The following is a 72,089-nucleotide window of genomic DNA, read 5'->3' on the forward strand; positions in this document are numbered from 1 at the left end:
CTCGTCATGCTGATTCAGAATATATATACTTTATGGGGCGGAGACGCTTCCTTCTGCATGTTACATGTTTTGTGGAGAGTACAGGCTATTTTACTTACGACTGTAGCGTTCTCTCTTGTTTTTTTTTAACATTCTTCATTATATTTAATCTCCGCTTATTTTCTTGAATGCTGGGGTCCAGCAAGGATCCTGCCTATCCCTAATCTGCCTGCATCTGTCTTTGCGGATGACACCGCCATCCTCTGTTCAGGCAACTTTAAAGCAGATAACACTGACCCACTCCAAGAAGCATTCGACACCCACGTTTCCTAATTGGCTAAATAGAAAATTCTTGTCAATCCGGACACAACGCAAGAAATCTTCTTTACAAGAAAACGGAAGAACACTTTGTATGTATGCATCTAATATATTTAATTTACAAGTAATTAATATATTATTATTTTTTTTAATTTTGCTTTTTTGTGGAGAGTACAGGCTATTTTACTTACGACTGTAGCGTTCTCTCTTGTTTTTTATACCCTGTACCCAAAGGGTACAAGGGTATATTAGTTTTGTGCGAGTGCACATGGAACACACAGAAGGAGGCTTGGTAGACCCCACAAAGTATATATATTCTTGATCAGCATGACAAGCCGAGTCGATATAGCCATGTCCGTCTGTCCGTCTGTCTGTCTGTCTGTATGAACGCAAGGATCTCCGAAAGTATAAGAGCTAGAATAACCAAACTTGGTATACAGATTCTCCTGAGCCCGAGAAAGGACGAGTTTGTTCATTTTTTCTGATCCACCCCCCCACTCCCCCCCTATTAACGGTTTTCTATAACTCCCGTAATTTTGAATAATAATAATAATTTTGAACTAAAATTTGGTAGTCGCATTAGGTTAGTGATTATATATCCGTATACCAAGTTTCATTATGATAGCATGATCGGAAAGAAAGTTATAGCCATAAAACCAGGCCCAATGCACACATACATACATATGTACAAGTACACAAACACGCATAAGGCACGATTCTGATGTAAATGTATGTATGCATGCATGGAATATTTTATATTTAATTAGTTAATATTTAGTTAATTAATTAAATTAATTTAGTTAATTAATTTAATTAAATTAATTAATTTAGTTAATTAATTTAATTAAATTAATTAATTAATTTAATTACGTTTTTGTGGGGTGGTACAGGGTCGTTTTGCTGCAGCCGACTTTGGCTGCAAACTCAGATTTAAGTTCTTGCAAGAGGATTTGGATGTGAAGCAAGTCTTTATTGATGTTTTGCTTATTGTTCTCCAATTTCTTCTATTACGAGTTTAATGTGCAAGTCTCCACCAAAGGAGGGCAGCTTTGTTTGCTTAGAGTAAACGTAATTTGCTTGCATTTTTGTTCGGTAACTTGTATGCGCTAGTTGCTTAGTAGCCTTTGCTGGGCATCTAGAGTGACTAAGGTGACGCGGTGTCATCAGCAAACGTTGAGGTTATTAAGTGGTAGTCTGTAGGGATGTTCGCCGTATATGTACAAGACGTAGAGTATTGGTCCCAGAACGCTGCGTTGGGGGACTCCAGCTTCGATTATATGATCATGTGAGAAGCTTCTGTTACATCTCACAGCGAAGACCCTTTTGAAGTGAAACTTCTTACTTCACGGTTATGTCTGCTGGATCGGCAACCTTTTCTGTAAAAAAAACTGACGCCAGCCAGATGCACAAGCAAAAGACCGATTCCGAGCGAACTTACAAAAACAAAATACATGTAGTTGACGACAGCGAGACGCACAAGCAGATTGTTGCAAGAACAAAATACACGTAGTGCGTGTGTCGTTGCTCGATTTTCAGTAGAGTTTACTCATAACTCTACCGGTGATTTACTTCGTCGATGTTGTTGTTGTGCTCCCGTTAAAAAATAAATAAGCAATCGTCAGCAGTTCTGCTTATTTATTTTGAAGAGTCGCGATTTGTCGTAGTTTTCGGTGATTTTTGATGCCAAATTGAACTACGTTTTTCAAGTACACTAATAGCACGGTAACAGGCGCACATAAACGCACAGCAAGTAGACCATCTGGCGAAATTGAAATTATAAATGTAAACATAAATCAGCTGTGGTATGAAGATGCGTGAACATATGAATGCATGAACATAACAGTATAATCTGAAATGTAAACAAACTTGGTGTTCTCCTTTTGGTCATATTTCACAACCATGACTGCACGATTCTAATCGTAGAATATTACTGTAAAGGAGAAGCGAAATAGGAGAAATTTGCACGAAAGTGATAAAAGTGCAGGCGAACGAACACGAAGATGAAACGCCAGCTGTTAGCTTTAAGCGTTTTGCTACTTTTTGTGTTCTTTTCATTCATTTTGTCTGAGAAAATTTATTCGTATGCGCCCTAGCGCTGCAAAATAATCGATGTTGACTGATCCTGTCCGATTTTTTTGTTGCGATTTTTCCAAAAATAAAATCGATTAATCGTAAAGCTGAACAAAATTAATTTTTATTGTCGTTTTCGAGGAGATCAGACAATTTCAGTGACATTTTAAATAAATAATGTGCTAATTCAGGTATGCATTTGACTTTATACGATCAATCGACTCCCCAAAAACAAATCAATGTTTAACAAAAATTTCTCCGATGTGATGTCATTCACCTGTTTGATAATCCCATATTGTCCTCGAAAACCAAACTGATGTGATGGTATTCCAAAATACACATTTTCTGCGTATTTACATAAGGCATCTTGGACTAAAATTTGGTGTCCCTAGGTCTTATAGTCTCCGAGATATACGTGATATACGAATGGAAAATCGGGAAAAGTGGGGGAAAATCAAAAAAATAAAACAAACTGCACAGTGTACACACATAAGCCATCTTTGTGCTCTTATAGTCTCTGAGATCTAGATGTTCATACGGACAGACGAACCGACAGACAGACAGGGCTAGATCGACTCGTCTGTCATGCTGATCCTTCTGCCTGTTACATTTTTCAGCTCGCGCAAACCAAATATACTCTTGTACATTTTATGTACAGAGTATAAAAACAAATAGTTAAGGAAGATAGAACACGACCATACTAACAACAACAGACAAGATAATTCATAAAAGTAATATAAACTGCATAGACGACGAACTGGCAAGAGAAGGTACCACCGTTCCCCTCCTCCCAGACAAGGAGAGCATCGGTATATCGATGGCCAGCTGTAAACTGTCCATTCGGAACCACTTCGATTTTATTTATTTATTTATTTATAACCCTTATCCTAGCGTTACACGTATTGGATTACTTTTAAATTATTATGCTAGTCATTACAAATTTAATTATATTGAGTTTATTATTATTAGGTTATTTTCTTATTATTAGTTTTATTTTTAACATTCAAAATTTTTATTAATCTTTATAATTATTATATATATTTTTAGGTTTATATTACCAGTTATTTACTTCATCTATTTTGCCTACTAAACTAAGTGTGTTGTTAGAATTAAGTTTAAGGTAACGTTTATTTAGGTAATGTTTTCTAAGTGTGCTTGAATCTTAACCCTAAAGTGCGTTTCGCTGCTAATTGTTTTTAGTTGATGCGGTAACTCATTCCACAGACGAACAGCGAAAATAAAGAAATGCTTTTCTGAACTTGCAAATTTGAATCTTGTGCAAACTATGTTTTTGGTTCTTCTTGATGTCGTGAAAGTAATTTTTTCGTGCAAAAAAAACTTGGTTCCTTACTTGTAATAATTTTATGCAAGAAGATTAGGGTTCTTAGTTTAATCCAGGAATCAAGGGTCAGATTGTATATTTTATTGGCATACGTCGTTATGGAATCTCTTCTTTTAATATTGAAAATATACCGTGCTATACTATTAAATGCTACTTTTATCTTGTTTTGACTTACTGAATCACAGTTTCCGAAGATTTCTATTCCATAAAATAGAACGGGTACCAGGCACGTCTTGGCAATAAGGAGCTTTAGTTTCAATGGAAGAAAATTCTGGGTCAAATACAGTCGCCTTAGTGCACTATAGAGCTTTCCAACTGCCTTATTGACATGATCGCACCAAGATAACGTTTGATTTATAGTTATGCCTAGGTTTATTGCCTGCTCTACATACTCAACGGGCTCGTTGTTAAGGCGCACTTGCTCCAGATTGAGTGTGTTTAATTTTTTTTTGTATATTACCAGGCATTTTGATTTTTTAGGGTTAACCTCCAATCCATTAATACTAGCCCATTTACTGATTTTGTAGAGATCATCATTGCAGACACGAATACATTCATCTATTCTACATAACGGACGACTAACATACATCTGAACGTCATCGGCATACATGTGTAGCTCGGAATTAGACACACAACATGGAAGATCATTGACATATATTGAGAACAATAGTGGCCCGAAGACAGACCCCTGAGGGACTCCACGCTTTATTAATAAAAGAGACGAAATATTATGCGATGTGACAACTGCTTGGTGACGACAGGACAGATATGACTGGACAAGATTAACAGCTGAGTCAGAGAAATTATAAAGTCTTTTCAATTTCGTACAAAGAATGGTATGGTTTACGGAGTCAAAAGCTTTTGAATAGTCAAGGAGCGTTAAGAAAGTTACCATACTGTTGTCCATTTATTTTCGAATATCGTCAGTGATTTTAATTAATGATGTAACACAACTTCTCTTATTTCTAAAGCCCGATTGTTTGTCGCTCAAGAGTGAATTTTCTAACATGTAATTACTAATTTGTTTCGACATCAGGTGTTCAAGTGCTTTTGAAAGAAATGGTAGAATTGATATTGGCCTAAAGTCATTGCTTCCTTTCGGAATAGGAATAATTTTTCCTGATTTCCACTTGTACGGGAAGCACGAAGTTGTAAGCACTGAATTGAAAATGTGAGTAATATATTTTAGGACTTTAGGGAGCAGTAATTTTAAGAATTTGGGATGAATCTCATCTAGGCCAATGGCGTTGGACTTTACTTTGAGGACTGAATCTAAGACATCACATTGACGTACACACATAAAACTAAACCTAGTATCACAGTTTAATAACGATGTTGAGTTCAGGTACTCATTTACATGGACTTCAGGTACTCCTAGTTGTACAAATGTATTGTTTAGTTCGTTAACATCTACGTCAAGATTTAAAGGAGGTATGCTTTTCCCAATCCCTAACTTTTTAACTTCGGCCCAAACTTGTCTAGATGAAGTGACTGAAGTGAATTTCGAGGAGAAGTGGGCACGCTTCGCATTCATAATTTTCAGCCCCACTACTTCTATGCGCCTCAGTTTTTTATATTGCAACAAGTGAGCCGTCGTCTTGTACCGTTTCCATTTTTTATATGCGTCGTCCCTGCTTTTTATTGCACACCCGATATCTCTATTGAACCATTCATGATTTATAGGCCTGATACCTTTGTGTCGCAACGGCACAAACGTATTGAACAGTTGCTGAACGTTGTCATTGAACAGTTGGAGCTGCTCGTCTACGGTGGGTTTTGTGTAAATATCGTCGAAGTTCATGTTATCGCAAAAATCAAACAGTAGTCTATGGTCAATGTTCCTAAAGTCCCTATAACTATACGACAGGTCAGTATGATCCAAGAATATATCGTAAGTTATGAAAATCAAGTCATTTTTTGAAAAAGATAGATAGAAACTGATAGCTGGTCGAATAAAAGAATTTTTTTTGGTGTGATTTACAAAAAATACGTCAAGAAGGGTATCAGAGGTGTTAGAGAAATGTGTAGGTACTTTAGAGTTCACTAGCTTCATGTGAAGAGACACCATATCGTCCTTTAAATGTCGATTAATTAGCATATTACTATTAAAATCTCCAGCCAGGACAATATTATTGTGTTTCAGGGACACCGAGGAGAAAATGCTCAAAAAATCAGTGTAGTCAGTGTATTTGTTAGGTCGATAAACACATTCAACTAGTAGGTTTTCCATAGTTGTTCTAGTCGATAATTGTATAAACAGATACTCAATATTGCTGTCTACTGGTTGTTTGGAAATCACATTAGCTTTCAAACTATTTTTGACATATATGGCTACACCGCCCGCATGCCCCTCACGGTCTGAACGATAAACTCTATACCCATCACAACATACATTATTATCATTAAGACAAGACACAAACCATGTTTCAGACACACAAACTACATCTACATTAGAATTAACAAATAAATATCTAAACTCATCAATTTTTTTAACTAAACTTATTTTGCTTGGTTAGAACCTTTAACATAGTTTGGCTGTTCACTGTGGAGTCAGAATTTATGTTATTTAGCATTGAATCTAAAAACAATTATTTGCATACGCACTTTGCTAAGAACAGACGCACTGCACACTTTACATTCATTATCACTTAAACTTAGATTAGTAGAGCAATTTATCCTATACTTAAACCTAATACTGATAAGCTTAGCGCAAACTAGCAATGAGTTGCAGAGCAGAGTTACTGTTACTCGAAGAGGATGGCGAGAGAAACCCATGCTCTTTAACATGCGCGAGCTTCAAAAGCTCGTCTCTGCTTTGAATCGACTGTGCGCTCTCATTCTTCGTACGCCTTATCGCCTCTTTAAAGATGAAAAAGTTCTCCCTTGTTAACTGTTCATTAATATAGATGGGAGCCGGAGTGTCAAACCCAAGCATTTGCAAGCTTAGTGGTTTTTTTTCCTCCCGACGGTAAGCTGCATCTCAGCTGCAACTCAGCAACGTGCTTTTCTCGTGAATGTTTTCAAATTTAATTATTATGTCGGGATCTACCTGGGAAACCTGAGATTTTCGTGCCCGGAAAATTTCCCGTATTCTCGGCGGTGGTGTTGCGTGGGTGACGAAACACAAAGCATTGTAGTGAGAACGTACGTTTCCCCCTCAACATGAGGGACACCGTGCACTCTCACATCGCACGCCACATTTGCGTTCAGCTGAAGAGCGAGTTTCTCCTCCAGCCCACCAACCCGCTCCCTCAACGAACTGAGCTCGCCAACCTCATGCTCCAAGTTCTTGACCCTACTGTGAAGCGAATCCACAGTGTCATGCAGCTTTTTCATAGCCCCAGCCATACGATCTAGCCGCTCCAGCAGCGAGTTGAGAATGCGCTGCTCAGCGTCTTCCATATTGGAAGTGATGAGGTTAGCCTGCTCCTCGAAGCGCAGATTGATCGTAGCCATGATCTTAGCTGAGAGAGCATCGGATTGACGGCCCTCCTTAAGCTCTGTGCTTGTGTTTTCGCGTGCGCGTTTCATTGCAAATCAAATGTGGACCAATGACACAAACAACTACTAAATCTCACGTCAAACATGGATTTCGCATGAGTTCGTGCATTGTGGTTTGCATAAAGGTCATAAAGTCCTTCATGATTTCTTTTAGCGAGAGCATAATTGCTTCAATGCTATTGTTGCTTATGTTGATTGTTGTTGCTTGTGTTGGTGTATACTTGGCACAGCAGGAAGCGAAATTTTTTCCTTTTGAGCTGGACTTTCCATTCCAAAGGATATGCCAGGAGTTATACTTGTGGGAACTAATGATTGTAGAGTTGGAGGTTTCGGTTGTGGGGGAGCATAGAAATTCGAAGTGATATGTGGTCGGGTTTGGACAACTCGTTTGTTTAGGCGGCTTTTTAGTTCTTGTAGACCTTGCCAGTTGGCAGTGTGCTTTTCGCCACAGTTGCTGCACCTTTTGACTGACATGTCTTCGTTGTTTTTGGGCACTTCGCGGTGTCGTGCTTTTCGCTAAAAATGACGCAGACAGACCTTACAGGGCAGTAGGTTTTGGTGTGACCGTGTTGCAATGCAATTGGTGCACTGCACTGGATTTTTACGCTTGTGGGGCTCTCCTACGGTGATCCTCCTGTGCAACAGAAATTGCAGGGAGGGCTTCATTTCTTTTTAAAATTTTTCCATCTGGTTCGAGCTCAACTCTAAAGAGTAGTTGCGGTTGTTTTTGTTTAGAATATTTGTGACCGTCTTTGCGTGGAAATTTTTGTCCTCCAATGCCGTAATTATTTCAGCGGGTGTCACAGTAAGTTTGATACCCATTAGGGCTACTTGTATTCCTGTGCAACTTTTAAGCTTATATGTATAGTAGTTTTTGCTAGCTTCTTCTAAATATTTGGTTGCAATTCGATGGTCTACCTCTGTTTGGATCTGAACTTTTTTTTCCTGTGTAACAACTAAACTTTTTTCCAGCAAACGGCAGCACTCCATGGAGGTGGCCAAGGATCGTAAAATCATCGGCATCATCAACAGAAAAAATGAAGAAGGCAGGATCCTGACGCCAAAGCTATTCCCTCTCATCTTAGAGCGCGGGTGTGAGTTCCGGAGAAACCGCGGAGCCATCGAAAATCAGGGGGTATTTCAAAATGTCAACCTAAATGTGCACAATAGCGTCCACCAAGAAAACGACCATGCAAGTGGTCCTCCTCCTTAATAATGCCTGTCTGGAACAGCTAGCCAGGGCGCATTAAGTACGGCTTTGATAAAGTCAAACTGAACGTGTACAAGCAGATACCGAAGCTATGTGCAACCCAACCACAAACGGCGATAACATCGAGCCTTAGCCATTAGCTTCTAGACGTCACTGACGATGAGGCCGATGCGACCCTAACGGAGGAGGGAGTGAAGAGTACAGACGATGCAGATCCTCCAAATTAATCTGCACCACAGCAAGGCAGCGAAAGCTGCCCTCAGTCTTCGCCTGGCGACAGGCGAAGCAGTTCTGATTTAGGAACCCTGGGTCAATAACAATATGATCCGGGGCCTTGGCTTGAAAAGGTACACGAATAATTATTCTACACATATGTACAGAGTATTTCAAAGGCGGGACACCCGACTTTAGCTTCTCCACTTATATTTCAATGCCTTACAATATCGGCAAACTGAGTTCATAGGTCCAATAGCAACACAGTTGTAGGCACTTTTATCAATTGACATATCGTAACAGAAAGCAGCTCGATTCAAACTTGCACCAGTATTAGTCGAATGTCTCACTTTACGGGTCTGTCTTTACCGAATTCTTTCACGTTCATTGCGATCTTCATGTTCCTGGGCAGTAAGACTAGATTGATAATTAATTTGATTCGTTGCATTTCGGGTTCTTCTGCCCAAATTTGTCCGCCGCCTTATAGGACGCATATTAAATAAGTCACAAACACACAACACTTTTTTAAGTTTATACACATTTTTATACATACTGTAAAAACGTCTTGTTTCAATTTAGTTTTTATTCCTTTTTATTGCTTTATCTCAAAACTCAAACTTAAACTGAATTCTTACATTTTGACTTAAAGTAAACTTAGCTAAGGCCTCGTAGCTGCGCTGCCAGAAACGCCGGCAGCGGAGCGACCGCATTATATATTAGCTTATATACTCAGCGCTGTTAGCAGCGAGAGCGCGAGAGTGTATGTTATGTGCACTTGAGGTGGCTGACACTAGTTTCACTGACGCTGCACTTATGTCGCCCAATGCATGCGCGATCATATTACATCGCGTCCGAATTATGCTTGGCTTTTTGAATTTATTTATTCACTGCAATAAAGTGTTACAAGAGTGCACTGCGTACAGTGTGTACTCCTTATCTGTGAAACACTACATCTCCCTAATTTTGAAAAATAACGTAATATTATGAAGTTATTTTCTAAATTATTTATATATTAATTTCATGTATGTATATCTAGTTATGAAATATGTTTATATGTTTATGATTCGTTTCCTATTAATCTATTTTTTTTTGTTTGTTCTAAAAATGTTTTCAAAGAGAAAATTGATATATGCATGTATATACTTATTTGTATTTATAAATTTTTATTTTTATTTTATTGATTTATTTTTTTTGCTGCCCTACTACAAATTACGAATTAAAAATCTTTAACCTATCCTTATGTAGTGTTTGTTTTTTGCTTTTATTATTTGATATTACTATGTTATTGTTTTCTTCTACGTTTTCTACCTTATATGGTCCTGTATATTTAAAGTCTAGCTTATGCCCTGTTTCATTTTTCAATAAAATCTGGTCTCCTATTTTGTTAAATTGCAGATTAAAGTTACTGCGTATTCATTTCCCTGTTCTGACTTAGGCAGTGGACCGATCGTATCCACAATTACCTTATCAAAAGCCTTTATTGGTGTTTCTGTTATTATTAGTGGGGCCTTGGTATGTTTAGTCGTTTTCGACTTTTGGCATTTTGGACAGTTTTGTATACAATTTGTAATGTCTCGTGTCATATTTTTGCCATTGTTCTGGCTATACCTGTATGACCTCCTTGCACTGGATCGTCATGGAACGTATTGCTTCTTTTTCTTTATTTAATTGGGTCACCGGCTTGAGTAGCGCTACTCTTAATGATTTCAGTATTTTATGGCCCATTTCTTTAAAAGATTCTATTGAGGTTGTTTCAAAGATCTTTTCGCTCGGTGCCACTTTGAGTTGGCTGATATTAAGCACACCGGCTTGCCTTTCAAGCCTTTGGAAGAACTGACCTAAGTCGAGAATTCCATTGGAGTACATATCGCTAACATCAAATCTTGCCATGACTTTTCTTCCGTGTTTTAATAAACATTTCGAATCTGTCATTCGCAAGGTTACTACTTTTCGTACCTCGTCATTTGCAATGACTTCGTATACGTTGGGCTGAGAAGCTTTATTTCGAATTTGCCTAGGCAAATCTACTTTTTCTTTTCCTGCGCAGAAATTTTTCTGTTTACTTTGATTTCTTGTAGTGACTTTTAATATTTTGTTATTTATCTGAATATTTTTTAAATCAGTTATCGTTATTCTTGACAACGCATCAGCTATATGGTTGTCTTATCCCTTAAGATATTCTACAGTGAACTCATATTCCTCCAAGTCAAGTCTCATACGCGTCAATTTTCAGCTCGGGTTCGTCATAGAAAACAAGTAAGTTAAGGGCCTGTGATCGGTTTTGATTGTGAAGTGCCTGCCATAAATATATGGTCGAAAATGATTTATTGCCCAATGGATGGCTGCCAGTTCCTGTTCCGGTGTATTTTTGTTACTTTCCCCTTTTGTGAACGACCTCGATGCATATGCTACTGGTAGCTGTGTCCCATTATGATTTTGAGTCAGTACAGCTCCAAAAGCAATGTACAAGAGTATATTAGGTTTGCGGGAGCTGAAAATGTAACAGGCAGAAGGAGGCGTGGCAGACCCCACAAAGTATATATATTCTTGATCAGCATGAAAAAACGAGTCGTCTGTCCGTATGAACACCTGGATCTCAGAGACTATAAGAGGTAGAGACACCAAACTTTGCACAAAGATGCGTTATATGTGTACGCTGTGCAAAATCCCCCCTCTGGGGATTTTCCCGATTTTCCATTCGTATAAACGCCTATATCTCGGAGACTATAAGACCTAGGGACACCAAATTTTAGTCCAAGATGTCTAATATGAATACGCAGAAAATGTGTGTTTTGGAATTTCCCTCCCTCCCCCCTCTCACCCACAAATCGTAACTCCCATAATTCTTGGAATTTCTAACTTAAATTTTGCAAGTACCCCCAGTTAGTGATTATGTGTCTGTATGCCAAGTTTCACTATGATAGACCGATTTAACAAGAAGTTATAGCCATAAATATATTTGTGCCCAAGCGCTGCCCGCAGCTGTTGTTGATGCTAGTGCTTTGGTTTACTGCAAACATGTTCACACAGGCACGAATAGACGCGCATAGATATTCATACACTCACATAGACGCAATTGCTATGTACATGTGCAATTATACACCCTTTACATGAGTTCCAATACCGAGAGAGGTAAAATCGATCAAAAATATTTTTTTTAATTCTCTTAATTTTTCTAATTTCTATAGTTATTCGAAACATATGTACAGAGTATTTCAAAGTCGGGACACCCGACATTAGCTTTTCTACTTGTTTCATTTAAGATTTAGTAATATTATAGATTCACATGTAAGAGACGTTAACATATCAAGTGGCATTTTACCACAGACAATTTAATTTTTACCATAGACAATTTTTATACTCTGTACATGAAAGGTAAGTATGTACCATGCAGAAGGAAGCGTCTCCGACCCCATAAAGTATATATATTCTGAATCAGCATGACGAGAGAAATCGATCTAGACATGTCCGTCTTTCTGGATGAACGCAAGGATCTCAGAAACTATAAAAGCTAGAATAACCAAAGTTGGTATACAGATTCTCCTAGGTCCGAGAAAGGACGAGTTTATTTTATTTTTTTTTAAGCTTTCCTGGGTACAGGGTATTTCACTGTCGGGCTTGCTCGACTGTAGCGTTCTCTCTTGTTATACTCTGTACATGGAATGTACAGAAGTATATTAGGTTTGCGCGAGCTGAAAAATGTAACAGGCAGAAGGAGGCGTGGCAGACCCCACAAAGTATATATATTCTTGATCAGCATGACGAGACGAGTCGATATAGCCCTGTCTGTCTGTCCGTCCGTCCGTCCGTATGATCACCTAGATCTCAGAGACTATAAGAGCTAGAGACACCAAATTTTGCACAAAGATGCCTTATGTGTGTACGCTATACGAGTTTGTTTTATTTTTTTAATTTTTCCCCCCACTTCCCCCCTATGGGGATTTTCCTGATTTTCCATTCGTATAATCGCCTATATCTCGGAGACTATAAGACCTAGGAACACCAAATTAGTCCAAGATGCCTTGTGTGAATACGCAGAAAATGTATATTTTGGAATTTCCCTCCCTCCCCCCCCCCTCCCCCCCACAAATCGCAACTCCCGTAATTCTTGGTTATTATGTGTCCGTATGCCAAGTTTCACTATGATAGACCGATTTAACAAGAAGTTATAGCCGTAAATATATTTGCTGCTCAAGCGCTGCCCGCGGCTGTTGTTGATGCTGGTGCTTTGGTTGACTGCACATATGTTTACACAGACACGAATAGATGCGCATAGGCATACATACACTCACACAGACGCAATTGCTATGTAAATGTGCAATTATACACCCTTTACGTGAGTTCGAATACCAAAAGAGGTAAAATATATCAAATTTTTTTTTTATTTTCCTAATTTTTTTTTTATTTTCTATAATTATTGTAAACATATGTACAGAGTATTTCAAAGTCGGGACACCGACTTTAGCTTTTTTACTTTTTTTTTTATTTTTTATACGTTACTAATTGTTTTGCCTTCCTGGAACCCCTCCATTATCACGTAAACTTTATGGTAGTAAGTATTATTACGAATCTTTTGTATGGGAATATAGAAGTGTTGTTTTTAGACTTTTCAATTCAGGAGCTCTCGACATTTGCGCTTAGTAACACATTCAGTGATTCATTTTTATATTATAAATAGATTTCATTTGTCGATTTTATCGTATTGCTAATGGGTGTTCAATATATATATTTTTTCAGTTTGGTGTGTAAATATATACATTTTTGGGTGTTCCAAATCGAAGGCAATCAACGTGCATTTTTTAAATTTAATCCAATTCTGTGGTGAATTAGGCCTTGCACTTTGAATGTTCGAATGTAGCCGGCGTCCGTCATTATGACAGTGGCTCCGAATAATGTAATTTGATATACCGTGGGATTCATTAGCACACTTCAGAACGCGACAATGCAACCAAACTTGGGTTATTGCGCTGACGACGTCTTCGTGATTTCAGTAGTCAATATACTTATTGTATTGGCATGCCGCCAATTTTAAGTCGGTTCTCTCCCATGATATAGCCGCTCGCTAGCATTAAGTGGGTCAGTATGTTGGTGCGATGTCCCTGCTACTCTCGATTTAGATGCCTTGTTCGCATGTCATGAAGTCGCGACTCGCGTTCTTGTTTCGTTTTTATTTCCATGGCTCTAGATGTGCATGCCTTTTCGCACATTTGCCGAAGCCGCGCCTCCCGTTCTTGTTCCATTTTTCTCGGCTCTAGATGTGGAAAATCTGCAAACCTGATTCGCGTTCATCGGCATTTTCATCTGCACTTTTTTTTTCAAATGCCACGGTTTTGTCTGCTGGATCGGCAATCTTTTCTGTAACGAAATTTACTCATAACTCTATCGATGATTTTTGCGGTAGATATTGTTGTTGTGCTACCGATCAAAAATTTCGTCCCACAGCTGCATTAAAAAAAACGCGCAATCGTCAGCAATTAAGTTGCCTTCTGCTTTTTTATGCCTATCTGGTAGGCTATGATTTTTAAGAGTCGCCGTTTCTTGTAGTTTGTTGGTTTTTGTTTTTTAATGCCAAATAGAACTACGTTTTAAGTTTTACACAGAAATCAAACTGTGGTATGAAGATGTGTGCATGAACCTAACGGTACAATCTGAAATGTAAACAAATTTGGTGTTCTCCTATTGGTCATATTTCACAACAGACAGCTGCACGATCACAACTGTTTAATGTACTAGAAACACACAGGAGGCGAGACAGACCCCACAAAGTACATATATTATTGATCAGGATGACAAGACAAGTCGATATAGCTATGTCCGTCCGTCCATCTGTCTGTATGAGCGCAACGATCTCAGCAAGTACAATAGCTAGGATAACCAAACTTGGCATTCAGGTTCCCCTAAGCCTTAGGCAGATCGAGTTTGTGTTTTTTTCCTGATACACCCGCCCACTCCCCCGCAATTCGTGTTTTTCCTAACTCCGGTAGTTCTTGGAATTATGAACTCAAATTTGCCACATACATCCAGTTCGTTATTTGTCCGTATTCCAAGTGTCATCATGATAGGTCAATTATGAAGAAAGTTATAGCCATAAATAAAATCGCTGCCCATGCTCTGCTTGCAGCGATGCCCGCAGCTGTTGTTGTTGGTGCTGCTTTGGTTCAACTTTGTGCTGCATACATACACGCATATAAACACGCATAGGCACGTCATGGAAATGTATGCTGTTAAAACTGAACATAAACATGTCTTATAATTTTATTTAATTAATTAATTAATTTTTTTTTAATCATTTAATTTTTTTATATATATATTTTTTTTAAATTTTCCTTTTTACTGTCGGGCTTGCTCGACTGTAGCGTTCTCTCTTGTTATCTATAAGAATGTAATAATAAATTTACGTTTATTTAGGACCTCGATAGGATTGAACACTATCTCTTATAGTCTCTGAGATCCAGGTGCTTATACGGACGGACAGACAGACAAAGGTCGACTCGTTTTGTCATGCTGATCAAGAATATACAACGTGCTTTCCAAAGTAAACAGGACTTTTTGAATCTAGCGCCCCCTGGTGGCGCTATCTATATGTCCTGGTGCGTTAGAATCTGCTATCTTTATCGATTGTCTAGTGAGAATTTCATGACATTTCATCTATTGGAAGTGAAGTTATTGCGTTTTAAGTGTCAGTATGTTTGTGTTATCGGTGCGAAAATTAGTTTCGAACAAAGAGCCAACATTAAATTTTGTTTTAAAATTGGTAAAACTTTTACCGAAACGTTTCAATTGATGGAACAAGTTTATGGCGATGATTGCCTATCCCGTAGCAGAGTGCACGAGTGGTTTCAACGTTTTCAAAGTGGTCGTGAGAACATAAATGACGATCAACATGTGGGCCAATCAAAATTCGTGATCACCGAAAATTTCATCGAAACTGTGCGTGAATTCATCAAAAATCAGCTGAAATCATCATTGAAATTGATGAAATGGAATTGAACATCTTCAAAACATCGATTGATCGCATTTTGACCGAACATTTGTGACCAAAAATTGTTCTCATCGATCGACGCTTGTGACCGATTATTCACCTGATATGGCACCGTGCGACTTCTACCTTTTCGGAAAAATGCATTTGCCCATGAAAGGAAAGCGTTATGCAGACGTAGAGGCCATTCAAAAGGCTTGCACCGGCATACCGGCGACCATACCGGCCAACGAGCTAAAACACTGGGTTCGACATGCTTTTGGATCGTGCAAAAAGTTGTATTGAAGCAGAAGGAGACTATTTTGAATAAAATAAATTGATTTTGCCGAAAATCATATGTTGTTTTTTTTTTTTTTTAAAGTCCTGTTTACTTTGGGACACACCTTGTATATACTTTGTGGGGTCAGCCACGTCTCCTTTTGTCTGTTACATACATTCGCACAAAACTAGTATAGTATATATTCAAAATAGTCCCGTGGGCAAACTTGTGAAGTTTCGTGGCTCATTTTAATATGTTTGACAGATTGATTCGTAAATAAAACAAGAGAGAACGCTACAGTCGAGCAAGCCCGACAGTGTAATACCCTGTACCCAGGTAAACTTCCGTCACTGAGTTATATGCGCCCATAGCAGCAGCAAAAAGAGGAAGAAGAAGAGCGAACTTGCTGCTGCAGTTTGGGGGGGTTGTACTGGCGAGGATTTGTTTTGCTAATAACTTTTCTTAGAACTGACCGAATTGAATAAAATTTTATACAACAGTAGACAATTATATATAAATTATGTGTGCAAAGTTTGGTTTAGGTAGCATTTGAAATGTGGACGCTATTGACGAAATTCTGTAGCGGGGGAAGGGGGGGAAAATTAAAAAAAAAAACATAAACTCGTCCTTACTCGGACCTAGGAGAATCTGGATGCCAACTTTGGTTATTCTAGCTTTTATAGTTTCTGAGATCCTCGCGTTCATCCAGACGGACGGACAGACGGACAGACGGACGGACAGACGGACGGACATGTCTAGATCGATTTCTCTCGTCATGCTGATTCAGAATATATATACTTTATGGGGTCGGAGATGCTTCCTTCTATATGTTACATACTTTGCACAAACCTAATATACCCTTTTTACCCTACGGGTACAGGGTATAAAAAAATTTAAAATCGAATTCAGAAAAATGTAGCTTAAAATTCCAATGAACGTAATTAAGGTTTGCAAGATCTTTGCGAAAGGGCATCTACGTCTAGAGCCATAGAAACGGAAAAAGAATGGGAGTTGCGGCTTTGGAAAATGCGCGAAAGGGCATCCACATCTAGAGCCATCAAAACGAAACAAGAACGAAAGTCGAAGATTCGGCAAATGCGCGAAAGGGCATCCACATTTGATCCAAGAAACACCAACAGGGCGTAATAGATAAAAAGATTTGACGTCGGAAAGATTAAAAAGCACTACAATTCAGTGGCGCAGCAACGCAAGCCGAAAGCGTTAGTACTAGATAAAACTAAGGAAAAGAAAACCCTCTAGAAATAACAAAAATACGGCCAACTACGGCCAGATTCACAGCAGAGAGTAGTCAGAGAAGTTATTAAGCCTAACAAAATGAAAAAGAGAAGAAAAAATAGCATTAAAAGATAAAAAAGTATGATTAAATTAAAATTGAAATAATAAAATATAATTAAAAATTTATTAGACAGCCCGGCAAGCTATGCCCCTAATCACAGCTGTGGCGATCAGTGATTCTGCCGGAGGTAGCTGAAATTAGAAAATTTTAGGGAGGTGAGAGAGAACTCTCATAAGATTAAAAAGTAAAAAGTATTATTATTAGGTCATAATACTCGAAAAGGAGAACAAGAATGGAATTCTAGAGTAGATTGGGCTCAACTCCTAAATACCACTACCAAAAAGGCAAAAAATTATATTCAAATAATTAAATAAAATTAACGCCACGCATGTGAGTTACATACTTTCTTACAAAATTTAATTAAATAAATAAATACTCCTATCCGAAGGGTATGTAACAATCAGAACGACACATAATTACCCCACAATATTTATGTTGAAAACAGCTCTTTCAGAAATATAATAACACGCCCAACATAAAAAAATTTGAAGTCTTTAAATGAAAATTAGGCAGATTTTATTTCTTTTAAATATGAGAACGTAAATATTGTAAATATACATGTATAAGTAAATAGCAATATTAGTTTGCGAAAAATTTCGTCCATGTAATGTAGTTTTATTTCGAACAATTACATAAATACCCTGATAATTAGTTATATTACTATAATTACTAATGTAAATATTACTAAAGTATAGCTTCGAAAAATCAATGCTAACCTAAAGATAATACCTATGCTTGCCGATACTTTTTTCTTACTTATAAATTAAATTTGCCGAGTATAATATATTAATTTGTAGCTTCGCACATATCAATCCAGTCATTATAAACATCAATAGGTTCTGAAAGAAAATTGATTCCCGTTTGAAAATCTTCCAAGCAAACACGGCATGTAATTTTGGCAGTATTTCGTCCCTTGTCCCTGTAACATGACATAAAAAGATTTCAAATATAAAATCGTATATGTATATTTATACACAAGTAAAATTAAAAAACAAGTGGAGAAGCTAAAGTCGGGTGTGCCGACTTTGAAATACTCTGTACATAAGTATAGAATAATTATGCGTGACTCTGTGTCTATGTATGTCTCATGTGCCTGTGCAAAGCAGCGACGACAACAACAGCTGCGGGCAATGCTTGGCCTGAGATTATATATATGGCTATAACTTCCTGACAAAAAAATAAAACAAACTTGTATAGTGTACACACCAGAGAACTGCATGAGTGCCTATTTTTGTGACTCTAAGTATATAAGCGGTTGCGGTGTGATCTAGCCCTGTCTGTTTGTCCGTATGAACACCTGGATCTCAAAGATGCGTTATGTGTGTCCGCTGTGCAAGTGTGTTTTATTTTTTTTATTTCACCCCCTATGGGGATTTTCCCGATTTTCCATTTGTATAATCGCCTATACCTCGGAGACTATGAGACCTAGGGACACCAAATTTTAGACCAAGATGCCTAATATGAATACTCAGAAAATGTGTATTTTGGAATTTCTCTCCCTCCCCCTCTCTCCCCCACAAATCGCAACTCCCGTAATTCTTGGAATTTCGAACTTAAATTTTGCAAATACCTCCAGTTAGTGACTATGTGTCGGTATGCCAAGTTTCACTATGATAGACCGATTTAACAAGAAATTATAGCCATAAATATATTTGCTGCCCAAGCGCTGCCGGCAGCTGTTGTTGATGCTGGTGCTTTGGTTGACTGTAAACATGTTTACACAGACACAAATAGACGCGCATAAACATACATATACTCACATAGACGCAATTGCTATGTAAATGTGCAATTATACACCCTTTACCAAGAGAGGTAAAATCGATCAAAACATTTTTTGTATCCCCTTTTCCTTTTTTAATCTCTATAAAAAAATTGAATTTATTATTTAAATTAATAAAGGAAATTTTTTTAATACATACATAGAAGACATGTTTATGTACAGTTTTAACAGCACCCATTTACATAGTCGTGTCTATGCGTGTATGTATGCGGCACAAAGTTGAACCAAAACAGCAACAATAACTACAGCTGCGGGCAGAGCCGCAGGCAGCGCATGGGCAGCATTTTTATTTATGGCTATAACTTTCTCAGAATTGACCTATCATGATGAAACTAAGCACACGGACACATAAGCACTAACTGGATGTAACTACCAACATTGATTTCAAAATTCCAAGAATTACGGAAGTTATATAAAAAACACGAATTGCGAGGGAGTGGGTGTATCAGAATAAAAAAAAAAACAAACTTGACCTGCCTAGGGCTCAGGGGAACCTGGATACCGAGTTTGGTTATTCTAGCTCTTGTACCTTCTGAGATCCTTGCGCTCATACAGATGGACGGACGAACATGGCTATATCGACTCGGCTTGTCACCCTGATCAAGAATATATATACTTTTGTTTGTTTTAAATTATGCAATATGTTGTTAAAATACTTTTGCCAAATATGATTTTGATGCTCGTGCGCTTTATTCGTTCCTCAAGAAACTCAAAGAAATACTAAGCAGATCTCGTTACTATTTCCGCTGTGCAAATTACACCAACAAATATTAAGGAAGTGTTGCAGATTTTTTATTTACTCATCTATTGTTTTGCGTTTATGCGGCCTTCGATTGCTTTGACTTTTGGGACGACGTGTGTTTTTAAAATATTGCAAGAAATAAAAAGGTAAGAATAAACATTTACATATATACATCAATTATATAAAATGAAATAATTTGACAATTTTATAAATGCTTTTAAATTAGATTTTGTCATTATAGATTATACTGTGACTGGAAGACTGGCTAGCACATTCTTTGGTACAAGGTATGGGAGACGGTGACAATTGACTCGTCTGTATAACATCGTGTATAAAAAGTTAATAGAGCAGAGCATGAAGCTAGAACTAGTGGAGGTGCAAATTATCACTAAACAGAACTAGTAGTGACGTACTGACTGGGTATTTACATAAATAAAAAACAATTAGAGAGAAGCTAAAGTCGGGTGTTCCGACTTTGAAATACTCTGTACATATGTGTAGAATAATTATGCGTTTATGTGTGTGTATGTCTGGTGTGCATGTGCAAAGCAGTAACAACACTGCGGGAACTATAATTAGTGCAAAACCGCCACACTATTACTATATGCCTATAAGTGATGTTTACAAGTCTCAATAATTTAGAATGGCGTTACTTGGTACATTAACATCCCGACAAACAGCCGGTGCCTGCGATTATGACAAAGCACAAAACACGGTCAATTTAATTGTATCATTACAACATACAAGCCGGCGCACAAGCATAACATACAAATGTATGTATGTACATATGTATGTATGTAACATCATGTAAGATAGTGCACCATTTAACATTAAAATATTGCAGATAGCTGCAATCCAGTTTAAATATAAACTGTTAACTACATATTTACATACATACATATGTATGTACATATGTCTAATTCAACCAAAGTGAATTGGCTTTATATAATGTACATATGAATGAACACAAATGTGCCAAATTACTCACATTTTTACTTCACAGGACTTTTCATGATTACAAAACGGGCAATTAAACTGTTGGTCAAGAGGCTCGATGTTCTTTCTTTTCGGTGGGGGTTTCCGCTTCGACTTTCTCCGTCCCATAATCTTCTACGACGTACTTCACCAGGTAGAAACAAAGAACAAATTACTTGATAGTTTGTTTTAGATTTATTTCGGCAGGGTTGTAAAAAGAAACATCGATTTTTTTGTCATCTTCAATGTTTTGATAATGAGTACTCCATTATATCGATTTTTTCAAATCAGAAGTAAATTGACTCGTGTTGCCTAAGGACTAGAAGTGTCTATATACGAAGTTTCCGAAATCCAGGTATTCATCCAGACGGATGGATGTATGCTCATTTAAATGTTGTGCAGTCGCATAAGTTGACCAAATAAGTTTGCCGAATTGTAGAACTTTTAATTAGAAATTACTTGCCTTGATTTATCCCTATCATACTATATACATAAACATACATATGTATGTATGCACATATAACCATACATAGTATTTATTGTACTTTATGTATCGAATATCTCGAATCGTACCAAAGTAATTTGCTATTTGGGAAATGAACTCTTTAGAGAGTGTCGGGAGTAGAGTTGGGCACGGGCCGTGTTTTCGGTCGTGGCACTTTGTGCCACGTGTGGGCCCGCGTGTTCGTGTTGCAAATTCCGATTTCGTGCGTGGCCGTGCGTGTTCGTGTTGAGATAAAAAGGCACGACAAAACACGTACGAGCAAACACGAATACAACACGAAAAAAATTAACAACTAAAGTAATAAAAACAAGTAAAAAAGGGGTCCCGACTTTGAAATACTCTGTACATATGTTTACAATAATTATAGAAAATAAAAAAAATTAAGAAAATTAAAAAAAAAAAATGGATCGATTTTACCTTTCTCGGTATTCGAACTCACGTAAAGGGTGTATAATTGCACATTTACATAGCAATTGCGTCTGTGTGAGTGTATGTATGCCTATGCGCATCTATTCGTGTCTGTGTAAACATATGTGCAGTCAACCAAAGCACCAGCATCAACAACAGCCGCGGACAGCGCTTGAGCAGCGCTGCAGCAGCAAATATATTTATGGCTATAACTTCTTGTTAAATCGGTCTATCATAGTGAAGCTTGGCATACGGACACATAATAACTAACTGGGGGTATTTGCAAAAAAAATTCGAAATTCTAAGAATTACGGGAGTTAGAGAAAATCGCATTTGTGGGGTAGAGGGGGGAGGGAGGGAAATTCCAAAATATACATTTTCTGCGTATTCACATAAGGCATCCTAGGTCTTATAGTCTCCGAGATATAGGCGATTATACGAATGGAATATCGGGAAAACCCCCATATGGGGGGGAAGTGGGGGGGGGGGGGTCAAAAAAATAAAACAAACTCGTATAGAATACACACATAAGGCATCTTTGTGCAAAATTTGGTGTCTCTATCTCTTATAGTCTCTGAGATCCAGACGTTCATACAGACGGACAGACAGACAGACAGGGCTAGATCGACTCGTCTCGTCATGCTGATCAAGAATATATATACTTTGTGGGGTCTGCCACGCCTCCTTCTGCCTGTTACATTTTTCAGCTCCCGCAAACCTAATATACTTCTATACATTTCATGTACAGAGTATAAAAATAGTCAACACGACTTTTGTTAATTATTGGACACTAATAATGCAAAAAAAAATTTTTCAGTGTGGGTCAAAAATAGATTTTGAAATATATTACTACTGTACTGCTGTTTATCCAGGAATTTGTGTGTTCAAGAACTGGAAAAAAGGTAAAAAAAATTTGAAATTGCTAAGGCAAATATCAAGACATATGTATACATTGTCAATATCTCTGACTGCTTTTCAAACAAGTGAGGGAGTTTTTTTCGCTTTTAGAGACATTTTAAATAAGCGACGAGCTCGGCTTCTTAGCTCAAATATAGATAAGTACATATTCTGTAATACAAATTTAAAGTGCTTAATATGGATATATTTTTCGTTTTTACATTTAATGATATTTTCGTCTTGGGCCGTGTTTAGAAATATTTTCGTCGTGCGTGCGCGTGCGTGTTTCCAAAGGTTCATTTCGTGGCCGTGTCGTGTCGGGCCGAACACGAACTTGGCACAAATTGAGTGTTGCTGAGTGAGCACGTCCGTTGTTACAAATGGTGTGCATATCAGGGCTGTCATGTGAATTGCATAGCTTAATGGAAAATGACTTTTAATATATAATGATGTTTTTTATGAGTTCAGCGCGTGGCGTTTTATTATTTAAGGCAATCGTTAATAATATTTTAAGTTATGTAGCTAATTTACTAAAATTCGAACAAGAAAATTAAAATAAATATAAAAACAAAAATTTTAACAAAAATGTTGTGTGTGAGTGCTGGTGTTTTAAGTATGCATTTAGTGATTTGCTAATTTAATAGGATATGCAAAATATTGTTGATGCAGATTATTCAGAAAAACTATAAGGCTTATATATGGGCATTTCCAATTTGACGTGATGTGACACTCGTACGAAAAAATATTAAATAAATAAATGAAAAAATAAAACTTTTTTTATAGCTGAGTAGTAGTTTAATAGTTTAAAATGCGGTGAAAAATTTATAGCATTCGACCTTCAAGCTTATAAGATACTAGCAGGTATTGCCCGTCTTAACCCGGCTCAATATAATGTTTCCAATTGTATTTATTTTGTGTGTGCATAACCTACCCATATGTTTTCACCTTATAAGTTACCAGTAGGAAGGCATTTAAGGTATTTAAATGAACATTTTCTGTTCTTGACAAAAAATTGTTCAGTAGTCCGTTACATTTTTGTTCTTGCCAAACTATTTCGTTAAACGAACATAACCACTATAACTAATATTTTTTAAAGCTCGTTTTCCCCCCTTTGGAGCTAGAATTTTCCAAAAGCCTTTCTTAGTGTGCTCCTACACTATGATGGATACTATGAAAGGATACTTGGTCCAAATTTCATATTTTAGCGTTTGGGCTGTGCGTTGATCACCAATTAGTCAGGACACACTGTTTTATATATAGAGATAACGCAACGTTTTAAGATAGACTATGTGCAAAATAGGGGAATAATTATAAGGGTTTATCCTAATTTTAAATTCACATTTGAGTCTTTTCGTGCCATATTGAGTCAATACGGTCACGCACAAACTCGGAATATGAAACACGGCACTCGTGTCAATGCCGTGCAGCGATGAGCCACGATCAAAAAGCACTGACAATTCTCATCTCAATTTGCTAGAGTAAAACTTTCGATAGTTGAAGCCACCGATACCATCAAAATATCGAAGTTTGAATGCAATAAGCAGAATATTTAAACAATAAAATCTAATTATTTATTGACATCAATAAGAACAAATCATATACATACATACATCTTCCCGCAATGCGAAGCAGAATATGCGTAGCTCCGTTATTCGGTTTCTGCTTTACTATCGCTTACGCAGTCGTTGCCTAGCGACGGTAACTGTAAACTTTTGGCGTTTTGCCTTTGCAATTAACATTAAATGGTCAAAACGAAAGATGTGCGAGCCAACAACTTGAAGTTGTTGTTGTTGTTTTGTATGTACATGCTACATACATATACAGGCATACATACATATGCTTGTACATATGTATGTATGCATGGGCACACATAGACACGAACTGTTGCTTGTTGTATGTATGTGTGAGTGTGTGTATGGGATGTCCCCAACTATTTGATATTTGATATACATATGGCAAGTAAAAAACATATTGCTATATTTTAATCGTTGAATGCCAATTTGTTGATATAGTTATGTTGATAACATTACCCAAATTTGAAATCGATCGGACAAAATGTATAACACAAACTATTCATTTGAAAAAGTGAATAAATAAAAAAACCCCAATAATAAAATTAAATGCGAAATACAACGAAAAAAAAAACGTTTGAGTGTTATTGATTATAATACTGTATTCGATTATTCACTGTACACATATGTACATAAATACATACAAATGTATTTGCATGTGTACGGTAACTGTAAACTTTTGGCATTTTGCGTATGCAATTAACAGCCGTAAATTATCAAAACGAAAGAAGATTTGCGAGCCAATAACTTGTTGTTGTTGTTGTTTTAAAAATTTTGATTTGAAAACATAGAACACTATTTATTACAATCAAACAACAGTGTTCGATGGCCCACTGCATACATACAAACCTATATATGTATATAAGAATGTATATACGTACATACATACTTATTGATGTACATATGTTCATACTATACATACAGACGTATGTACATATGTATGTACGTATGTAATACATATGGTGCTGGTGTAATTCATAATGCGAAATTCTTTCTAAGGGGAGCAATGTCCCCCCTGCCCAACATGCGTACGCCCTTGTAATCCGTTGTCCTAAAAACCCCTTATGCCAAATGTACTAAACAAAGAAAAAATAACATAAAAATGTTTATGTTATAATGTTAATAATTTTTAATTAATTAACATTTCTTGCCCTGTCAGTGCAAGACGAATGTACTTTTATACATATGTATGTACATACATATGTACATACATAGATGTGCACATATGTATGGACATTCACACATTAGTGTCTCACATGTTGCTTTGGCTATTTCAATCGTTTGCACGCAACTACACGAACAGCTGTTTGTATGTGTGTATATGTATACTTAGTTGTCCCCAACTGTTTGATATTTTGTATTGTTTGTTCTGCCTGCTTTTGTAAAATGCATATTTTGAAAATCCTTGAATGCAAAGTTGTAGATTTAGTTACGTAGATTACATTATCCAAATTTTAAATCGATCGGACTAAATTTATAACAAAAACTTTTCATTTGAAATAGTGAATAAATATTAAAACCCCAATAATTCAATCTCCAACACAAATTTCGAAAAACCGAGTATTTTTGTTTGTATTCTTTTATATATTATAAAAACCAAATTTAAAGTTGATCGATTCAGAAATGCAGAATTTTCAAAAAAACTTTGGAGCTACTTTCCCCCCCTTTGGAGCTCGAGTTTTCCAAAATCAAACTAAGTTTGAAGTTAATCGGATAAAAATTGTAGATTTTTCATACAAACGTTGGAGCTCGTTTTCACCCTTTGGAGCTCGAATTTTCCGAAACCCCTTCTTAGTGCTCACTTTCACTATAAGAGGGATCTTGTGTCCAAATTTCAGCTTCCTAGCTCTTACCGTTTGGGCTGTGCGTTGATTGCCAATCAGTCAGTCAGTCAGTCAGGACAAACTGTTTTATATATAGAGATAAGCCAAAGTGGGTTTTGGATTGAATTACAATATTGCAAAACTCTGGGAAATGGGAAGGACTTTTTGCATGAATTTTTTTAGTAGGCTTTAAATAAATTGAAGTTTATTATTCAAGTTATATAACTTAAAAATCGGTGCTACATAATTTCCATTTGAAAAATTGTACTTAGTATTGTTTTTAAAACATTATTTTACGCGAGTTTAATTATTAGATAATGAGTTTTACCCATATGAACGCACCTTTGCCGTGACAAGTTGAAAAATAATTCCAGTCTTCGTGCAATGAAATTACATTTAAATATTTTTATTTTATTTGATGATTCCACCTGCTAATCCGCAATTTAAATGAAATTTAAAATAATCAAAATACCATGCAATGAAATTTTTTAATTATGTACAACTAATAAACTTTATTAAACTTTGTTTAATCTAAAATTTTCATGCACTTGCGGTCATCATCATAGAGATAATGAGAATCTATATAGTATATAAAACAGTTTGTCCTGACTGACTGACTGACTGATTGGTGATCAACGCACAGCCCAAACGGTAAAGGCTAGGAAGCTGAAATTTGGACTCAAGTATCCTTTCATAGTCTAGGTCCCCACTAAGAAGGGATTTTGGAAAATTCTAGCTCCAAAGGGGGGAAAACAGGCTCCAACGTTTGTATGAAAAATCTACAGTTTTCATCTGATTAACTTTAAACTTAGTTTGTATACTCCAATTCCAATTCCAAGAAAAACTGTATACTTGGTTTTTTTATATTTTTTTTGGGGCCTAAAATATGGGAGTTTTCCTGTAAACAAAATGTTGGGGCACAAAAGCAAACCGCGTCAACAGCCCACAGCCTACACGGTAAAAGCTAGGATGCTGAAATTTGGGCTCAAGTATCCCATCATGGTGTAGATGAGCACTAAGAAGGGATTTTGGAAAATTCGAGCTCCAAAGGGGGGAAAAGTAGCTCCAAAGTTTGTTTGAAAAATCCGCATTTTTCAACCGATCGACTTAAAACTTAGTTTCTAAAATCAATTAAAGAATACAAAGAAAACTGCATACTCGGTTTTTAAAATTTTGTTGGAGCTTGATTTATTGGGGTTTTCTTGGGGCACAAAAGGAAACCGCGTCAACAGCCCACAGCCCAAAGGGTAAAAGCTAGGATGCTGAAATTTGGGCTCAAGTATCCTATCATGGTGTAGATGCGCACTAAGAAGGGATTTTGGAAAATTCGAGCTCCAAAGGGGGGAAAACGAGATCCAAAGTTTGTTTGAAAAATCCGCATTTTTTAGCCGATCGACATAAAATTTGGTTTCTGAAATCAATTAAAAAATACAAACAAAACTTCATACTTAGATTTTCGAAATTTGTGTTGGAGCTTGAATTATTGGGGTTTTAATATTTATTCACTATTTCAAATGAAAAGTTTGTGTTATAAATTTAGTCCGATCGATTTAAAATTTGGATAATGTAATCTACGTAACTAAATCTACAACTTTGCATTCAAGGATTTTCAAAATATGCATTTTACAAAAGCAGGCAGAACAAACAATACAAAATATCAAACAGTTGGGAACAACTAAGTATATATACACACACACACACATGCAAGCAGCTGTTCGTGTAGTTGCGTGCAAACGATTGGAATAGCCAAAGCAAAATGTGAGACACTAATGTGTGAATGTCCATACATATATGCACATCTATGTATGCACATATGTATCTACATATGTATGTACATTCGTCTTGCACTGACAGAGCAAGAAATGTTAATTAATTGAAAATTATATAACATTTTTAAAAGTAATTTTTTCTTTGTTTAGTGCATTTGGCATTAGGGTTTTCATTAATAACTTTATGCAGCAACAACAAATATCAAATAGTTGGGGACATCACATACACACACTCACACACAACAAGCAACAGTTCGTGTCTATGTGTGCGGTTCTCTACGTACGGTTGAAAAAGTAAAGAGAAACATACATATGTATGCCTGTGTATGAATATAGCATGTATGTACATTCGTATTAATGTATACATTGGGCAATCGAACACTGTTGTTTGATTGTAAAAAAAATAATGCTCTAAAAACAACAACAACTGCAAGTCATTGGCTCGCTCTTCTTCTTTCGTTTTGACCATTTAATGTTAATTGCAAAGGCAAAACGCCAAAAGTTTACAGTTACCGTCGCTAGACAACGACTGCGTAAGCGATAGTAAAGCAGAAACCGAATAACGGAGCTACGCATATTCTGCTTCGTATTGCGGGCAGATGTATGTATGTATATGATTTGTTCTTATTGATCTCAATAAATAATTAGATTTTATTATTTAAATATTCAGCTTATTCCATTCAAACTTCGATATTTTGATGCTATCGGTGGCTTCAACTATCGAAAGTCTTACTCTAGCAAATTGAGATGAGAATTGTCAGTGCTTTTTGATCGTGGCTCATCGCTGCACGGCATTGACACGTGTGCCGTGTTTCATATTCCGAGTTTGTGCGTGACCGTATTGACTCAATATGGCACGAAAAGACTCAAATGTGAATTTAAAATTAGGATATACCCTTATAATTATTCCCCTTTTTTTGCACATAGTCTATCGTAAAACGTTGCGGTTTCTCTATATATAAAACAGTGTGTCCTGACTAATTGGTGATCAACGCACAGCCCAAACGCTAAAATATGAAATTTGGACCAAGTATCCTTTCATAGTATCCATCATAGTGTAGGAGCACACTAAGAAAGGCTTTTGGAAAATTCTAGCTCCAAAGGGGGGAAAACGAGCTTTAAAAAATATTAGTTATAGTGGTTATGTTCGTTTAACGAAATAGTTTGGCAAGAACAAAAATGTAACGGACTACTGAACAATTTTTTGTCAAGAACAGAAAATGTTCTTGAAATGTTCATGAAAACATATGGGTAGGTTATGCACACACAAAATAAATACAATTGGAAACATTATATTGAGCCGGGTTAAGACGGGTAATACCTGCTAGTAAATTATATTTTCCTGACGCGACGTTACATTAGAAGATGGGTAAAACAAATTAACAATTTTACCGTTAATTGATATTGGTTTGCTCTTCTGCCTTTATTATACTCTGTACATGAAATGTACAGAAGTATATTAGGTTTGCGCGAGCTGAAAAATGTAACAGGCAGAAGGAGGCGTGGCAGACCCGACAAAGTATATGTATTCTTGATCAGCATGACAAGACGAATCGATTTAGCCCGATTAGCACGATTTTTTCTTTCATTTTTCTTTTATGGTGGGAGGTGCTTGATGCTCGACTTTAGCATTCCTTTCTTGTTTTGTTATTTACAGTTAGTTAAGTTTTGTTGTTTAGTTTAGTGCATATATGTACACTCATATGCTTACATTTTTTTGTGTTTGAGTGTATACGTTTTTTGTTTCAGTGCAAAGTTTGATGTACATTTATTTACAGAGTTTTCAATATAATTATTACTATATTCATATTTATTTATTCATATTGACTTAATTATCTATTTATTTTTGTATTTATTTATTTATCTCACATCCATATATCATATACATACATTTTCTTGCCCACATTCATATTTTCTGGGTTTTTTGGCGTTTGTAAACATTTTCATTTTTAATGCTTGCCCATATATGTGGGACCTGGGATACTTTTAACGGAAATAAAGGATCCAAGGCTCCAATTTAATATGTTTAAATAGTTTTAATGAATATAATTATGAATTTGTAGTACAAGAAAATGTTTAATTGAATTATTTTGTTGAATAACAGCGTCGTTTCGTCTTTCGTCTTTTATATGCAACCGTCTTGTTTCACATCTTCTTTTCGACTCCTCTCTCATCGTTCGACTTCATCTATTGTTCATGCATGTGGTGAATTTGGTGGGCTGTTGGCACTACGTTGCCATTCCCACATATCGGCCATCCTACACAGCATTCGACCCGAATGCTGCCAAGTCTTCGTCGTCGTCGTATTGGATCGAAATCCAGGGTTTTATGTACTCGGCACAAGTACTTGTTTGTCTTGGACCGTCGCTAGATGCTGCATCTTTTACTACGTCGTAAGTGCTCTTTACTTTTGTGATCTGGTATGGACCTAAGTATTTTGGCTTTAACTTTAGTCCCCCTCCGAGTTGCGTACGTTTAATAGCAACAAGGTCTCCATAAAGTTGGAGGTGTTAGCAGGCTTGCGTCGTAAGTTATACATCTTTCTGTTTTCATTTTGCATCTTTAAAATCTGCTCCTTGGCCTTCTTACGAAGCTCATCTCGACCATCGTTAAACGTTTGGATCATCTCGTCTTGTATCATTTGTTGAATGTTCAAATCGGACTTGGTACGCATCTTTGTACCGATAAGCAACTCGAATGGCGTCTTTTGAGTGCTTCTGCAGAATGTAGAATTGATCGATTGTTGAACCTGGTCGACATATGTGTACCATTTGCTAGGATCTGCGACTGAAAGTTTTGTTAAAACAGGTATAATGATTGCATTAAGCCTCTCGACTTGACCGTTTGCGCGTGGAACGCCTGTCGTAACTGCATGATGTCGTATATTTTCGCCTTCACAATACTGCTTGAATTCGTCGGACATAAATGCAGAGCCTTGATCAGAAATGATTTGCAATGGACTTCCGAAGATCATACTTTGAGCATGTAGACGTGTTGTTACCTCTTTGGCAGACGTTGTTTTGGTCGGATACAACCAGCAAAACTTAGTAAAACCGTCGATGACTGCAAATATATGCTTATACTGCTTGTGTGTGGATTCGAGTGGTCCCAAAAAATCAATATGGTAAGTCGTGAGCGGTTCTTCATCTTTTGAAAGAGGATGAAGTTCACCTTCCTTTTTTCCTTGCTTGCGGTTCGACGTTATACATGGGATACAGTAACTGATTTGCTTTTGGATTTTTTCGTCGACTCGTGGAATATAGAATTTTTTTTCTAGTATTCTTTTGTCTTTTTGACAGAAAAGTGTCCTCTCTCGTGTGCTTGTTTGATAATTTCGTGTTGCATGCCTAAGGGAACCACTATAAGCTCATCATCATCTACCAACTTATGTAAAAGTCCAGACTTCATGAAGTAATTGTTGTGTGTCGTCTTATTTTTGAGGATATCAATAATGGCTTTTAGCTCGTCATCGTTTAATTGGACACATTTAAGTCTACTGAGTACGTTGTCATTGTTGATCAGCATGATAGGATATCTGCTTAGGGCATCGGCGTGACGTATGCGTGTGCCTGACCTGTGTTCCACATCATAATCGAATTCCTCGAGAAGTAGAGTCCATCGGGTCTTGTCGGCAATAGGTTCCTTTTTTCCAATGTCTTGGCGAAAGCATTACAATCGGTCACCAGTTTGAAATGCATTCCCAGAAGATATACTCGAAACTTGTTCAAGGCGTCAATAACAGCCAAAATCTCTAAATTGTAGCTAGACAATTATTTATCGGCGTCTGTAGTCTTCTTACTCATGTAGTAAACCGGATGTAGATAGCCGTCATCGGGTGACTTTTGTAGGACTACCCTTCAATTGATGCATCGGTGTGAAGCTCTGTCTCATGCTGTTGATGAAAAATCTTTAAAACTGGGTTTTCGGTTATTATTTTCTTCAACTTTTGGAGCATTTTCTTCGATTTTGAATTTTACGTCTTGTGTAGTTAAATCTGTTAGTGGTTTAGCGATCGTAGCAAAATTGGGAATAAATTTTCGGAAATACCCAACTAGACCCAAAAATGATTGTAGCTGCTTCAAATTACATGGTATCATACAGTTCGTTACGGCCTTAGTCTTTTCAGGAGATGGATTTATTTTTTGGTTCTCGATAACATGACCCAAAAATTCAATCTTTGACTTTAAAAACTGGCATTTCTTTAGGTTAATCATGAGTCCATATTCTGAACAACGTTGAATGACTTCTGTTAGGTTTGATACCGCTTCGTCTTCATTTTTTGCAGGGATAATAACGTCATCGATGTATGGTAATGCTATTCCTTTTCTTGCTAAATCTCGGAATATAGCATTGACATGACGTTGGAAAACACTTGGAGAATTTGACAAGCCGAATGGAACTTTTAAGAATTCATATTGGCCATTGTGTGTAACAAACGAAGTATATTTGCGGCTATCTTTCTCTACATCAACATGAAAAAACCCATTTTGAAGATCAATTGTACTGAAAATTCGAGCATCTTGAAGTCTATCAAACTGATCTTCATTCAACGGCAGGGGGAAGTGATCTCGTACAATACATTTGTTTATACGTCTGTAATCGATGCACAAACGTGGTGAGCCATCTCGTTTTTTGACTAATACCACTGGACTACTGTACTCGGATTCAGATGACTCTATAATACCTTCTTTTAACCATTTTTCGATCTGGTCATCAATGATACATCGTTCGGCATAGGGCAATCTGTGAGGTCCTGAATAAATTGGCATGTCTTCTTTCATAATGATTCGCATTTGTATATTTGTGCTTTTGATAATTTCTGGCTTGTAGTCTTTAATTAAATTAAAAATTTTACCTTTAGCAGCGTTACTTGCGTTGAAGTCGATGTCAATATCGATTTCATGTTTATTCAGAACGTCTATTTTCATTAAAGTGCTTATTTCATTTGAGTCATTTTGTACTTTTGAAACTGTTACACCATTAGAGTTTATTTTCACTTCAGCTTGCTTACAAAAATGTTCACCTAAAATTACATCAACATCAAGAAATTCTGTGTCCACAACTAAGAATGTTGCAATAAATTCTTCATCGTCTATAACAAAAGCTGTTTCGAGTTTGCCTGAGGGTTTTACTTTGTTTTGATCATTTTTGTTTCCAAAACCAACTAGGTACAGACTGCACTCGCTTAGGGTTGGATTATTAAGAGTTTTGTATGTTTGCTCTGTTATTATATTATATTTACTACCCGTATCAATTAGAGAGGTATAATGTTTTCCATTCATTTCAATATCTTTGCACATAAATGTGTGATCGACTTTTATTTTACGAGTATTAATCGGGTTGGGTTCATCTTTGTTTACATCACAATCTTTCGCGATATGGCCAAAATTGTTACACTTGAAACATTTTTTGCCTTTGCTTTTATTTATGCAGTTCACTGATCTGTGTCCTTTGGCCCCGCAATTATAGCATTTTATTTCTTTTTCATCTGTATTAATTGACACATTGATATTCTTGCTTAGCACAGAGCTTTTGTTTACCACATTTCTGTTTTCATTACGTTGGTTATTTTCACGTTTTGATCTCATAACTTTATAACATTTCAACTTTTGTTTAAATTCTTTTAAGTTGTTTGCATCGTATAATATTGATTTATTAACGCTCATGTCATTTATACCATCTATGACATATTCTATTAGTGCACCGTCGTCAATATCACCGCGCGAAGCTAACTCTTTCATAACAAGGAAATATTCTTGTAAATTTTCAAATTTTTCTAATTTTTGGTTCACTCAGTTGCTTATGCAGTTGCGCGCTGTTTGTTGTTGTTTTGAATTCACTTAAAAGGGCTTGTTTTAGTGCTTGCCAATTTGAAATATCGCGCTCACTCATCACGAACATTTTTGCCAATCCTTTTAAAGAACGTTTTGCAAAAATAAATTTCTGCAAGTCGTCCCAATACATAATGGAAGCGGTGTCCTCAAAATCCTCCAACCAGACTTCAACTGACAGAGTATTATCACCACTGAACGATCTTATTGAATCTTCGATGTGTCTAAAATTTAACGCAAATCTCGGCATTGTTATATTGGGAGTAGTGCTAATATTTTGTGCTACACTGTCGGCTTCCACAGCTTTGTTTTGATAGCTCATTCGTTTGTTTTGCATCCCTGGAGTAACGTATATGTCGTTACTTCTTGTATTCGTTTCACCAGACTTAATGCTACTAGCTGTCTCATCTGCGTCTTCTCTTTCGCTCTCGTTGTCATTGTCTTCGTTGGCAACTAGCTCGGCGTCGGCAAACAAATTTCCTTTTTGCATGTTTTGAAATATGTGTAGCATAAAATCGTTGTTATTGTGTTGCAAATTTAATAAGTTGCAAATCACCACAAAATCATTGCGTGTTAAATTTTCTGCAACATATTCTATTTTAGAAGCATACCGTTCGTCGTTTTGATCGAATATAAATCCTTCAAATGCACGTAAACGTTCGCGATTTTTGCGATCACCATTATTTTCAAAAACAAATTTGTGAAGCAAATCAACATTTTTCTTCTTTTCATTTCGGAGCATATCCCGAACTCTTTCAAACTCAACTAGTCGCGTCATTTTGCGTTTTTGTATGTATTGTACATATATATGTATTTATTCAACAACGCATTTCTTTGTGGTTCTGTGGCTGTACCAAAAGCGTTACGCGCCGGCTCCAGTTATCACGCGATTTCTTTACATATAAACATATATGTATGTGTGTACACTAGAATGCGTTATTGGAAATAATTTATTCTCACTTTTGGGTGTATATATCCACGATTCTTAATGCCATTTAATTTGTATGTTTTGAATTGTTATACACTTTTATTTCATTACTTAAGCTTTCACGTGGCTAACACTTTTTCTTTTAGCACTTGCGTCGTTTTCACTTTTTCTTTGGTTGAGCCCCCAAATATGTGGGACCTGGGATACTTTTAACGGAAATAAAGGATCCAAGGCTCCAATTTAATATGTTTAAATAGTTTTAATGAATATAATTATGAATTTGTAGTACAAGAAAATGTTTAATTGAATTATTTAGTTGAATAACAGCGTCGTTTCGTCTTTCGTCTTTTATATGCAACCGTCTTGTTTCACATCTTCTTTTCGACTCCTCTCTCATCGTTCGACTTCATCTATTGTTCATGCATGTGGTGAATTTGGTGGGCTGTTGGCACTACGTTGCCAGACCCATTCCCACATATATACAACAATTAAATTGTTACGCGAATTATACTTCGGGGCTTGCTTGAAGGCTGAACAAATTTAAATTCAAAAACATAAATAAATATTATTAAAAAAAGCAAAGCGTATTTTAAATTGTAACTGGAGAAGGATACTGCGCGCGCCTATAACACCAGGTCGGTAACTGACAGAAATGATGATGCGGAAGAACACCTTGAAGGAGCCGTTGGTTTTTCCACCGGTGTCCTGATACATAATCCTCAGAAACCGTCCATAGCACCAGCTGTGCGCTGGGACACCGAGCCAGTAGTCGCGTCGGCCGTAGAAGCAGTAGTGAATAAGACATATTGCCAATCGCAGAAAGAGGGCATCATCAAAGTGTTGCAGGAAGAAATCCGAATGGGGTTCCAAGACTTGATGGGCACGCTCAAAGAAGTCTTGCAACCGCGAGCGAATAGCAGCGATTGCCAAGCCAGTCAGTCAGCCAGAATCGTGGCGCTCTTCCAAAACGGCCGCATCAATACCAAGCTGAGCCTCGAACACCAGCGAGAGGAGCTTCGTGTCCGGTAGCAAGGCCAGTGGCAGCTACTTCTTCCAGTGGAACCGGCCATAGCAGCAACACAGCTCGAAATTGGCGGAATCCCGCTGCACAGTCGGCCCGGCGAGGAGGCAATAGGCGCAACGATTGGAGTGGTCAGCTGGACCCACCTCCTCCGTATGTAGCGATGAATGGCAGGTCAGAAGAAGTGGGATATCATTTTCACTGACGACAAGAAGAAAATGGCTGTAGAAGACTTCGTTTTCCAGATAGAATTCATTCAGAAGCAGTGTCGCTGCGCTTGGTCCGCAGTCTTGAGCACGCACGCTCGCGAGTGGTACTGGCAGTACGTCAGGCACCACCAGGCGGACAGCTGGCCAGAACTCAAGCGAAGCTTGCTGTCCCGTTTTAAAGGAGCCGTCAATGAATTCGAGTGCATGCGTCAATTGCGCCAAATGCGGCATAAGGGAGTACTTCAATGCCATGAGGATGCTAGCATCGCGTCTCCAAAAAGCACCATCTGAAAACGAGATGGAGAAATATATAAAAAGGGTTTGAAAACAGAATTAGCTCGGTATGTATTTGAGCTGCGCGTGCACACGGTGGACCACTTACGCGACGAATGCGTAGAGGTTAAAGCTATGGTTCAACGACGGGAAGGCTTGCTGACAACACAAAGCGGTACAAGTTTTAGTGGCGGAAACCGTCCACCGGCAGTGGAGGAATTGGTCGGCGACACGAACGGCGAGGAGTCGGCGGATTTTGGCATCATAGAGGAGGCACGTTTGGCAAGGCGTCCACAGCAGGCGTTATTTTGCTAGAACTGCAGACAAGCTGGTCATAGTTTCCGCGACTGCATATCACCGTCGGAGTTAATAATGTTAATATGTTAATAATTATACCCCAATTAGAGATAAGATACGCTTCATATCATACGGTCATAGACTTGACTGTCACCAGGAAGGGAACTCCCAACAGCTCCCATCCCATTGCTGCCAGTGCAGGTGGAGACAATCCGACAAGCCAATCGGTTGTCTCAGAATCTGGAGAGCATTAGACCTCCTCCACTTCGAAGGCATAGCAGCTAAGCCAAGCTGCAAAGCCAGCAGTCGAAGGGGAGGTTGCTGGTAACTCTGCAGAGCCAGGCACTTCGGCGACCACGTGCCAGAGTAAGGGTATCGGCTAAGCCGGAAAAGCCAGAGGAGATTTTGAAAATTCTCCAGATCTGCAACCCTCATATGAAGACGGACGACTGGAGTGTGGTCAAAGTAGAGGAGCCGGAAGGGACCACGCGCCAGATCGTCCTAGTCATAAATAAAGAATCCGTGGACGAGCTTGCCAAAAGCGGCGGTCTAACGAGGTATGGCTACAAGTCGGTAGACATACGAGGAGACACAGTGTGTGGTAAGCCAACCACGGAGAACGCGGAACTAGTTGACGCGGAGCCAGTCGTTCCAGAAAATCCTGGACTCGAGGTCGCGTCGGACGAAGAGGATATCCTAGAGGGATATTCCTCTGAAACGTCAGAGCTCGTGAGAGGTCTCGCCACCTTAGGCCAGGATGATGAGGATTCCATCCTCGACGACGACGAGGCCGATAGAACAGTGGTGGAGATGGATGTAGATGCCCTTGATGTTTCTACAAATTAATATCCACCACTGCAAAGCAGCTGCACTACTGCATCGTCTTAGCAAAGACGATGTTGACATAGTTCTCATTCAGGAACCTTGGGTCTGCAGAGGCAAGGTTTCTGGATTAAGAACGAATGAGTACAAGCTGATCACAGCAAATAGCACAAGCAAACAGCACAAGCAAAATTTTATTCAAGAAAAATATAAATTTTTTCTTGCTATCTGATTTTAGCGACGGCGACAACACAGCGGCATGCATAGAGGCTAAGCCAAAGCCTATAAGAATATGCTCCGCCTACATGGATTATGAGGAAGCCAATCCCCCCCCCCCCCCCCCCCCCCCCCCCCTCTATTGACGAGACAGTTTATAGAGGACAGCAGGCAGAGAAACATAGATCTGCTCTTAGGATGCGACGCCAACGCTCATCACACTCAGTGTAGAGTTCTCTCAGAACACTCTTTCTCGGACCATAGATACATTCATTTCGAGGCATCTCTAAATAGTGATAGACCAATCGTGACTAGGAATCCCAGACGCACAAATTGGTCCTCATATTCGAAGCATATCAGTAGGCTACTACCAGACCACCCTCCCCAGGGTCCAGATTCAGTCGAGTTCACTTCGACCCTAATTAATTAGTTCAGAGCAGCATGTGAAACCGCGCTGCAAAAATCGTGCCCCATTGGGAAACGAAGGGGCAAACTTAAGCCTACCTGGTGGACTTCACAAGTCAGTGAGTCAAGGAAAAAAGCCAGGAAACTGTTCAATGCAGCCAGATCCCAAGGGGGACTGGTGTGCATACAAGCAGAGCCTGTCAAAGTACAAGAAAATACTCAGACAGGCGAAACGATCATGTTGGCAAAACTTTTGCTCCGACATCGAGAACACCTCTGACGCCGCAAGGTTAAGAAAAGTTCTCTCTAAAACTCCCCCCACGTTGGGAAATCTTCAGAAGCCAGACAAGACCTGGACGGCCTCAAGTGAGGAGTCTCTCGAGCTGCTTCTAGGTACCCACTTTCCAAGATCCACAAGCACTAGACTGACCAACAGCACGCCAAGCGCGGGTCCAGCTCTTTAGCTGCCTGATCTATTATCCGAGAACAATATCAGGTGGGCAATAAAAAGCTTCAAGCCCAATAAATCAGCAGGGCCAGACAACATCATTCCGGCAGAGCTACTCCACGCAGGGAATACTGCCATCAGATGGCTGGCAGATATTCTTCAGAAGATCCTCCTTACGTGGAGAATCCCAGAAACTTGGGATCTTCATACCCAAAGCGGGTAAAGCCTCGCACACCACCAACAAAGACTTTAGACCCATAGGTCTCTCATCTTTCCTAGTAAAGACGTTCGAGAGACTTCTAGGTTTTCATTTAAGAAGCATGATTTCGCTCTCAGAGCTGTCAAGCTCTCAACATGCCTACTGGTAAGGCAGATCCACTGAGACGGCTCTCCACGCCGTTACTTCAATTATTTAAAAGGCCTTCAGTACCAAACTTTACACACTAACCGCATTCCTAGACATAGAAGGCGCTTTCAACAATGTGTCCCCAAACGCCATTACTAGCTCACTTACAGACCTGGGTGTGAACGACTCCACTGTGGAACTGGTAAGACAGCTTCTCACCAGGAGGTCCATCAAATCCTCACTGGGGCTGTCCACATCATCCATGTATGTTAGCAGCGGAACGCCTCAGGGCGGTGTCCTCTTACCCTTCCTATGGAACGTGGCAGTTAACACACTCCTACGATCCTTGGATGGGATAGGGGGATGCCGCGCGGTGGCTTATACAGATGATGTGACCATCTCCTTCTCGGGAAAATTCCATCAACCTTTGTGCGAGCGCATGACCGATGCACTGAGCATACTGTCTACTTGGGCGACGTCAAGTGGCCTAAGCGTAAGCCACAGCAAAACAGAGCTGGTACAATTCACAAGGAAATATAAAATTGCTCCTCTTCACCCCCCATCACCGAATGGGGTACTTCTAACCTTCAGCAGTTCAGCCAAATACAGGGTGCGCCATCTTTTATGTCGGTATGTAAGTATTGAATAACTTTGTCATTAGTGAACCGATTGACTTGAGTAGACCAGTGTTGAAAACCTCAGTTCAAGAAATTGCACAGAACCAAATTAAATAAAAATATCTCATACATAAATCGGTTGTTTATTTTGAAAGATATTCAATGTTTACATACCGACATAAAAGATGGCGCACCCTGTATCTAGGCTTGATAATAGATATGAAGCTGGACTGGAACCTGAATATCGAAGACAGTGTGAGAAAAGCCACAATCGCACTATACACCTGTAGGCCCCCTACGTTGTCCATTGGCTATATACTGCAATTATCAGACCCATACTCCTATATGGAGTCTCTATATGGTGGCCATCGCTGACAAGAAATTCATCTCTTCAGAGACTAAATAAGGTTCAACGGCAAGCTGAACTAACGATCTCTGGTGCACTCCGCACCACCCCCAGCGACGCACTAGATGCGATTCTGGGAATACTCCCGCCACGCTTGCGGCACTTCGCATGAGAGAAACCAACCAATGGTCAGAATGTGTTGGTCCCGCCAAAATCCTGAGAGGATATGACATAATCCCCTCAGTCACTGACTATTGTACCCCAAAGGAATACCATACTCCCTTTCACACCATCATTCCTTCCAGGGATGAATGGAATTTTGGCCCTCTAGGCCCCGAAAATTCAATAAATATATATACAGACGGTTCTAAGCTGAACAACCGCATAAGCGGAGGTGTCTTCTGCGAACAATTCGGCATCAGAAAAGCCTTCAGGCTCCCGGATCACTGCAGTGTATTCCAGGCCGAAATCACAGCTATTCAAGAAGCTCTCTTCATACTGCCAAGCGAGTCAGAGAAATCTGCATATATTCGGATAGCCAAGCGGCAATAAAATCCCTTGACAACATCACATCGAACTCGATGTCAGTGCAGACCTGTCGCAAATCTCTTCACGAGATGGCAGCACAGTTCTCAGTCTACCTCATTTGGGTCCCAGGCCTTCGGGACATAGAGGGAAACTGCATAGCCAACGAACTGGCAAAAGAAGGTACCACCGTTCCCCTCCTTCCAGACAAGGAGAGCATCGGTATACCGATGGCCAGCTGTAAACTGTCCATTCGGAACCACTTCGATTTCATTGCAAATCAAATGTGGACCAATGACACAAACCACTACAAAATCTCACGTCAAGCGTGGCCCATCCGCGATAGGAAACGGACTTTAGAACTCTGTAGGGTGATCAGAAGCCAATGCTCAGCTGTAATCAGAGCCATCACGGGGACTGGCTGGTGGGCTCCCATGCCGCCAGACTAGGACTTCAACACAACGACTTCTGTAGACGTTGCAGAGACGAAGAAGAGGGAAACAGTTTCCCACCTCTTCTGCGACTGCCCAGCTTTGTGTAGGACCAGGCAACGCTTTTTAGGAGATGGCCTCCTCCCAAATCTGTCGGCGCTCGCAAAAAGAAAGCCGATAGACATTTACAAATTCATCCGGGCATCCGGCCATACATCGAAATGATGCCGTTCACGGTTATAACCGATCACGCCACTCTGAAGTGGCTGATGTCGATGAAAGAATTGTCCGGGCGCTTGGCGCGTTGGTCGTTGCTGCTCCAAGGCTTCGACTTTGAAATTACGCACCGGAAAGGCTCCGACAACGTCGTGGCGGGTATGCTGTCCAGGAGCACCGAAGCCGAAGCGTAAGAGGAATTGGATTTCTCTCCAGAAGACCTGTTGGGTGTAGAAACCACAGAATTCGAGTCAGAGGAATATCAAGAGCTGACTAGCGAAATTAAAAATGAAAGAGAGAAATTACCTGACTTGAAAATTGAGAACGGAGTGATCTATAAGAAGACATCATTCAATCGGCTAGAAGATCATATCGAAGGCAGTGTGTGGAAACTGTGCGTCCCGCGTGCGCTGACCGGCATGCTTATAGCGAAGGCCCATACCGAAGCGTCAGCGCATGGAGGAGTGGTGAAGACGTTGTCCTGGCTGCGGCGGCAGTTTTATTGGCCGGGAATGGCCAAAGACGTGGCTGAAGTGGTCCAAATGTGCGTGGTCTGCGAGGAGACGAAGGCCACCAATCATGGAATGTAGGTACCGAGGAAACTGAGGTCCATGGGCGAGCACGAGTACGCTGCGTTGGGTGCAGCAGACAGGCAATCCCTGGTACAACAGAAAGTCCAAGCCCAATTACACGCGGCGTATGAGCGCAGTAGCCTTCTCTATAACCGGCGTGCGCGGCGGCTCAGACTAGTGGTGGAACTATGCATTGAGCGATTTCAGCAGTGTGTTCAGTGCGAAATTGGCGCGGAAGTTTCTAAAAGCCCGCGTGAAGAAATCCATCGGGATCAACGTTTACGAGTTGGAAGACTTGCAGGGGAACGCGCTGGATTTATTTCAAGCAAAGGACATCCGAGTGTAACGCCTATCAGATAGCAATATAGATGAGAACAGGGAGGAGAATGCAGCGATAACTACTTTCCAAATGCTCAAGAATGGGTGTGGCCTACGTTGGGCGCCGCGGAAGTATTCACCCGAGGCAATGCCAGACTCGAAGCAGGAGACACCAACAACACCAGCCATTGGATGCGCGCAAGCATCGCTTCGTCGTGCGTGCGTCCGCCCACTCGGATATTTGCGGTGGTGTTGCATCGGGCTGGTCACAGGAAAAAAAAAAGCAAAAAGGCAGCGCTACGGGAGGAGCTACGCGTAGACGTAGGGTTGTGTCCCGATGGCACCCCAAAGTAGTGAAACATCAAGACGGAAATCCGCACACGCACGATATCCGGCATATATAAGGCAAGCCGCAACACTAGGCGGCGACCTATTTTTTGTGGTTATTTGAGTGCCGAGACCTGCAATTAGAAAAAACAAGTAAAAAAGCTAAAGTCGGGTGTCCCGACTTTGAAGTACTCTGTACATATGTTTACAATAATTATAGAAATTAAAAAAAAAGTGTTGATCGATTTCATCTCTTTTGGTATTCGTACTCACGTAAAGGGTGTATAATTGCACATATGCAAAGCAATTGCGTCTAGGTTAGTGTATGTATGTTCATGCTCGTATATTCGTGTCTGTGTAACCAAAGCACCAGCATCAACAACAGCAAATGGAGCAGCAAATATATTTATATAAATAACTTCTTGTTAAATCGGTCTATCATGATGAAACTTGGCATACGGACACATAACGTAACACTGGACGTAACTACTAAAATGATTTCAAAATTCAAAGAATTACGGGAGTTATATAAAAAAAAACGAATTGCGGGGGAGTGGGGGGTGTATCAGAATAAAAAAAAATAAACTTGACCTGCCTAGGGCTTAGGGGAACCTGGATAACAAGTTTGGTAATGCTAGCTCTTGTACCTTCTGAGATCCTTGCGCTCATACAGACGGACGGACGGACAGACGGACAATCCTGCCAATCGGAATTTGCACCGCACCTCTCACGTCAAGATTTTGCAAGGAGCTATCCTTCACGATATGTGCAACAATTCCACTCCGGTGGAACCGCACACAGCAGCACTCGCCCCAGTCAAATAGGATCGCTAGAGGTAGTGGACGACGGTATCATCATAATAAATGAGGGAACTGCTGAAATAAAAATTGACAACAGTACTGAGAAACGTATCCATGGTATGTCCCTGCTGACATTCGACGAAGAAGTCTGGAGAAACGGGTCTCTGTTCAGAATCATGTAAACTAAGCAAAAACAGGGCATTCACCGTCCACTTGCACGTGCAGAAATTTCCATACCAGCAAATATGGGTCACAGGGTCAGCTTTCTTTTTAAGAACCTTTCTGTACTTAGAGTTAGTCAGATTTTGGAAATAAACCGTGCCGGTCATCGCCACGCCAAATTTAGCTTAAAAGTCTACTCATTTGTTCGACACCACGCATCTTATTAATTCGCTCAACAGCAAATATTTATAACACAAAATTTTCATTTTAAAAAGTGAATAAATATTAAAACCCCACTAATTCAAGCTTAAGCACTAATTAAAAAAAAAAAAAAACAAGTAAAAAAGCTAAAGTTGGATGGCCCGACTTTGAAATACTCTGTACATATGTTTACTATAATTATAGAAGATAAAACAAGTAAAAAAGCTAAAGTCTGGTATCTCGACTTTGAAATACTCTGTACAAATGTTTACAGTAATTATAGAAATTAAAAAAATTAAGGAAATTAAAAAAAAAAAATTTGATTGATTTTACCTATCTCGGTATTCGACTCAGGTAAAATGTGTATAATTGCAAAGTAAATCGATGCGGAATCGATTTAATTGATGTTTACCATTTTTGTTAAGCATCGATTTTATTTGTTGAGAATCGATTAATTGTGTAAATTTAATTTAATTGTTACGCATGATTTTTGTTTTCTGTGCACATAAACGCAGCTTAGTTTTAAGTAATTATTGCATTATTGTGTGTGTACTATTTACATTGATATATTTTTGTATGTAAACCCTTTAGCGGTACAACTATTTACATTTTTTATTTAATTTTTGTTTTTAGGTAATATCAAGGAAGTTGACGAGTCCGTGGAGCAAAGTGGCAAGCGTAAGGGAAGGCAAAAGTCCGACATTTGGATGTTTTTACAAGGCTGCCAGGGGGAAACTCTGCAAAATGCAAAACTTGTGGTTTGTATTATAGAACAGGTGGAAACACAACAAACTTGTTTAATCATCTATTGCGGGCTCTTCCGACTTTGTCCCATGAGTCGAAGCCTGTTGCGACCATAAAAACTTTCTTCAGTTCAAACAATTATTATGAAAACAATTTGGCGCATAAAAAGGAGCTTGACAAACCATTAACCCGCATGATTGCCATCGATATGCAACCCTTTCGCATTGTTGAAGATCGTGGATTTCGTGATTTCGTTTATTACCTTAATCCAAGGTATATATTGCCCAGTAGGACAACTTTGAGAAACGTGCATCTACAAAATATGTACAACGAAATGAAAGAAAAACTTGTTCTGATTCTCAATAACGTAGAATACTGTGCCGTGACAACGGATGGTTGGACATCGCTGGCGAATGAATTTTATGTCACAGTTACTTGCCATTTCATAGACAAGAACTTTGTATTAAGAGAAGCTGTTTTATCAACGAACAAACTTGATATTGATACCGATCACACAAGTAATAACATAGCTGACTCTTTGCGTGCAGTACTGTGGGATTGGAATATTTTACATAAAACTTCTACTATTGTTACGGACAATGAAGCAAATATGATAAAAGCTTGTGAAATTCTGAAGAAAAGGCATTTGCCATGCTTTGCACATAGCCTAAACCTTGTAATTCAGGATGTATTAGCTCGAGATTTTATAACAGGCACATTATCAAGATGCAAGCGGATTGTCACCTTTTTTAAAAACAGTTCTATTGCATATGCAAAATTAAAAGCCGCTCAAAATGATGAAAACCCCCTTAGCCTAATACAGGAAGTACCCACGAGATGGAACAGCTCATTCAAGATTATGGAAAGAATTATAAAATTAAACGGTTACATTTCTTCCGTGCTTCTTAGTACTAAAAGCACCTCATCCATTGACTGTGAATGACATAAATATAATGAAGGACTTAGTTTGCTTGTTTATGCCATTTGACACTGCAATCACCCGGGTCTCTTCGAGCAGCACAGTTAAAATTTCCGAAATATTTCCGACTACAGTTGATCTATACCATCGCTTACACAATGCAAAACTAGCACTTAAGACAGCGGAAGGAATAAAAACCTACAACTCTTTGATAGATGGAGTTAATCGTCGCCTTGCATCTTTTGAAAATCGAAGCGTAGCTCAACTTGCAACGATTTTAGACCCAAGATTTAAAAAAAGGGTTCGGTTGTTCTTCCACCGCCGACGTAGCAGGTTTTTTGTTGCAAAATGAAATTGCAGCTTGTAGTTCATACGAAAATCCAACTCCCGCCATCGAAGAGCCACCAACACATCCTGATTATCCAAGCACTAAAACATCGCAAATTTATGCATTTGTGCAGGACAAAATAGCACAAAAACAATCAAAAACCCCGCAAGCAGATGGTATATTATTAGTGAGACAATTCTTAGAAAAACCTCACGAGTTGCAGGGCACACCACCATTGGAATACTGGAAGGTAATACTTGTGGCATCTACATAAAAACTTAACTGCTAATTATATTTTTGCAAATTTCAGACACATGTGCATGAGATGCAACACTTTCAAAATTGCATCTTTAAGTATTTGTGCATTCGATTGCTACTGGCGGCAGTGATTTTGTCACAGCTGGAACTTAATACTTGTAAAATCAAATACAAATTAAATTTTTGGTACTTTTTTGTTTCTTGTGGATCCTCATCGCATATTTCAGCTGGTTTGTCACCATATTAAGTGCACATATATTTTGTTGCTGCGCTGTTTCCTCAACTTTACTTAAACGGAGTTTTGATTGTTTTTGCTGGCTGCGGTTATTCATTCTGGTTTTTTCGTCGCAATATTTCAGCGCATCCTGAGAAGGGAACCAAATTTAATAAAGAATTTAATTACCGCCGTTACCGTTCTCATAGAACGATTCTATCGTCATCTCATCGGGGCCGCCATTCACGCAGCAAACATTCATCCATCGTCAATTCGGTGCCATTAACCAAGTTCTGTGTGGCCGCCTTTATTCTCCTTCCTGGTTCCTCGCAATTATTCAGCGTCTCCAGCTGTATTAGCGGTACTCACCAAAGAGCCAGACGGTACCTCCAGGTGCTTGGTTATGAGCAGTACGGTCCGTAAGCCATATTGGGACACCCAGCGAAGCCGAATTAAAGATTCTTCCACCTCCATTATTTTTTTGTGCCCTGTTTTGCATCGCCAAGAAGCGAGGCGTACTCCTAAACGCCAATTGTTGATTTCGGCGCATATCGTCCATGTCCATCCGAAACGCCGATCGCGCCCCCACTTCTGCTTCTCCTTTGTCAGGCTCGTGCGGAATCTCAAAATGCCAAGCGATAATGACTCGCTCAAGACTCGTTTAGACCAAGTCAAGGTCCTTTGGGAAAGGGTTGAGCAAGAACAGCGGTCGTGTTCCAGGGCTCTAACCCAGTTAGAGGCCGGTGTTCCTGACAAGCAGGCGATGCAATCTAGATACGAAAATTGCTATCGCGTCTACGAGCGGTGTGTTTGTTTGGTATCCGGGCAGATTGAACAGGCATCCGCCTCACACAATCCCCCGGCGCCTGCTGTCGAAGCTCGGGGCTTCAATGTTCCACCAGTGGATACCGAGGTGTTCTCTGGCGGTTATTTGAAATGGCCCACGTTCCGGGATCTCTTTACGGCCGTGTACATTCGCAATTCGCGTCTATCCGGGGTCGAAAAAATTGTTCCACCTTAACGCCAAAACTAGTGGCGAAGCGAAGGCTATCGTTTCGAGGTCGCCGCTCACTAATAGCGGTTTCACTACTGCATGGAAGGTCCTGACTGACCGTTTTGAAAACAAACGGCGCCTCGTTGCCATTGCCATTGTCATTGCCAACATACAACCAATTTCGTCAGAGTGTGGCGCCTCCATTAAGGAACTTCAGAGCACCATTCAAGGTTGCTTAACAGCTGGGGAGAACGCGAAGAAAAGTACCGCAAATTGGGATTGCGGCTTAGTCTTTTTCTGCTCCACCAGACTCCCACAGCTGACCCTTTCTTTATGGGAACAGTCCGTTAAAGACAAGACTGAGATTCCTCCCTGGTCCGATATGAACCAGTTCCTGTCAGATCGCTATCGAACTCTCGAAGCGATAAGTGATGTGCGATCGAGCACCAGCGTTCGCGTGACGAAGCCAGCTCAAAAGGAGCCGGTGGAAAGGAAGGTCAACTCGTTTGAGGCAAAGGTCCGCGTACAGGCGCAGACCTGCAACCTCTGCTCCAGAGAAAACCACCCAATCCGTCTATGCCCGCGTTTTCTCGCGATGACGGTAAAGGAGCGTTCTGGTATGATAAAGAAGCAAAAGCTGTGTCTGAACTGCTTCGCCAGAGGGCACCAGCTGAAGGACTGCACGAGTCAGTACACCTGTTCCACGTGTAAGGGGCGCCATCATACGTTATTGCACCGCGGTGCCCCAACCCCACTCGCGCCTCCCACATCGGCTCCTCCGTCGTCACTCCACGAAATACAGTCCACTCCTCCTAATGTCCAGACTTACTTTTCCTCGCAGACCCAAGGCGTGCTATTAGGCACAGCCATCGGCAGCATTCTTCAAGTGGGCACCGTTTACACAGCACGCGCTCTGATTGATTCAGGTTCTGAGGGAACTTTCATTTCAGAGCGTTTACGCAGCAGGCTCCAGCTGCCCTGCAAAAGAATTCGAGCCCAAGTTTCCGGGCTCAATAGAACGGTCTCGGGTCATACAACCAAGGTATGCATTTTTAAGCTGGTCTCGCCCACCCAGCCAATGGTCGAGATAGCGACAGCGGCTTTTGTCATACCACACTTGGCTGGGAATATTCTATCGTGCTCGTTCCCTCCAGAGGCACTGAAAAATCTGCCAGATTTGCCTCTGGCGGACCCCGCCTTTTACATCAGTTGACAGCGCTGACATCCTACCTTCCATATTTTTGGCGGGAGCAAAGTCCAATATATGTGGCTCCCTACGCGCTCGGGAGACCGTGTTCGGCTGGATCCTGACTGGTCCGGTGGCGTCCGCTGGCGAAACTTCCATCTCATCGTTCGCAACAAGGGTGACAAGGGCGCAAAGCGTCGAGTTGGGCCGGTACGTTTTCAGCACCGACATCCAAAAAATGTATCGACAAATACGAGTCGACCCTGAACACCATCCATTTCAGAGGATCTTGTTCCGCAATCTAGATGGGGATTTGTGCGACTACGAATTGGACACTGTCACCTTTGGGGTGAACTGTGCGCCTTTCGTGGCCATCCGAGTGCTTCAGCGGCTCGCCGAAGACTCCCAAGCCTACTCCCTACCCACAGGATACGCTGTCATCGATTGGGCAACTTCAGAAGGCTTTTAAAGCTGCCGGTTTTCTGCTACTGAAATGGATGGCAAACGAGAAGGAGCCTTTGCGGAGTCTCCCGGTAGAGCACCTATTGCGGGCCGACTTTTTGGACCTGGAAGAAGCCAGCTTGATCAAAACATTGGGCATTCGCTGGAAGGCCACCACCGACGATTTCCTCTTCGTTGTAAATGGCATGGAGAAGGAGCTCCATTTTACAAAGCGCAAGGTCCTCAAATTTCGAAACTGCTTGATCCGGCAGGCTGACTGGCCCCCGTCATCGTGCAGTCAAAAATATTCATGCAGGAGATTTGGTTAAGCGGAATAGGATGGGACGATCCGCTCCCCTCTGGACTCCTCCAACGGCGCCACGAGTTTCTCCAGACCTACCCAGAGCTGGACCAGATCCGAATCTCGAGATGGGTCGATTTCCACCCTGATTGTCTGTTTCAATACCACGGTTTCTGCGACGCGTCACAGCGGGCGTACGGAGCCGCACTCTACGTCCGAGTAGAGTTCCGCCATGAAGTCCGAGTCCATCTCCTTACAGCAAAAACGAGAGTGGCCCCAACCAAAACGGTGTCACTGCCACGTCTGGAGTTATGTGGCGCAATCCTATTGGCTTCGATCCTGCCACACCTTCCGCTCAGTAGCTTTCCGACTCAGTGTTGGACGGATTCCACCATTGTGCTGGCCTGGTTGCGCAAGCCCGCGTGCAGCTGGACTACTTTTGTGGCCAATCGAGTGGCTAAAATTGTCCAAGCCACGAACAAGGAGGATTGGTTCCACGTGCGCTCTGAGCACAATCCCGCCGACCTCGCGAGCCGAGGAGTCTCTCCGCAAGACCTAAGGGACAGCGACTTGTGGTGGCACGGGCCGGCATGGCTCGTGACGCCGAGAGAGAATTGGCCTGCTCAAGAGCAGCCCCCACAAGAGACGGACATGGAACAACGCCGCGTCCAAACACATCTCGCCACCCTGCCTTCAGATCCAGAGTTTCTTGAGCGATTCTCCGACTTCGGGAGAGCGCTTAGGGTCATGGCGTACATCCAACGGTTTGTGCAAGGCTGCCGGAAGGCTTCTTCTCCGTCCTTCATGGAGCTGACACACCAGGAGCTGGTCCGGACCCAGCAGATCCTAACGATTTGCACCCAAAGGAAGGAATATCCCCTTGAATACGGCGCCTTGTCAAACCGAAAGAAGATATCCTCCGTCAGCTCCATCCTCAACTTAAATCCGTTTATGGATGATCTCGGTATCATCCGGGCATGCGGCCGACTGTCTTCCTCCGACGCTCTCACCTACGACGAGCGACATCCGGTTATTTTGCCGTACAGCTGCTCCTATTCACGGGTCCTAGTCCGTTTCGTCCATCGACTATCCCTTCACAGCGGAAACCAGCTGACGGTCAGCCTCATCCGGGCGAAATATTGGATCCCCAAGTTGCGGAATTTGGCCAAGACTACCATACACTCGTGCAAGGTCTGCGTCGTGTATAAAAAGCGACTGCAGACCCAGCTGATGGGCAGCCTTTCCCCCCACGTAGTACTTTTTCTCCTCTGTTCACTTATACAGGCATTGACTACGCGGGCCCGTTTGAAATTAAAAATTATACTGGCCGCGCCTGCCTCATCACGAAGGGCTACGTGTGTTTCAGCACGAAGGCCATCCACTTAGAAGCAACCTCCGACTTGACCACCGAGAAGTTTCCGGCGGCCTTCGCGGGCTTCGTCGCCCGACGGCAATGTCCGCAGCAAATTCACTCGGATAATGGGACAACGTTCGTTGGAGCCGCAAAAGCGTTGGAGCGTGACTTCCTGGAAGCAGCCCGGGCACGGATAGTCGGATCCTACGGGCACCAAATCGTGTCATGGCGTTTCATCCCGCCAGGCGCACCCCACATGGGCGGCTTATGGGAAGCCGGCGTAAAAAGTTTCAAGGCGCTGTTCTACAAGGCCGCCTCAAACTTCAAGTACACCTTTGAAGAGCTCTCCACACTCCTGTGTAAGATTGAGGCGGTTCTTAATTCACGTCCGATCGCACCCATGTCGGAAGATGCCACCGACGTCCAGGCGCTAACGCCAAGCCACTTCCTCACCGGCGGGCCTCTCCTCTCCATTGCTGAGCCGGAAATTGCGCAGGACGCGCTATCCATTATCAATCGATGGCAGCACCTCAAAGCGCTCAATCAGCTGCTGTGCCTCCGCTGAAAGGAAGAGTATCTGAAGGAGTTGCAGAAGCGCCACAAATGGCAGCAGCCGCAGGAGGACCTCAAACCGGGCGCCATGGTCATTGTCAAAGAGGACAATATTCCTGCGAACGAATGGCGCCTCGGTAGGGTCCAAGCGTCGCACCCAGGTCCAGATGGCAAGGTCCGGGTGGTCGACATCCGAACGGCGCGCGGCGTCATCCAACGACCCGTCGCGAAACTCGTCCTACTCCCTATGCTTTCCTAAATCCCCACTAACACACTGCTTGCCACGTCCCTTTCCGTTTAGACACAAGCACTCATACTTTCTTTACACCCACAGAGTACCAAAATGCCATCTCATCGCCCAGTCCGCTCCTCTGCCACTCGTCAGCCAAGGGGACTGAACTCCTACCGATGCAGGATGTGTCGTGGTGTACACGCCCTTAAGAAGTGCCCGCGGTTCCTGAACCTGCCTCCCGTCAAACGTGCCCGTGCAGTGGGCGTCAACCAGTACTGCCGGAACTGCCTCGCACACGAGCATACGGGCGGCGTTTGGCGCAGTGGAGCCCGGTGCAAAATCTGTGGGGCCTCGCACCACACGCCGTCGCCAGATCGCGCCCCGCGATATGTTCAAGCGTCGGTCCAGCGCCCAACCTTGTGGGGCACCAGTGTCCTGCCTACCGCCTCGGTTTTCATGACGAGCAGGAGTAAGCGATGGGAGGTGAAGGTTCTACTCAACGCCTGCTCACCGACCAGCACCATTTGCAGGGCACTCATGCGGGCGCTCGGCTGGACATCATTCTCCTCGAACGGGACCGAAGTGTGCCGTGCTGAGGTCGAGTCCACGGCGTCCAGCTGGCGTCACGACGTGGCGCTAGCAGTGGTGACGGTCCTCGCACATCGAACCCCCCAGCGGCGCATTAGAGAGCCAGCGGATGGCCAATATGGCAATGTGCGCCTGGCGGACGAACGATGGAACACCCCAAGCACAATAATTTAAAAAAGTTTGCAGTGTGCGTATTAGTGTATGTATTGCTGAAAAAAAAATCAGGCATACACAGAACACGACGACCAACGGTAAAATATTAGTACGGTAATATGGCACCACCAAGCACAGCAAAGAAGACCACAGCAAAAAAGAGGAATCAAAGTGAGTACAAAATTCCAATGAATTCGTCGCTATTCGATGACGAGACAATTCTGCCAAATGCGTCGACGCCGTTGGAATTTAAGCAATGCATAAAAGCGCCATCTGAGAGACACTCATTTGTAAAGGCGCCATCTGAGAGACACTCATTTGTAAATGCGCCTTCTGAGAGACACTCAATTTTAAAGGCACCATTCGTAACGGCACCCTCTACTCACTCGGCAAGTGTGAAAAAACTGGAAGGTGAATTAAAGATCATGAAGAAACAAAAAGATCTGCGACAACAACGTGCCTTATTGGAAATTCAAGAGAAACAGCTGGAACAAGAACTGACAATGTCGCGTGACGTCGAGAGATTTTTTTAAATTATATTTTTGCAAATTTCAGACACATGTGCATGAGATGCAACACTTTCAAAATTGCATCTTTAAGTATTTGTGCATTCCAGCATGCTCCACTGCGTCTGAACGCATGTTCAGTAAGGCGGGATGCATCCTCTCTAACAACGCGCCGCTTTAAAACCGTTTATTGTAGACCAGTTGCTGTTTACAAACAAAAAACAATGGCTAAATGAATAAATTTGATCTCATTAAAAATAAAATTTAATTTTTCTTCCTTAACGATTAATCGATTTTATTTTTGAAAAAATTACGATTAATCGTAAAAGATCGATGCTGCCAACATCGATTATTTTGCAGCTCTAGTGTGCATTCTCGCAGAATTGGAGTTATCGGGAATAGTGAAAGTCACAGTTATCGAAAATTGGAGTGTGACCAAATACTAGTCGCGGTCACGAGTGGCAGATAATTAATTAATTAATTTCGATAAGCCAGTAGAACCGATTGCTACTGGCGGCAGTGATTTTGTCACAGCTGGAACTTAATACTTGTAAAATCAAATACAAATTAAATTTTTGGTACTTTTTTGTTTCTTGTGGATCCTCATCGCATATTTCAGCTGGTTTGTCACCATATTAAGTGCACATATATTTTGTTGCTGCGCTGTTTCCTCAACTTTACTTAAACGGAGTTTTGATTGTTTTTGCTGGCTGCGGTTATTCATTCTGGTTTTTTCGTCGCAATATTTCAGCGCATCCTGAGAAGGGAACCAAATTTAATAAAGAATTTAATTACCGCCGTTACCGTTCTCATAGAACGATTCTATCGTCATCTCATCGGGGCCGCCATTCACGCAGCAAACATTCATCCATCGTCAATTCGGTGCCATTAACCAAGTTCTGTGTGGCCGCCTTTATTCTCCTTCCTGGTTCCTCGCAATTATTCAGCGTCTCCAGCTGTATTAGCGGTACTCACCAAAGAGCCAGACGGTACCTCCAGGTGCTTGGTTATGAGCAGTACGGTCCGTAAGCCATATTGGGACACCCAGCGAAGCCGAATTAAAGATTCTTCCACCTCCATTATTTTTTTGTGCCCTGTTTTGCATCGCCAAGAAGCGAGGCGTACTCCTAAACGCCAATTGTTGATTTCGGCGCATATCGTCCATGTCCATCCGAAACGCCGATCGCGCCCCCACTTCTGCTTCTCCTTTGTCAGGCTCGTGCGGAATCTCAAAATGCCAAGCGATAATGACTCGCTCAAGACTCGTTTAGACCAAGTCAAGGTCCTTTGGGAAAGGGTTGAGCAAGAACAGCGGTCGTGTTCCAGGGCTCTAACCCAGTTAGAGGCCGGTGTTCCTGACAAGCAGGCGATGCAATCTAGATACGAAAATTGCTATCGCGTCTACGAGCGGTGTGTTTGTTTGGTATCCGGGCAGATTGAACAGGCATCCGCCTCACACAATCCCCCGGCGCCTGCTGTCGAAGCTCGGGGCTTCAATGTTCCACCAGTGGATACCGAGGTGTTCTCTGGCGGTTATTTGAAATGGCCCACGTTCCGGGATCTCTTTACGGCCGTGTACATTCGCAATTCGCGTCTATCCGGGGTCGAAAAAATTGTTCCACCTTAACGCCAAAACTAGTGGCGAAGCGAAGGCTATCGTTTCGAGGTCGCCGCTCACTAATAGCGGTTTCACTACTGCATGGAAGGTCCTGACTGACCGTTTTGAAAACAAACGGCGCCTCGTTGCCATTGCCATTGTCATTGCCAACATACAACCAATTTCGTCAGAGTGTGGCGCCTCCATTAAGGAACTTCAGAGCACCATTCAAGGTTGCTTAACAGCTGGGGAGAACGCGAAGAAAAGTACCGCAAATTGGGATTGCGGCTTAGTCTTTTTCTGCTCCACCAGACTCCCACAGCTGACCCTTTCTTTATGGGAACAGTCCGTTAAAGACAAGACTGAGATTCCTCCCTGGTCCGATATGAACCAGTTCCTGTCAGATCGCTATCGAACTCTCGAAGCGATAAGTGATGTGCGATCGAGCACCAGCGTTCGCGTGACGAAGCCAGCTCAAAAGGAGCCGGTGGAAAGGAAGGTCAACTCGTTTGAGGCAAAGGTCCGCGTACAGGCGCAGACCTGCAACCTCTGCTCCAGAGAAAACCACCCAATCCGTCTATGCCCGCGTTTTCTCGCGATGACGGTAAAGGAGCGTTCTGGTATGATAAAGAAGCAAAAGCTGTGTCTGAACTGCTTCGCCAGAGGGCACCAGCTGAAGGACTGCACGAGTCAGTACACCTGTTCCACGTGTAAGGGGCGCCATCATACGTTATTGCACCGCGGTGCCCCAACCCCACTCGCGCCTCCCACATCGGCTCCTCCGTCGTCACTCCACGAAATACAGTCCACTCCTCCTAATGTCCAGACTTACTTTTCCTCGCAGACCCAAGGCGTGCTATTAGGCACAGCCATCGGCAGCATTCTTCAAGTGGGCACCGTTTACACAGCACGCGCTCTGATTGATTCAGGTTCTGAGGGAACTTTCATTTCAGAGCGTTTACGCAGCAGGCTCCAGCTGCCCTGCAAAAGAATTCGAGCCCAAGTTTCCGGGCTCAATAGAACGGTCTCGGGTCATACAACCAAGGTATGCATTTTTAAGCTGGTCTCGCCCACCCAGCCAATGGTCGAGATAGCGACAGCGGCTTTTGTCATACCACACTTGGCTGGGAATATTCTATCGTGCTCGTTCCCTCCAGAGGCACTGAAAAATCTGCCAGATTTGCCTCTGGCGGACCCCGCCTTTTACATCAGTTGACAGCGCTGACATCCTACCTTCCATATTTTTGGCGGGAGCAAAGTCCAATATATGTGGCTCCCTACGCGCTCGGGAGACCGTGTTCGGCTGGATCCTGACTGGTCCGGTGGCGTCCGCTGGCGAAACTTCCATCTCATCGTTCGCAACAAGGGTGACAAGGGCGCAAAGCGTCGAGTTGGGCCGGTACGTTTTCAGCACCGACATCCAAAAAATGTATCGACAAATACGAGTCGACCCTGAACACCATCCATTTCAGAGGATCTTGTTCCGCAATCTAGATGGGGATTTGTGCGACTACGAATTGGACACTGTCACCTTTGGGGTGAACTGTGCGCCTTTCGTGGCCATCCGAGTGCTTCAGCGGCTCGCCGAAGACTCCCAAGCCTACTCCCTACCCACAGGACACGCTGTCATCGATTGGGCAACTTCAGAAGGCTTTTAAAGCTGCCGGTTTTCTGCTACTGAAATGGATGGCAAACGAGAAGGAGCTTTTGCGGAGTCTCCCGGTAGAGCACCTATTGCGGGCCGACTTTTTGGACCTGGAAGAAGCCAGCTTGATCAAAACATTGGGCATTCGCTGGAAGGCCACCACCGACGATTTCCTCTTCGTTGTAAATGGCATGGAGAAGGAGCTCCATTTTACAAAGCGCAAGGTCCTCAAATTTCGAAACTGCTTGATCCGGCAGGCTGACTGGCCCCCGTCATCGTGCAGTCAAAAATATTCATGCAGGAGATTTGGTTAAGCGGAATAGGATGGGACGATCCGCTCCCCTCTGGACTCCTCCAACGGCGCCACGAGTTTCTCCAGACCTACCCAGAGCTGGACCAGATCCGAATCTCGAGATGGGTCGATTTCCACCCTGATTGTCTGTTTCAATATCACGGTTTCTGCGACGCGTCACAGCAGGCGTACGGAGCCGCACTCTACGTCCGAGTAGAGTTCCGCCATGAAGTCCGAGTCCATCTCCTTACAGCAAAAACGAGAGTGGCCCCAACCAAAACGGTGTCACTGCCACGTCTGGAGTTATGTGGCGCAATCCTATTGGCTTCGATCCTGCCACACCTTCCGCTCAGTAGCTTTCCGACTCAGTGTTGGACGGATTCCACCATTGTGCTGGCCTGGTTGCGCAAGCCCGCGTGCAGCTGGACTACTTTTGTGGCCAATCGAGTGGCTAAAATTGTCCAAGCCACGAACAAGGAGGATTGGTTCCACGTGCGCTCTGAGCACAATCCCGCCGACCTCGCGAGCCGAGGAGTCTCTCCGCAAGACCTAAGGGACAGCGACTTGTGGTGGCACGGGCCGGCATGGCTCGTGACGCCGAGAGAGAATTGGCCTGCTCAAGAGCAGCCCCCACAAGAGACGGACATGGAACAACGCCGCGTCCAAACACATCTCGCCACCCTGCCTTCAGATCCAGAGTTTCTTGAGCGATTCTCCGACTTCGGGAGAGCGCTTAGGGTCATGGCGTACATCCAACGGTTTGTGCAAGGCTGCCGGAAGGCTTCTTCTCCGTCCTTCATGGAGCTGACACACCAGGAGCTGGTCCGGACCCAGCAGATCCTAACGATTTGCACCCAAAGGAAGGAATACCCCCTTGAATACGGCGCCTTGTCAAACCGAAAGAAGATATCCTCCGGCAGCTCCATCCTCAACTTAAATCCGTTTATGGATGATCTCGGTATCATCCGGGCATGCGGCCGACTGTCTTCCTCCGACGCTCTCACCTACGACGAGCGACATCCGGTTATTTTGCCGTACAGCTGCGCCTATTCACGGGTCCTAGTCCGTTTCGTCCATCGACTATCCCTTCACAGCGGAAACCAGCTGACGGTCAGCCTCATCCGGGCGAAATATTGGATCCCCAAGTTGCGGAATTTGGCCAAGACTACCATACACTCGTGCAAGGTCTGCGTCGTGTATAAAAAGCGACTGCAGACCCAGCTGATGGGCAGCCTTTCCCCCCACGTAGTACTTTTTCTCCTCTGTTCACTTATACAGGCATTGACTACGCGGGCCCGTTTGAAATTAAAAATTATACTGGCCGCGCCTGCCTCATCACGAAGGGCTACGTGTGTTTCAGCACGAAGGCCATCCACTTAGAAGCAACCTCCGACTTGACCACCGAGAAGTTTCCGGCGGCCTTCGCGCGCTTCGTCGCCCGACGGCGATGTCCGCAGCAAATTCACTCGGATAATGGGACAACGTTCGTTGGAGCCGCAAAAGCGTTGGAGCGTGACTTCCTGGAAGCAGCCCGGGCACGGATAGTCGGATCCTACGGGCACCAAATCGTGTCATGGCGTTTCATCCCGCCAGGCGCACCCCACATGGGCGGATTATGGGAAGCCGGCGTAAAAAGTTTCAAGGCGCTGTTCTACAAGGCCGCCTCAAACTTCAAGTACACGTCCGATCGCACCCATGTCGGAAGATGCCACCGACGTCCAGGCGCTAACGCCAAGCCACTTCCTCACCGGCGGGCCTCTCCTCTCCATTGCTGAGCCGGAAATTGCGCAGGACGCGCTATCCATTATCAATCGATGGCAGCACCTCAAAGCGCTCAATCAGCTGCTGTGCCTCCGCTGAAAGGAAGAGTATCTGAAGGAGTTGCAGAAGCGCCACAAATGGCAGCAGCCGCAGGAGGACCTCAAACCGGGCGCCATGGTCATTGTCAAAGAGGACAATATTCCTGCGAACGAATGGCGCCTCGGTAGGGTCCAGATGGCAAGGTCCGGGTGGTCGACATCCGAACGGCGCGCGGCGTCATCCAACGACCCGTCGCGAAACTCGTCCTACTCCCTATGCTTTCCTAAATCCCCACTAACACACTGCTTGCCACGTCCCTTTCCGTTTAGACACAAGCACTCATACTTTCTTTACACCCACAGAGTACCAAAATGCCATCTCATCGCCCAGTCCGCTCCTCTGCCACTCGTCAGCCAAGGGGACTGAACTCCTACCGATGCAGGATGTGTCGTGGTGTACACGCCCTTAAGAAGTGCCCGCGGTTCCTGAACCTGCCTCCCGTCAAACGTGCCCGTGCAGTGGGCGTCAACCAGTACTGCCGGAACTGCCTCGCACACGAGCATACGGGCGGCGTTTGGCGCAGTGGAGCCCGGTGCAAAATCTGTGGGGCCTCGCACCACACGCCGTCGCCAGATCGCGCCCCGCGATATGTTCAAGCGTCGGTCCAGCGCCCAACCTTGTGGGGCAGCAGTGTCCTGCCTACCGCCTCGGTTTTCATGACGAGCAGGAGTAAGCGATGGGAGGTGAAGGTTCTACTCAACGCCTGCTCACCGACCAGCACCATTTGCAGGGCACTCATGCGGGCGCTCGGCTGGACATCATTCTCCTCGAACGGGACCGAAGTGTGCCGTGCTGAGGTCGAGTCCACGGCGTCCAGCTGGCGTCACGACGTGGCGCTAGCAGTGGTGACGGTCCTCGCACATCGAACCCCCCAGCGGCGCATTAGAGAGCCAGCGGATGGCCAATATGGCAATGTGCGCCTGGCGGACGAACGATGGAACACCCCAAGCACAATAATTTAAAAAAGTTTGCAGTGTGCGTATTAGTGTATGTATTGCTGAAAAAAAAATCAGGCATACACAGAACACGACGACCAACGGTAAAATATTAGTACGGTAATATGGCACCACCAAGCACAGCAAAGAAGACCACAGCAAAAAAGAGGAATCAAAGTGAGTACAAAATTCCAATGAATTCGTCGCTATTCGATGACGAGACAATTCTGCCAAATGCGTCGACGCCGTTGGAATTTAAGCAATGCATAAATGCGCCTTCTGAGAGACACTCAATTTTAAAGGCACCATTCGTAACGGCACCCTCTACTCACTCGGCAAGTGTGAAAAAACTGGAAGGTGAATTAGAGATCATGAAAAAACAAAAAGATCTGCGACAACAACGTGCCTTATTGGAAATTCAAGAGAAACAGCTGGAACAAGAACTGACAATGTCTCGTGACGTCGAGAGATTTATGGAAAATAGCAACAACGACGACGACATCTCGGAAGAAGTAAATGATGCAGTCCAGAGAACTGAAGAATGGGTACAGGAGCCACGTAAGTTGTTCAATGAGGCCAAGAACAATAAAAATATGGTAACTCAAAACGCGTTACAAACATTTATGGCTAGACAAACTATTATTCAGGACTTGCCCACTTTCTCTGGCGACCCAATAGAGTGGCCAATTTTTTATGCTGAATTCGTCAATAGCTCTGAAATGTGCAACTTCAATAATTATGAAAACATTAATAGACTAAGAAAAGCATTGGCAGGTCGTGCCAGAGAGTGTGTACAGGCTTTGTTAATATTGCCACAAAACGTAAATTGCAGACAGATTTGGCAATTCAGATCACACAATTAAGTTATTAATCAATAAGATCAAAGTATTTTCAAGTATCAAAGATGACAAGCTTGAAAATTTAATAGCCTTTTACGATACAATTACAAACCTCATTCACACATTATTATCATTTGAGGACGTAGATCCTCATGCATTTGTGAAGCATGCTCAGGAGTCAAAAAGTAGTGAACCTAAGTTGATCATGTTTCATAAATGGCTTGGAAAACCCGCTAAAGCCGCTCAACTACTGGGTTTTGGCCAAAACAAATCAAAGGAGTCTGCTCTAATAATATCTAGCCAACAAAATTATTCAACAAAAGAAAAATCAAAATCCTTTTGTAACTATTGTAAGACATCTGGTCATTTTGTAACAAATTGTGAAAAATTTAAAAACATAAATATTGACGAACGTTGGCAACATGTTTCAAAATATAATTTGTGCATATCATGTTTAGGTAAAAATCACAGAATGAGGAATTGCAAACGAAAAAAGAAATGTAACGTAAACAACTGCACACAATTGCACAATAGCTTATTGCATAAAGATAGGCCAGAAGAACAGACAAAAATCGATACAGCACTAAGCTCAGATAAAAACAAAGAGAACTCAGACAACAACTTGAACATAAACATACATCAAAGTAGAGTATTATTAAAAATAATACCGGTTTGCCTTATAGGGCCCAAACAAAAGATTGACACTTATGCATTGTTGGATGAAGCCTCGACCGTGTCTTTAATAGATCAGAATTTGGCCAATGACTTAGGACTAGACGGACCCCGCAATCCTTTGCGGATGCAATAGACAAACAATGAAGTTTATGAGCAGGAAAATTCCAAAACTGTTAGCGTCCAAATTCAAGGCAAGTCCATGTCTAAAAAAGTTTTTATATAAAAAAGTTAACGGACATAGACTTACAAGTTGAATCAGCACTCACTTATTATTTGCCTCATTTTGGAGTTGTCAACCCAAACAAACCTGATAAACTCAGAATTGTTTTTGACGCAGCAGCAAAAAGCAACGGATGTTGTTTAAATGATTTCCTATTGCCCGGACCTGACTTATACAATCAGCTTTCTTCTGTCCTAATGAATTTCAGAGAACATAGGATAGTATTTATAGGAGATATTAGGGAAATGTTCCTTCAGATTAAGGTAAAAGAATCAGACAGATTTGCCCAAAGAATCCTATGGCGAGAGGATCGCAATAGTAGCCCGGACATATATGAAATTCAGGTATTATTTTTCGGCGCAGAATGCAGCCCTTGTATTGCTCAACATGTAAGAAATAAAAATGCACTAGATTTCAAAGATAAATTTCCCATTGCAGCCAGTGACATTATTAACAAACATTATATGGACCAGAGGTCCTTGGAAAAATAAACAATGAAATATCTTCAAAAAACAAAGTAAGAGACTTGACAAAAGAACGAGTTAGAGGATTGATTTGGGATTATGATAAAGACACCTTCAGTTATAACTTGAGATTTTCAAAACTCTATGATGACATTTTCAATCTGACAAAACGTCCCACTAAACGTGAATTATTAAAAATCACAATGTCTATTTTCGATCCTTTAGGATTCGTTGCACATATGCTCATAGCCAACAAGATTTTATTACAAGCGATTTGGGACAGTGGTATCCATTGGGATGACCAAATAAATGACGAACATTTTGAAATCTGGAAAACTGCGTCAACAATTCTATTAAAAATCAGGGAGTTTAGTATAAACAGAAAAATGACGACACTGCCCATTGACAAATGTAACGTTCAATTGCATATTTTCTGCGATGCATCCAAGCTCGCATACGCCGCTTGTGCCTATTTACGATTTGAATACAACAATCAAATCGAGAGTGTACTAATCACTGCAAAGTCGCGAGTAGCACCCTTAAAACCAATGACAATACCTCGATTAGAGTTGCAAGGAGCATTATTAGGAGCTCGACTTAGTAAAATGACAACAGATACTTTAAACATTAAAATACATCAAACCTACCTATGGACAGACTCGGAGATTATCTTGTATTGGTTAATATCGAGTAGTAAGCGTTTTAAAGTACAAACACCACTGACTGGAGATATGTGCCGTCAGCCTTAAACCCCGCTGATAAAGCAAGCAAGATTTTCAATATTGATCCTTTATTAAATTCGTTTTGGTTGACAGGACCTTCCTTTTTGCGCGAAGATGTTTCACATTGGCCTAAGGAAAAAATTATTTTGAGTGAAGTCAACAACGAAACTGTTTTAAAAGAATATGTTAATACAAGCAGGTATTGCCCGTCTTAACCCGGCTCAATATGTTTCCAATTGTATTTATTTTGTGTGTGCATAACCTACCCATATGTTTTCACCTTAAAGGTTACCAGTAGGAAGGCATTTAAGGTATTTAAATGAACATTTTCTGTTCTTGACAAAAAATTGTTCAGTAGTCCGTTACATTTTTGTTCTTGACAAACTATTTCGTTACACGAACATGACCACTATAACTAATATTTTTTAAAGCTCGTTTTCCCCCCTTTGGAGCTAGAATTTTCCAAAAGCCTTTCTTAGTGTGCTTCTACACTATGATGGATACTATGAAAGGATACTTGAGTCCAAATTTAAATTCACATTTGAGTCTTTTCGTGTCATATTGAGTCAATACGGTTACGCACAAACTCGGAATATGAAACACGGCACTCGTGTCAATGCCGTGCAGCGATGAGCCACGATCAAAAAGCACTGACAATTCTCATCTCAATTTGCTAGAGTAAAACTTTCGATAGTTGAAGCCACCGATACCATCAAAATATCGAAGTTTGAATGCAATAAGCAGAATATTTAAATAATAAAATCTAATTATTTATTGAGATCAATAAGAACAAATCATATACATACATACATACATCTGCCCGCAATGCGAAGCAGAATATGCGTAGCTCCGTTATTCGGTTTCTGCTTTACTATCGCTTACGCAGTCGTTGCCTAGCGACGGTAACTATAAACTTTTGGCGTTTTGCCTTTGCAATTAACATTAAATGGTCAAAACGAAAGAAGAAGAGCGAGCTAATGACTTGCAGTTGTTGTTGTTTTTAGAGCATTATTTTTTTTTACAATCAAACAACAGTGTTCGATGGCCCAATGTATACATTAATACGAATGTACATACATGCTATATTCATACACAGGCATACATACATATGTACATATGTTTCTCTCTTTTTCAACCGTACGTAGAGAACCGCACACATAGACACGAACTGTTGCTTGTTGTGTGTGAGTGTGTGTATGTGATGTCCCCAACTATTTGATATTTGTTGTTGCTGCATAAAGTTATTAATGAAAACCCTAATGCCAAATGCACTAAACAACGAAAAAATTACTTTTAAAAATGTCATATTATATAATTTTCAATTAATTAACATTTGTTGCTCTGTCAGTGCAAGACGAATGTACATACATACATATGTAGATACATATGTACATACATAGATGTGCACATACATATGTATCTATGGACATTCACACATTATTGTCTCACATTTTGCTTTGGCTATTTCAATCGTTTGCACGCAACTACACTAACAGCTGTTTGTATGTGTGTGTATGTATACTTAGTTGTCCCCAACTGTTTGATATTTTGTATTGTTTGTTCTGCCTGCTTTTGTAAAATGCATATTTTGAAATTCCTTGAATGCAAAGTTGTAGATTTAGCTACGTAGATTACATTACCCAAATTTTAAATCGATCGGACTAAATTTATAACACAAACTTTTCATTTGAAATAGTGAATAAATATTAAAACCCCAAAATTTCAAGCTCCAACACAAATTTCGAAAATCTAAGTATGCAGTTTTCTTTGTATTCTTTTATTTTTAGAAACCAAGTTTTATGTCGATCGGCTTAAAAATGCGGATTTTTCAAACAAACTTTGGAGCTCGTTTTCCCCTCTTTGGAGCTCGAATTTTCCAAAATCCCTTCTTAGTGCGCATCTACACTATGATAGGATACTTGAGCCCAAATTTCAGCATCCTAGCTTTTACCGTTTGGGCTGTGCGTTGATCACCAATCAGTCAGTCAGTCAGTCAGTCAGGACAAACTGTTTTATATATATAGATTATTTCTTCTCTTTAATAAAAAGTTACAACAAGAGAGAACGCAGTCGAGCACGCCCGACAGTAAAATACCCTGTACTCTCCACAAAAAAGGGAAATTACAAAAACAAAATTATGCTAAAGTCGAGCGAGCTCAACTCTTAAATACCCTGTACCTCCCATCAAAAAGAAAAAAATGCAACAAAAAGATATTTTTAATTAATTAAAAAAATATATATTAATTAAATTAAATAGAAATTATTCAATACATATATACCATAGTGGAGACATGTTCATGTACAATTTCAACAGCATACATTTACATCAGAATCGTGTCTCTGCGTGTTTATATGCATGTATGTATGCAGCACAAAGTTGAACCAAAGCAGCAACATCAAAAACAGCGGTGCGGGCAGAGCTACAGAGCGCATGGGCAGCGATTTTATTTATGGCTATAACTTTCTTCAGAATTGACCAATCATGATGAAACTTAACATACGGACACATAGTTAGTGATTATTGGATGTAATTACCAAATTTGAATTTCCAAGAATTACGGCAGTTATGAAAAAACATGAATAGCAGGGGAGTGGGGGAATTTTAGTCCATTTTATGGAAATCGCGCAAAATTCAAAATGATGTTATAAAAAATATTACAAATAAATTGCAAATAAATTGCATCGAAAAAAAACTCAAACTCGTACTTTCTCGGACTTAGGAGAATCTGGATACCAAGTTTGGTTTTACTACTTCTTATACTTTCTGAAATCCTTGCGTTCATACAGACAGACGGACATGTCTATATCGATTCGACTTGTCATCCTGATCAAGAATGTATATACTATGTGGGGTCTGCCACGCCTCTTTCTGTGTGTTACATACATTCGCACAAAACTAGTATACTCTTTGGATACAGGATATAAAAACAATACTAACTACAAATTTTCCAATCAAAATAACGTCACGTCAGAACATAATTCAAATTTGTAAAAAGCGAGCACCGATTTTAAAAAAAAATTCAAGCAAAAAGTCCTTCTCATTTCCCAGAGTTTTGCAATTTTGTAATTCAAGCCAAAACCCACTTCCTTATTTTGTAACGTCACGTCAGGGCCTAATTTGGCTTATATCTTATAAACTTGAGGGTCGAAAGCTATAATTTTTCACCGCATATAGTGCTATTAAACTACTACTAAACTATATAAAATTTTTTTTTAAATTTTACTTTTTAATTTATTTATTTAATATCACATGTCTGATTGGAAATGCCCATATACAGATTCGGCCATGTCCCTTCTGCTTGTGGCGGGCCCTGTAATGGCTCCATAGCCCTAGTGCTTATATTAAACTGCGTCTGGAATTTCTGTGGCGGCCCGGCCTGATTCGGTGGAGGACATTTGCCCATCCGCTCATTGGTCTGTTCATATAATTCACGCGCATAGAACGAATGGAGTGACTATTACCATGGGAATGGGCTCCGGTTCAAACGCAAATGGGCGCGGAGGTGTCGAGTAGTTCTGCCTGCGGACGAGACTCGTACGGTTGGTTGGTTCACTTGCAGGGAAAGGAGTACCGACCAAAATGATCGCCATAATCAAGGCGATGTATGATGATGCCAACCTGGCGGTCCTGCAAATCAAATCCAAGCATGGCATCACGTGGAGCTTCAACAGGCATCTTGAAGACCTGGACTATGCGGACGACATATGTCTGATCTCTCACAGACTCTGTGATATTCAATCCACGGCTGATGACCTCGTGGACTTAGCCAGTCGAGTCGGGCTGGAAATAAACACGGCCAGCAAAGGAAACATCAACATATGTGGGAACCCAATCGAGTTTGTCGAAGTTAATCAAAAATCAGCCGAAATCATCATTGAAATTGATGGAAATGGAATTAAACATCTCCAAAACATCGATTTATCGCATTTTGACAGAACATTTGGGCTTACGAAAGGTGTGTGCACGGTTTGTTCCACACAAATTGACTGAGGACCAAAAATTGCTCTCATCGATCGACGCATGTGACCGATTATTTGACCAAAAATCACATTTTAACCATTAAACACTCGCCGTATTCACCTGATATGGCACCGTGCGACTTCTACCTTTTCGGAAAAATGCATTTGCCCATGAAAGGAATGCGTTATGCAGACGTAGAGGCCATTCAAAAGGCTTGCACCGGGACACCCGACTTTAGTTTCTATACTTGTTTTAGTTTTTTTTTTTTTGGTTTTTAAACATATGTACAGAGTATTTTAATGTCGGGACACTCTTCTTTAGCTTCTCCACTTGTGTTTTGTATCTATGTCCAAAATCAATATTTGAGAACCTAAGATATTAAATCAAGCCAAATGTCCATCAGACTGATCCATGCACGCAATTGTGGTTTATCACAATGATTATTTGCCAACTCGCACCCTATTCCAAGGGCCTACTTGGGTTAGGTTTAAGGTGCGATAGCTACATGGAAGCTAAATAATGAACAAAAATATTGGTTTAGCGGTTCAAGAAGTAATGCATCAAAATAGATTTGAAGAGATAAATCGAAAGCAGATACCATCAAAAAAACTCGCAATGACCGGATATTTAAAATAAGGTCTATTGCTGACGAGTTTTACCAAAATTGTTCACTGTATTTATTTTGATAATTATTTTACCTCCATTCTCTTGCTAAAATATGTGGCAGATGGTTGCAATTTAGCCTTGAGAGCAGTAAGAAAAACCCAAATTCCCAATTGCAAGCTGCCGGAGATGAGTTTATTTCAAGCTATGATGGCTTAGACATAGCAGTCAGTACATGGCGGGACAGTAAAATGGACCCCATGTTCTCCAAATTGACAGAGCAAAAAACAGTACAATTTCTATATGGGCGGGATAAATTTTTTTGATAGCATACTGGGAGATGCAAAATTTCTATAAGATGCAAAAGATAACAGCTCCGAGCTTATTTACCATTTTATTGACCTAACGGTCAGCAGTGCGTGGCTGTTATATAAACGGACTTTCAGGTATTGCCCGTCTTAACCCGGCTCAATATAATGTTTCCAATTGTATTTATTTTGTGTGTGCATAACATACCCATATGTTTTCACCTTATAAGTTACCAGTAGGAAGGCATTTAATGATGGAAACTATGAAAGGATACTTGAGTCCACATTTCATCTTTTACCGTTTGGGCTGTGCGTTGATCACCAATTAGTCAGGACAAACTGTTTTATATATAGAGATAACGCAACGTTTTAAGATAGACTATGTATATCCTAATATAAATTCACATTTGAGTCTTTTCGTGCCATATTGAGTCAATACGGTCACGTACAAACCCGGAATATGAAACACGGCACTCGTGTCAATGCCGTGCAGCGATGAGCCACGATCAAAAAGCACTGACAATTCTCATCTCAATTTGCTAGAGTAAAACTTTCAATAGTTGAAGCCACCGATACCATCAAAATATCGAAGTTTGAATGCAATAAGCAGAATATTTAAATAATAAAATCTAATTATTTATTGAGATCAATAAGAACAAATCATATACATACATACATCTGCCCGCAATGCGAAGCAGAATATGCGTAGCTCCGTTATTCGGTTATTCGCAGTCGTTGCCTAGCGACGGTAACTGTAAACTTTTGGCGTTTTGCCTTTGCAATTAACATTAAATGGTCAAAACGAAAGAAGAGCGAGCCAATGACTTGCAGTTGTTGTTGTTTTTAGAGCATTATTTTTTTACAATCAAACAACTGTGTTCGATTGCCCAATGTATACATTAATACGAATGTACATACATACTATATTCATACACAGGCATACATACATACATACAAATGTATGTTTCTCTTTACTTTTTCAACCGTACGTAGAGAACCGCACACATAGATACGAACTGTTGCTTGTTGTGTGTGTGAGTGTGTGTATGTGATGTCCCCAACTATTTGATATTTGTTGTTGCTGCATAAAGTTATTAATGAAAACCCTAATGCCAAATGCACTAAACAAAGAAAAAATTACTTTTAAAAATGTTATATAATTTTCAATTAATTAACATTTCTTGCTCTGTTAGTGCAAGACGAATGTACATACATACATATGTAGATACATATGTGCATACATAGATGTGCACATATGTATGGACATTCACACATTATTGTCTCACATTTTGCTTTGGCTATTTCAATCGTTTGCACGCAACTACACTAACAGCTGTTTGTATGTGTGTGTATGTATACTTAGTTGTCCCCAACTGTTTGATATTTTGTATTGTTTGTTCTGCCTGCTTTTGTAAAATGCATATTTTGAAATTCCTTGAATGCAAAGTTGTAGATTTAGTTACGTTGATTACATTATCCAAATTTTAAATCGATCGGACTAAATTTATAACACAAACTTTTCATTTGAAATAGTGAGTAAATATTAAAACCCCAATAATTCAAGCTCCAACACAAATTACGATTTTTCAAACAAACTTTGGAGTTCGTTTTCCCCCCTTTGGAGCTCGTATTTTCCAAAATCCCATCTACACCATGATAGGATACTTGAGCCTAAATTTCAGCATCCTAGCTTTTACCGTTTGGGCTGTGGGCTGTTGACGCGGTTTCCTTTTGTGCCCCAAGAAAACCCCAATAATTCAAGCTCCGACAAAAAATTTAAAAAACCGAGTATGCAGTTTTGTTTGTATTCTTTAATTGATTTTAGAAACTAAGTTTTAAGTCGATCGGTTGAAAAATGCGGATTTTTCAAACAAACTTTGGAGCTACTTTTCCCCCATTTGGAGCTCGAATTTTCCAAAATCCCTTCTTAGTGCGCATCTACACCATGATAGGAATCTGAGAGTATACAAACTAAGTTTAAAGTTAATCAGATGAAAACTGTAGATTTTTCATACAAACGTTGGAGCCTGTTTTCCCCCCTTTGGAGGTCGAGTTTTCCAAAATCCCTTCTTAGACTAGTCCCTTCTAGACTATGAAAGGATACTTGAGTCCAAATTTCAGCTTCCTAGCCTTTACCGTTTGGACTGTGCGTTGATCACCAATCAGTCAGTCAGTCAGTCAGTCAGGACAAACTGTTTTATATATATAGATTGTAACAGAATTAAAAGATTTAGTTGTCGTACCAGATGTGACTAGATTTTCAAATTGGAATAGATATATTAGAGCTATGGCTTGGGTCTTAAGATACATTTCACAATTAAAATCGAACAAATCCACAAGCAATGAATTGACGACTGTTGAAATTAGAAAAGGTGATATTCTTATTATTAAAAGGATCCAATCAGATAGCTTCGCTTCAGAATTAAATTCACTAGTCAAAGAAAATCCAATTGACAAGACAAGCAATCTTAAATCACTTCCATTAATACTTTCGGATGACGGATTACTGAGAGTAAAAGGTAGATTAGATAATATAACTGACCAAACTTATTGTTTTGATGCGAAAACCCTATAATTCTCAGCAAAAATCATCCAATTACAGAACTATTAGTCCAACATTTTCATGTAAATAACTGCCACATTGGATTGGACACAGTAATTTCAAACATTAGACAGCGTTTTTGGATTACAAAATGTCGAAGTACTTGTAAAAGAATTGTTAATAAGTGTCAGTTTTGTAAAAACAAAAAGGCCAGTCCAAAAGTACCTATGATGGGTCACTTGCCAAAATGTCGTGTCGAGCCAACAGAAAGAGCCTTTCTAAAAGTAGGAGTAGTTTACTTTGGGCCGATATTTATAACAGTTAATCGAAGTCATGTTAAGCGATATGGAGTAATTTTTACATGTATGGCTTCCAGATCTGTACATTTAGAGATAGCTGAAGACCTTTCTTGTAATGCATTCATGCATGTATTTCGCCAGTTTGGTTGCCGTCGAGGATTTCCGACTGAAATTTTTTCGGACAATGGCACAAATTTTAGAAAAGCAAACAAAGATATCATTGAAATAATTTCAAATTGGCCAAAGGATGAATTAAATCAATTTTTTACCCAGAAAAACTGCATTTTAACCCACCGTTAACACCCCACATGGGAGGAGCTTGAGAGAGGCTTATTCGGATTGCTAAACAATATTTGTGTCATTTTTTGAAAGAGCGATTCCCAAAAGAATTCACTTTGAAAACTCTATTTTGCAAAATAGAATATATGATAAATTCTAGACCACTTATTTTGCCAGTAGAATCTCCTGATTTTGAGCCATTAACGCCGAACGATATTTTAATTGGTCCAAATTATAGAGATACGATGTATACAAATACAGAAAACAATGAATTAAAATTATTAAATATGTGGCGAGCCTCGCAGAAACTTGCAGATTTATTTTGGAAAAAATGGCAAAAAGAATATAGACAATATATATTGTGCAGCCATAAATGGATAAAAAATGAGGAAGCACTTAATATAGGCGATGTAGTTTTAGTAATGGATTCGGACCTTCCAAGAAACACTTGGCCAAAAGGCTTGGTAGTGAAATTATACGAAGCCAAAGACGGTTGTATTCGTGTTGTAGACGTTAAGATAAAAAACAATATATATAAGAGATCCGTATGTAAACTTGCTAAGTTAGATGTTAAGAAAAACATTATGAAACAAAATTAAGAAAATTATTCCAATAATGTAATAATTTGGGAGGAGTATGTTGAAAATGTTAAATTTGAATTTTAAAGAAGCAAAACGTTTATGTTTATCGATTTAATGTATCGAACTATTCAAAGAACATTTCATTTTTGATTTAGAAGTTCAGTTAATTCTTTTTTTAGTTCGTTTTTCTCATTCTGATTCTTTGCGGCAAACACACAAGATCGCTGTGCAAAAGCTAATTTAAAAATAGTTATATATAAACACTGCAAATAAAGTTAATCATTGAGTAATTAATTATTTGTGTTTTTATTGTGAATGTTGTTATTGTGAGGTGACGAAAGAATTACAAAGGAGATTGTCACTTGTGCGTCCGAGTGCAACATGGTCCCTCAAGCCGGATCAATTGTTAATTAATATTTCGCAGGTAAAGTGCAACAGGGGTTTTCCCGATTTTCCATTCGTATAATCGCCTATATCTCGGAGACGATAAGACCTAGGAATTTGTATTTTGGAATTTCCCTCCTTCCCCCCTCTCCCATGCAAATCGCGATTTTCTCTAACTCCCGTAATTCTTGGAATTTCGAACTCAAATTTTGCAAATACCCCCAGTTAGTTATTATGTGTCCGCATGCCAAGTTTCACTATGATAGACCGATTTAACAAGAAGTTATAGCCATAAATATATTTGCTGCTGCAGCGCTGCTCAAACGCTGCCCGCGGCTGTTGTTGATGCTGGTGCTTTGGTTTACTGCTAAAATGTTTACACAGACACGAATAGATGCGCATACATACACTCACACAGACGCAATTGCTATTGCAATTTGTATGTCTATGGTGTATGATATCAATTTCTAAAAGTGTTTTTGTGTGACCTATGTCGTATTCTAGTATTTTTTTATATGGGACTGGGGAAAATGGTTATCTATCTTCATAAGTACTTTGTCGCCTACTTGAAAAGTTCTGTTTCGCCTTGCCTCGTTGTATATTTGATAAAACACCAAGATACTCTACTTTTTCTTTAAAAAAGTATGACTTTTCTCGTGAAACCCTCATATTTGCGTAATAGAGTATATCCAACCCATGCGATATGTTTTACGTGGTCTTCCATGCTTCGCAAGAATGAAAGAATCATCTACATAAGCATAGCATGACTTTCCAATTTGTTCCCGAACCACATCATCAATATCTCTCTGAAAAATACTGGAGGCGTTTTTCAAGCCAAAAGGAAGTCTGCGAAATTCATACTTCCCGTTCCCTACAGAGAAGGCAGTTTTTCTCTATTCTTTTTCGCAAGTAGTATTTTATGAATTCCCGATTTGTATTCTTATTGAACTTGCCGGGGTACTTCTATTTATTATTTCTGTAAATTTGACGTCCGTGCAGTTCAGAAATTGGATTATTTAGGATCCGGACTCAGCTTTCAAAATTTTATTTTTAAAATTCAGCGTGGCATTTACTCTATTTAGTAGGTGAAGTCCTATTATTCCATCAAATGTTGTCAGAGTAGGGAGTAAAAAGAATATAGCTGTGGTGTTGAAAAGCAGCATGAAACACTTTTTATAGCCTGTACCCAAAGGGTGAAAGGCTATACTAGTTTTGTGCGCATGTATGTAACACACAGAAGGAGGCGTGGCAGACCCCACAAAGTATATACAACTATATTCTTGATCAGGATGAGAAGCCTAGTGGATATTGCCTTGTCCGTCCGTCCGTCTGTCCGTATGAACGCAAGGATCTCAGAAAGTATAAGAGCTAGAATAACCAAACTTGGTTTCCATATTCTCCTAAGACCGAGAAAGTACGAGTTTGAGTTTTTTTTCGATGCACCCTCCACTCCCCCGTAATTCATGTTTTTGTCCATAACTTTTAGATTTTCGAACCCAAAATTGGCATATACCTCCCGTTGGTGATTATGAGTTCGTATGCCAAGTTTCATTATTCTGAATTCTGAAGAAAGTTATAGCCATAAGTAAAATCGCTGCACATGCGCTACCTGCAGCTCTGTCGGCAGCGCTGCCCACAGCTGTTGTTGTTGTTGCTGCTTTGGTTCAACTTTGTGCTGCATACATACACGCATATAAACACGCATAGGTACGTGATGTAAATGTATGCTGTTAAAACTGAACATAAACATGTATTCTAATTTATTGAATTAATTAATTAATTAATTCATTTTTTTTAATAATTTAATTTTTTTTAAATTTTTTTTTTTTTTTTTGTGGAAAGTACAGGCTATTTTACTGTCGGGCTTGCTCGACTGTAGCGTTCTATCTTGTTTTTGTTAAGGGAGGCAGCTAAGGTACCATCGTACGTCATTATTGTCTTATTTATGAGGAGCGTAATCTTCGGTTCGATCTCCTCGCAGTATTGTGTTATTGTCAAGTTTCACTGACGCAAATTCGACAACTCCTGCTCAATTAAGTAAATAGGGCGTTTATCTGCGTAAAGTCAAGTCTGTTATTGATTGCTTTAAAGTTTTTTGGTGTAT

The 72,089-nt window shown here is 40.6% G+C and overlaps 1 protein-coding gene across 1 annotated transcript; it reads right to left on the bottom strand.

Annotated features, from left to right (window-relative positions):
* Positions 1 to 17,811: 17,811 nt before the first annotated feature.
* Positions 17,812 to 20,897, bottom strand: LOC115628105 (transcription elongation factor 1 homolog). The gene is made up of 2 exons (XM_030524086.1): positions 20,739 to 20,897; positions 17,812 to 18,147 (listed from the first exon to the last, which is right to left on the bottom strand). The coding sequence occupies exons 1-2, from the start codon at positions 20,852 to 20,854 to the stop codon at positions 18,015 to 18,017; spliced, it is 249 nt and encodes an 82-aa protein (XP_030379946.1). The 5' UTR covers positions 20,855 to 20,897; the 3' UTR covers positions 17,812 to 18,014.
* Positions 20,898 to 72,089: the final 51,192 nt, after the last annotated feature.

The sequence above is a fragment of the Scaptodrosophila lebanonensis genome, unplaced genomic scaffold, assembly GCF_003285725.1.
Source record: "Scaptodrosophila lebanonensis strain 11010-0011.00,11010-0021.00 unplaced genomic scaffold, SlebRS2 tig00000101-arrow-pilon, whole genome shotgun sequence".
Lineage (NCBI taxonomy): Eukaryota > Metazoa > Arthropoda > Insecta > Diptera > Drosophilidae > Scaptodrosophila > Scaptodrosophila lebanonensis.

Excerpts from the sequence above, each read along its gene's own strand:
- LOC115628105 (XM_030524086.1), bottom strand. The coding sequence starts at position 20,854 with ATGGGACGGAGAAAGTCGAAGCGGAAACCCCCACCGAAAAGAAAGAAC. Across the intron at positions 18,148-20,738 it reads AAGTCCTGTGAAGTAAAAAT|GGACAAGGGACGAAATACTG; the intron begins GTGAGTAATTTG and ends GTCATGTTACAG.